The following is a 72,089-nucleotide window of genomic DNA, read 5'->3' as shown; positions in this document are numbered from 1 at the left end:
ATATATATATATATATATATATATATATATATATATATATATATATATTCTTGATATTAAGGAAATCCCTTAATTACCATTTGTAATTATTTCTTATGTTGGCTTTACACACTTTAATTAATTTAATTACTATACAATATGACTTCTCATCATCATATCAGCCCTGAACTGTCCACTGCTGAACATAAGCTTTCCCCAGAAGGAAACTTTTCCTATTTTTAGCGGACAGGTTGGCAACTGTCGTTAGGCTTTTATTAATGTTTTAAGAGGGACGATGCTGCCATTCCTCTCACTCTACCATTAAATTTCCTTAGTCGCCTCTTATAACTCCCATGGAAAAGGAAGGGGTGGCCCGTTCTATGCCCGGACCGAAGTATGATTCACATATGAATTAAATCAACGTTACAATTTTTAGCTAAAAACCCTTTCATCAATCTACTTAGCTACATTTCGCCGAATATTTCTAATTCAACAAAGTAACAGGTGTCGCTTCTCCCGCCGTTTCACAGAATATTCTCGACGTAATCTTATACATAACTGTATACAAGTGTATGTACTTGGCAAAAGTACTCGTTTGAACAAGAACCATTAATTATACTTAATGACATTTAAGAAAACCTCCGCGATGTTATTTTACATTATTTTATTTTACATTACTTTGCATTATTTTACACTAGCTATAATACGTAAAGTATCCTATGCGCTAACTTAGGATGTAACCTGCTTGTATGCCAAATTTAATTTAAATCCGTTCAATAGTTTATGTCTTAAAGAGAAACAAATATCCATCCATCCATCGTTACAAACATTCGTATTTATAGGGTAATGAGTTCCGGGTTTCCATTTATCTTTGTCGCTAATGAAAAAGTCCAAAACGTAGAATATGCGTGAAAGCTAAATGGACGATCAATTCATCTATATTTTCGTGCTGCCTTACACAATTATTAAACCAATTCTGTATAAATTTTAATAATTATATTTAAATGGATACGGTTTATTCAAATTTTTTCCATAATTCAAATTTTTTCCATAATTCAAATTGTGTGATTGCATGCCCGCTATGTGCAAGGACCTTTATTAAAAAGATTGGCTTAGTAAGCCACATCCAACCATACCAACGCTAACAACAGTCCTTTATACAAACAATAAATCTACAATAGTGGCGTTAAAACGGTCGCCGTGAGCGAAAACAATCAAAACTTACCATCATCATGACTTACTTATTTTAATCCTTACTACATCATGCAATATTGTATGTGATAAAGGTTTTACCCTCATGTTGTTATGTCCATGGTAATGCTCATGTCTATAGGCGACGGTTACCGCTTTTCATCAAGTGGGCCGTCAGCTTGTTTGCCGTTCTAAGTTGTATAAAAAAAAACTCAGGTGTTATTCCTCTGACGGAGGAGTGCCACGCTTGGATCTCCCGAGTGGTAGGGTGAGCACGCCATCCACCCTATCTTGAGAGAGGAGACCTGCTCTTACCATCAGGGGGCGGGTTGCTGCCGTCGGAGATGTGGTGAGTGTGAAAGCGAACCCATGTCTCCAACATATGGCACCTCGAGGGTATATCGTCTGGTTTTTGGTGGGTACACCCCCACTTTACGGAGGGATTCCCACAGTACCCATTCACCTCCCACAAGGTGTATGAAAAAAAAGGTGTTATTCCTCTGTACCCTGTAGATTCACGCCATTAATATATAAAATATATTAATGTACATAAATTATTATTCAATTAGGTAGATACTCGTGTAGAGATTATATAGACATAGAGTACATTATCAAGGGTAGAAAGGATTTATTTACACTAAATCATGTCTAACGTCCATATCACACCTATGCTGGTTACGCGTATGTCAAAACAGTACGCTTGAAGTTATCGACAAGTTTATGTACCTAGGAAAACTTGTACGACTAAGTGAATCCAACTTCGACCGAGAGGTCAACCGACGAATCCAACTTAGCTGGGCTGCGTTAGGAAAACTACGTTACATCGTTTCATCAAAAATACCTCAAAGTTTGAGGACGATGGTGTTACCATCGTTATGCATGACCAATGCGTATTACCAGTGATTATCTGTGGAACCTAAACATGGTCCTACACGGTTGCTCGTATACAAAAGCTTCAAATTAATCAACGAGCTATAAAGAGGGTTATGAGTTTCTTTGCGTGACAGAATCCGAAATGAGGATACCTGCAAATGAACGAAAGTCACCGACATATTCCCAAGGATAAGCAATCTGAACTGGCAATAGGCTTGTCACATAGCTCGAAGAGCAGACAACCGATGGGGAACAAAGGTTCTTGAGTGGTGATTCCGTATGCCAAACGCAGTGTTGGACGACCCCCCCCCCCCCCCCCCCCACTAAATAGAGTGACGATCTCAAATGCATTGTATGAAGTCAGACGTAAATGGCCTTTAAACCTTTTTTATGTCAGTCTATGGGGAGGTCTATGTTCAACAGACAGATGATGGCTGAGATGATAAAGATAACTAATAACCTTATTGCTCGAAATATCCCTCTCAGATCGACCTCCACGCAGTTCCTCCTGGATACCCTTGTTATTAATTCTTGATGAATTCGTTACATCTTGTTTTAATCTTCACCTGTCCATCCCATCCATTCCTCATTAATGCCAGTGCATACCGACAGCGCAGACAAGGTTGCCATTCCATTATTAGCTGTTAGAAAAAAGTACCTTATTATCGACTTATCGATTCAGCTCACCAGCCAATTAATATGATAAATTCATCTTTGTTCAACTACAAATTGAGCAGACTGTGCGGGAAGAAATCGGAATCCATGGAACACTTGATGTGCAACTGCGATTCGTTGGCAAATATGCGTATGAGTCTACTGGGAACGGCTTATCCAGAACTAGGGGACTACAGATATCTTAAACCGCGGGATATAGTTAGGGTAACACATAGGATCTATGAAATGATGGTGTAAGGCAGGGGGAAGCACAAAAGATCCATATGGGTGCATCAGCTCAGCTGACCCCATATGCGAAAAAGAAAAATAAGATAAGATAACTATAAATTGAGTATAAAATGGTTTAATTCCATTGTAAATTATTTTGTTTCAGATAAAACTACATAATGTTACCATACGCAAACGAGAAGAAGGAAGAAATCGTAAATGAAGAACCTTATGAATATGATAAAAATGCAAAGCGTAAGTAAACCTAATGTCCATGAGTAATAGTATGAAGTAATAAAAACCAATACCTATCAGTAGTTTTTTCCTAATAGGTGATAATGGAATGATAACCCCGTCTCCGCTATCGGTATACGCTGGCGGGGTATCAGTAAGAGAGGATAGGTGAGGATAAAAACAGATCAGTTGGTCTATAGTAACGAATTCATAAAAAATTAACCAAGATGGTTCCCGGGGTGAACCGCGTGGAGGTCGACCTAATAAGGTTATATTGCTAGCAGTGGGGCTATTAGATCCCATTAGTAAAAGTCCCTTTCTCCCTATGTTTGTAGTATAATGTAATATTTACATTTACAAATGATGTGAAAATATTTACATTTAAATCATATCTCACATGAGTCTACTGGGAACGGCTTATCCAGAACCAGGGGTCTACAGATATCTTAAACCGCGGGTATCGTTAGGGTAACACATAGGATCTATGAAATGATGGTATAAGCAGGGGGTAGCACAAAAGATCTGTATGGGTGCATTGGCTTAGCTGACCCCATATCGTGCGTCATTCAAAGATCTGCAAGACTTCGGTGTGGCTTAGGAAACGTGTCACAAGAAGAATGTCACTCATATATAATCTATAACTCAAAGTAAACTCAAAGTACTTTACCAAAAACAGGCTTTCTTTTTTATTCATGTATGTATTCGTGAATGAGGATATCAGGATGTATAGTTTTAATTATTACTCACTAAGTGGCTTTATATTGTAAGGATAAAAATATAAAATTAATCTAAAATCAATCAGCCAAAGTCATGTTCGTTAGCTGACTTTTATCCAGTGATCAACACTTGATGCGCCCAGATATATTCTATTACCGCACATATCTCAGTAATTAATTACGTTTACATAAACCAAATTAAATTTCAAAACGCAAAAATAATAAAATATTGTTTTTTTTATTTTATTTTTTGATTAACAATAAAAAAATTAACAATCTTTGTCGTTATTTAACCAGAGGAAGACTTTGTACAAAAGTCGTTTGCTTGCGTACCTCTGTCCCATTCGTGTTTCAACCGTGAAGCAGTTATGTTTGCATGGCTGTGTTTCGGTTTGAAGGGTGGGATATGGCGTGAATTTACTGAGTACAGAGAAATAACACCTGAGTCCTCAGGAATGGAACGCATGGGGAGTATCATGGGCGAAACAGTATACTCAGTTATGTCCATGGTACTGCTCATGTCTATAGGCGACGGTTACCACTTTCCATTAGGTGGGCCGTCATCTTGTTTGCCATTCTAAGTTGCATAAAAAAAAATATGTTAGTATTTTATATAAGTTTTAATAGGTAGACGGACCGTATGTCTGTTTGCCACCTCAGTGGTGGTAAAAAAATTTACTACTACATAACTCTGGCAATACAAATATAATAAATAAATTTATATTTATACAAATACGTAGTATAAAATTACGATGGCTAAATGTTTGTGAGGTTGTCATTGTCAGAAGTTTAATAGAAAGAAAATATTTAATATTAAAAAAAAAAAACAAAAAATATATATATATATATATATATATATATATATATATATATATCCTATGAAAAATTATAATAATTAAAAACCGCAAATTGTGGTAGATCGCAATCATAACATCGTGATTCTGAAGAGGGCATTTTAATTAGCAAGAAAAAATTATTACTTCCTTATTTAGCTTAACAGGCAGAAAAATATTTTTCAGCATATTATTTTTCTACTATATATATCAATATATAATATCATAAAAATTTCCATTAGCTATATATGTGGCGTACTTTTATTTTTCAGAAATCAAATGGTACGATGCGGTGTTACTAAACAGGACATTACGGGTTGCCATCGGATTGGTCTTGTTATCAGTACTAATACCCGTGTTACTATATCAATACATATTCGTAATGACTGCTGAGAGACCACCATTGGACGGATTCTCCACTGGATCGTGCGTCATTCAAAGATCTGCAAGACTTCCGTGTGGCTCAGGAAACGTGTCACAAGAAGAATGTCACCCACAGTGTTGTTACGATACAATTAACAAAATCTGTTTTCACAGATATCCATCGCGGTTCTCGTATATCTTCCAACAGAAATGGTCTGAAGATGTCATCCTTATGCCTAGAATCGCAACGGTTCCATACAACTTTCAAGAGAGTTTTAAAACCATGAAATTGTCTATAGATGAAATATCTCCAACACACATGTCGCTAACGTTTTACGATCCACAAAAAACGTCACTTAGCGGACAAAGAATAGAGAATAAAATGTACAGTTACGAAGTGTTACCTACCGAGATGGATATATCCGTAAATGGACCGCAAGGACGATTATTCAGTACATTGAGAGGTCCTTTGATTGCGTCAAATAACATTTGGGAAATAGCTTTCAGAGTAACAAACGAATCAATTTATGGTCTCGGAGAATTGCCCCTGAAAGAGGGCACAGTGAAAGTTATTTATAACCACGATGGAGGTTTAAATACTGCGCCATTAATCTATGCGAAATTAAACGGCTCTTATCATGGTGTACTAATTGAGGCCCGAGCACCAACTGAAATATCAATACAGGGGGAGAACAATGTCGTTGTTAGAAGTATAACGAGTGACGGCTTGAAATTACACGTATTTGTAGGACCGAAGCCTGCAGATGTAATGAACGATGTACGAAAGTTTATCGGTTCAAACAAACAGTTAGAATATTGGATGCTTGGTGCCCATATTTGCAAGTAAGTAGATCTTAATGTTTATTTGTATAAAAAATACTTGTTGCTTCCAACTAACATTTCACGGACAAGTATAAGTACGTGTCAGAAATCAAAAATGATAATTGATTAATATATATACAATTCTATAAATTGATATATATTATATTATGATATATATCATTAAGAAAACAAATTTAACCTTTTCAGCGAAATTGCTGAGACACCAGAAGAAGCTTTTGAAGATCTACAGAAATTTGTAACATCAGCTAGTCAAGAGAAAATACCCTATGAAAGCCACTGTGGTACTACTCCAATCGTTTTTCAAAACGAAGTATGTTTAGATTCTGGCATTTACTTTGATAAAGGAGGAGAGCTTTTAAAAAACGCCAGCAAAAAAGTAATAGGTCATGTTTCGCCACATGTAAGTTTTTATTTTATTACGTTTAGTATAAATAAATAAAATGGATCGAAATATTTATACAATATTTTTTTTCAGAAAAGCTATTAAGCAATGGAAACCAATTCTTAGATTACTAATATTTTATCAAAACCGGTCAAGCAATTTATAAACTTATATGTCATATGACAGCAACACAGCCAAAGTTTCTGAGTTCAGCAATATTAAACTTTTCACAACCTTTTTTTAGAACCTTTACTACAAAGATTGGCTATATAAGCCACATTCGAGAACAACAACGCCAACAACAGCTAATCTAGTAGCTCTCTATGTAGACAATTAATTAAAAAAAACGGAATCAACGTGGTGATCGTAAACGAAAACAATCAAGACTTATCATCATCATTATCACGTATATTTTTGTCGAGAAAATTGGACTAATTTTAGAGATCATTCAAGTTTACAAATTTATACATCAATTTTTAACAATTTACAATATTACTGATTAATTAAAAAACATTAATAAAACTTAAAATTAGTTGCACGTAAATGTAACGCCAAAAATTTCACAATTTCTTCATACTTATTTTTCTGTACCTATTAATATATGACGTTTTAAAATTTTTTTTTTTTTATCGATACTGCCATATTTCGGTAAGCTTCTGTATAAACACTCTTAACCATAAGTGACTACAACACAAGCGCAGACCTTACTGTTACAATCAAAATGTATTTCACAATCAAAATATAATATATATTGTTACAATAAAATATTTATATTTCGTGTTTTAAACTTGAGAACATATTAAAATTCAGAGTTTTTACCAGTAAATTCATCATTCCGTAAAGTGTAGTTAAGTGGTTAAATATTGAGAAGATTTTTAAAAGCATCTATTAAAAGAGTACTCAATCAAATGGTAAAAACAGAAGTGCAGATTGAAACTCCAAAGCGTTTCAATATTTTCCAATGCCGAAAAATATTCTTTTATCGTAAAGATATTTCAATAAACAATGTTTTACTTTTTATCTAAAAATAAGTATTGCATACCTCGGCATATCACAAAGAAAAATTGTTATATCACATTTCAATGAAATTCTATTTGAAGAATAACATTTATGCATAGAAATATCAAATTAAAAATTCCCAAATGAAATATAAAAAAAAAACAAAATTAAGTAGTCACTATATATATATTACACTAAATTATAAATCGAATTCTTATGAAGTAAACATTAAATGTGTTTATTTTTATTATATAATAGATTTTACAACACTTGATGGAAAATACGCGCCCATCCAGAAAAACGGTTTCAGTACTATTAACATATCTATTGACAATTAACTAACTGTTACCTGAAATAAAACCTAACTATGTATGACTATGAAAGACTTGATAACTATAAATATTAACTTTACATATATATTTTTATATATATTTTTATATATAAAAATAATACCTATAGACGTATGTAAATTTGTAGAAACGTTATCGAAATTTGTGTGAATCACAGCATTTGTATAACTGATGAGAGACGAGCGTAACATATAGGCATTGAAGTAAAAAAAATAACATTAAAAAAACAATGAACTGAAAATATACAATCAATGCAGAGATAAGGCAATAGTTAATACACTTGTTAAAATGCCTCTTGCGTAAAATCACGAGAAAATGTCATTTCTCATTTGTAAATTATTATTTTTTTACTTGCCTATTTACTCGCATATTTACTTGCCTATTTCCTTACCAATTTACTTGCTTATTTCCTTGCCTATTTACTTGTCTATTTATTTGCTTATTTACTTGATTATTAACTTGCTTATTTACTTGGCTATTTAGTTATTTGTTTGTTTGTGTTTGTTTGTTTATTTATTGGAAAACGCAATTATTAAATACTAGCTGTATCCAGCAGCTCCACCCACGTGGATCAAATATTGTATATACTAAGTTAAGATATAACATACTCGTGTACCAAGTTTTATTTAAATCTTCAACAAGCCAATCAATCCATCCAGCATTACAAACTTTCACATAGGATTTATAAAAAATAATTACTTCTTATTTTTATGGTTATTTTTTATAAGCCTAAATTGTTTAAACGTCAATGTTTTAAGAAATTGGTATTATTATTATTAAAAAGCCCAGAATAATAATAATTAATAAATAAACAAATTATTTTAAAAATTATAAATTTATTAATAAAATGCCACTCTTGTCTATTTTTACCACAAAATTAATGTCTAATTAATCCCAATAATTAAAAATATTGAGTTAAAAAAAAATTATTCTGCTTTCCCAATTAATATACAATTAAGAAATCAAACTTTTTGCAATATCGCTATAATGATTTCTTTGTTACAGATAATATATGGAGAACATAATAGCACAGTTTCGGAAGACGTTGAGAAAAGTATATCATTAAACGAATCTTGTGTAAATATAGCTCATGATTTCAATGAATTTATAATCCGCGAACCGAATTCATTTGATGTTTATAAAGGCTTAATAGGAAATTATGATGTTTTATATCCTGACTATGAAAATATAACTGAAGAATTCTTACAAAACATATGGGCCTATAATACTGAATTAGACGGTGTGATCATAGAAAATATTTGGCCTCTAGATGAATCTGTCAAAGATCATGAAGCCAAGTATTTATCTTTACCGTACTTCAATAAGGTTTGTATTATTGTTTGAATCATTTACATAAATAAAATAATACAGAAAAGATTATTCAAAATTCGAATTAAACTATTTCAGAATTTCGAAACAGCATTCAATCAGACGCCGCAGTGGAATTGTACTCGTCCTAACGGTAAAACATACTACCACAGTCACAACGATTATGCAAATAATTTTATCGATGCTGTTAATTTTGCATCCGGAGGTATACCGACGTGGGCATCCAATCAATGGAGAAAAGGAGATGTCATGATAAACAGGCAAAATATTTCCACTTCTTGGACAAACCTTCGGAAAGAACTGGTTGAGGCTGCTTTGGGCGGTATATCAGGGCATTGGCTTTGGTCGACGCCTATTTGTGGAGATACAGATAATTATAACAATAAAACTCAAATCGAACTTTGCCTTAAATGGTATATGGCTGCTACATATATGCCCATGATTAAAATACATTCCAAGTCAGTAGCGAAACATCCTTTGGCTTTCGAGGGAACTGATAGGAGACTTACGATTAACGCACTGAATCAAAGGTTAACTATGTTGCCATATTTCTATACAACATTGCAAGAAGGACCACTTCTTAGACCAATGTTTTACCAGTTCCCTTCATCTGAGAGTTTAAAAGACTTGACGACCCAATTCAGCGTTGGAGACAACTTGTTGATAGTTCCAAACTTAACCCCAAGTCAGAGTCATGTTCATGTATGGCTTCCTCCTGGAAGTTGGTATGAAATCTGGAGTGGATTTAAACTAAAAGGTGAAGAAGGTGATGCAGTCACAATGACTACGACTAGTGCCGATTTTCTGACACTAATACGTGGAGATTCAATTATTGCGTTGCAAAAAGTAAGTGCTTTATTTTTTTAAGTAATTTACAATAGCAAACAAGTTAAAGCCCGCCGGACGGTTAACTTTAATTGCAGTTTACGTAATTTATATTATATGTAATTGCAATTTTTCACTATGTATTTTTGTGTTTATTTATTTTTGTGTCTCATATATCGTATACATATATGTTTGCGAGAACAACAGAAAGAAATTAGGTGTTTTAAATTCTATGAAAACAAAGTGTGGCTAGCATATTTTGTGTACCTAAAATCACGCTTGCTATTTACTTGATACCTTATTATTGTTAATTAATTTAGAGATTGAAAAATATCTCACGACCTTTCAAGTTCAAGGCGATACCATGCACTACTAATCTAATATTATAAGTAAATTATTTCATTATTAATATTTTTTTATTGTGATTCGATGGCATTCACAAAATAATTAGTAATGTGATAACCACTCTACTGTTAACTGCAAATTAGAAATCCCAATATGAAATTCCAACCTAAGCTACAAAATTTTTCAAATTGATATTTGAATAATTTAAAAAATAATTGTCACTTATTTCACACTTTAAAATATAAGGCTAAGTTTATTATGACAATGTATAATAACAAGATACAAAATCAAAGAATAAACAACTAATTTAATAAAATGTGTAATTACAAAATCTTTCAATACTACATTTACGAGTCAATAAATGTTACAGTAATATTATTTTATTTGTATGTACAAATATCAAGAAAAATAATATCACCGTTTTCTTATAATATTACAGGATGTTGAAGAGACTGCCGACAAAACTCGACTGCAATCTAGTTTTTCTTTGATAGTAGCTATCGACTGCCATTTTGTAAATATCACCAATGAATTCAATAACACCATTCAACAAAAAGTATGCGAAGCTTCTGGACACATGTACATGACTAATAATATGTCTCTCAAATTCGAAACGGATACGAGGCAGTTAAAAATAACAGCTGTAGGTGATGATTTTGATGCACTGTGTGACACAGATAAAGCTATATGGGCTCATACTATCAAAGAAATTAATGTTTATGGTTTAGATGATAAGGACAACAATTATGATCATCATAAACACATCGTAAGGACGATAAATTTATGTGAACTCGAGAACAACGAAGATATTACAATAATGATAACATAATAATCCTTATTATTATAATATTATAAATGTAAAATTAAGTTTGTTTGTTGCATCTTGGCATTATAACTGCTCAACCAATTGCCATGAAAATTGGTATACGTTTATTATTTAAGTATACACCACTACCCACGCATATATAGAGAAGAGCATAGACGCATTTATTCCAATTAAACAAAATATCCCAGTTATAATCTCGGATAAAAACGAATTATTTATAAATTTAAAGAAAAACTACAGCATAGGGTTCTTCAAAAACGGGCTAAAGAGGTTTCATCAGGTTTGACTACGCGCGCATAATGCCCTTGATATTGCAAACGTTCACAGGATACGATAACCGCTTACCATCAGGTGGGTCGAACGCTTGTTTGCCAATCAGTGGTATAAAATAGCGCTATTTATCAACATGTGAACATATTTAATTAGTCATTTGTAAATATTTGCTTCTTATTGTGATAAAATTTATCTTGCTAATTATTTTGAGCAAATACACCAAACGTCATATAAGAATAAATTACTTATTGTGATGTAATCGCTCTTTCATTTATTATTTAAGCAGTTTACACATATTTTCCCCGTTATATTTTACACATACATAAATACTTAATAATTATTTATTATTATAACAAATATTACATACTAATTAAAAGACCAATATGAACAAAATAGCTTAAAGGAAATGCTCTTAAAAAAGTAGAGATAAAGTGAATTGAATATAAAAATAATACTATTAATTTTGTAATATCTTAAACTCGTCCAGTTCTAATTGAATAGAAAGGGTCAGGAATTTGATTGTTGTTTTCTTAAAAACAAAATTTGTGAGTTTAAAATTTCGTATATACTTCCAATTTCTGTAAAGTAACAATAAATCAATCGTTGTTAACTAGAGCAAGTCAATATTATAGGTAGATTTAATTTATTAATAATACATATTCGATATATTTTTAACACTTTTTTTATTTATTTATTTATATCCAGAGCTACACATGTCTCTACATGTGTAGATATTACCAGAGGAGTTATTTGCAAGGTAAGGTTTCGTAAATCGTACCGCCAATGATAAAAGTTCTGGATTCCGTACCTCCAAAGGAAAAAAAGGATAGGATCACTTTGTTTCCCGTCCGTCTTTTCGTCTGTCTTTCAAAACCTTAGGAACGCGTGGATGTATCATATATACAGGTCTGCATCCTCTCAAAGCAGTGAAAAAACAGTCTTCTAAATCGACGCAATCGAAAAATAAGGACGTTTATGTTCCATTTATATCGCAAGGGAATCCAAACCTATAGGGTACTTCTCGTAAACCTAAAATCATGAAAATTGACAAGAAGCAATGTCATGTAACACAAGTAAAGAAAAAAATCCGAAAACCGTAAATTTGTAGTTATTTAACAAAAAAAAATTAACTTAATAATTTTGTACGTATTCCTCGTTGCGTGAGTTTTTTTTTTTTTAATAACATTAGAAAAATTGTTATTTTTGCGCTTAATGAATTTTCACTTATTAAGCTAGCAATGAATCTACATCTAATCTAATTTCCATAGAAAAACAAAAATCACTTATATTTTAAAACACTTTTTTAACATTTCTCTAAAAAGTGCACACGTTATCTTACTTTTCATTAGGATTATTAAATTACTTATCTTTCAAAATAGAATAAAAAAAACTCTGAATACAACAATAGCTTATAAAAACATTAATAGGTATTTTTACGTTATTATTATAAACGAATCATTATATATTACATCATAATGAACTGATAACACTGTTACTTGTTTACATGAATATAATAAGTATTCATATAAATATTAATATCAGTCTTTACGTAAAAATGTAACAACGATCTTTTATTGCAACTATCATGTATAGTACAGTATGCTTAAATGATTAACTTAGTATTAAAATCATAATTTATATACAAGTAAAAATAAATAGCCTACCTACTCGACTGGCTAGATCTATCAGCACACCGCATAAAACGCTATTGGTTATAATTTTTTTTATTATAATTATTTTCGTTTTATTACGTAGACAATGATTATGAAAGGATTTCTTAAATTCCAGACGAAAAAAAAGTCCCTTTTCGTATTCATAAATTAATACAAACCCCTATTTATTTGAAAGGAAAATGCCCATGTAACCTATTTATTGCATATTAGTAAGAACATCTGCATATAACAATGATAAATTTTACTATGGTGACCAAGAAAACAAGAATTTACATTAATAGCGTAATATGATAAGGTCTGTTGTATTGCGAGGGATACTGATTACAGATACCCCGACCTGACCTTATCGTGAACTCAGATAAATTTGCTTAAAGCAAAGTCAGTCATAAGCTGCCCGCAGCTGAGTCGTAAAGGGTCCCCTGATGAAGCCAGAAGGCCACCAAGAGGAGCAAGAGAAATCGAATAAAAGAAGTTTCGTCCATCCCAGTCCGAGAATGCCAAATATAAAAGTATTCACGGGATCTTCCCACCCTGACATCGCTGAGAAAATATCATCCAGACTTGGACTAACTTTGGGAAAGGCGATTACAAAAAAATTCAGCAACAAGGAGACTAATGTTGAAATTGGCGAATCTGTAAGAGGTGAGGATGTCTATATTGTTCAAAGTGGATCTGGAGAAATCAATGATAATCTTATGGAGTTATTTATTATGATCAACGCTTGCAAAATCGCATCGGCTTCAAGAGTTACCGCGGTCATACCTTCCTTCCCATACTCCAGACAAGACAAAAAAGAAAAAAGTCGAGCGCCCATAACTGCCAAGCTGTTAGCTAATCTCATATCAGTTGCCGGTGCCGACCATGTTATTACCATGGATTTGCACTCTTCTCAAATCCAAGGATTCTTCAATATACCTGTAGATAATCTTTACGCCGAACCAGCTATCACAAAATGGATTAAAGAAAATATACCTGAATGGAGTACTAGCGTAATGGTGTCACCTGACGCGGGCGGTGCGAAAAGAATGACTGCTATAGCCGATCGACTTGACATTGATTTTGCTATTATCCACAAAGAAAGGCAAAGAGCCAATGAAGGTGATTCCACAGTTCTTGTTGGCGATGTCAAGAACAGAACAGCTATCATGGTCGACGACTTAGCAGATACATGTGACACAATAGTTAAAGCCGCAGATAAATTACGCGAAGCTGGAGCAAATAAAATTTATGCGATTTTAACACATGGTGTGTTTGCTGGTGACGCTATTCAGAAAATCAATGCCTCATGCTTGGAAGCTATTGTGGTAACGAATACAATACCGCAGGATAAACATATGAAACTATGTCCTAAACTCCAGACTATAGACATATCTGTGATGCTGGCTGAAGCTATACGACGTACTCATTATGCTGAATCCGTTTCATATTTATATACGACTGTACCCTATTAACAGCGATTTAAGTTTTTAATATATTATCAAAGTTTACATAAATTGTAATATAAAATTAAATTGTAAATATATATCATGATGTATTTTATTTATGAGAGTTTGAACACTATGAAAGAATGTTATGATATCGTATCAGTTCTAATTTTCGTTTATATCCGCTATTGTATAGTTGTTTATATATTTGGGAAGATGTTATTATCACAACTTATAATTATTGTGAAAGTGAGTTTGTTGTTTATTTATTTGTTACTTCTTGACGACTTAGTTGTCATAAAAACTGTTATTGCAATACTATTGGAATGAAAATAAACATGGAATGTTTTTTATTCCGGTCAATCAACATAGATCACGGAGGTAAAGTCGCGGGTAAAAACTAGTTACGAATTATGAGTTTAACTCAATAGACTGTCAATTTTACACGATAAATTATATTACACATAGAGACTTGTACTATAGTTTAACTTCAATGCTGTACGTCAGAAAGGTGAATGACCTATAGTATGATAATATAGTAATATAGGTACATATATTGTTACATTATATTTATACTCGTAAAATATTCAATATCGATACAATGTTGTATGTCTTCGCTCAATAATTGTATTAGCTCCATTTACCTCCAACAGATATCAGATAGGTACCTACATTACAACTTATACCTATAAGTATAGAGAGAAACATAATTCATTTATTTGGATACATTTTGAACTAACATTAAAATTGATTAATTAAATTAAATAGGAAAATCTCACAGGTAACTTTGCCATAAAATTAGTAAATTCCTATATTTATTTTTTTTGCTACAATCTACAACTGACTCTAACAATCACATGACATAATATATTTAATCGATTATAATAAGAGGTGAGAATGATAATGAGTACATCTGGGATTCAGCATGATGACTTCCAGGGGGGACCACATGCATGTCGACCTGACAGGGTATATTGCTAGCAATAAGACTGGTAGTCTGGATTATTAACAATCCCTTCCCCCCTCACGAGTAAATTTTATAAAAAATTTCAAAGAAATGACATTTTCTAATATCTTTTTACGAAAATGCCTAAGAATGAAGATACTTGCTGCAAGTATGTAATACCATAAATAAAATGGCCACCCCTTCCTTACCAGTGGGTGTCGTAAGCGGCAATTAAGGAAACTTAATGATCGAGAGATGGGCAGCAGCATCCTTCTTAAAACATCACCAAAACCTAACTTCGGTTGCTAATTCGTCTACCAAACTTCGCAACTACTGGCTCCCTTATGAGGGGGGGCTATGTTCAGCAGTGGACAGTTAACGGCTGATATGACTATGATGTAATATAATAATAATATATAGCAAATAATAATCAGGCATATCAAGGAAGGAGTTGGTGTCGTGTCGTATCAAGAGGTGAAGAAACTCACTGAAAATCGTAGTGAGTGGCAAGAGCTCCACCGACAAGAGCGCAGCTCTTAAATAGGATAGATAGATAGATAGAATAATGTATATAATATCTTGCCCATATGTTTGACAAGTACACAACACACTTGTACCTATAATATGAACTGTTTGATAAATTGTAATAAATCATTAAATTCGTCTTAATTATAAATATAACAGTGATATGGATTTCATGGCAATAATACAATATAAAATAATTTAAGTATAGATAATTAATTTTCTTACAACAATTAGAACATTATGGTTGTTTTTTAGTCCCGATTTTGCAAAGAAATAATTAAAAATTGTTCTCACAAAAAAAACCAACTTGAATTGTGACAAAATCAATCTTTTATCTAAAAACTGATTTTGATAAAATATCTATGGGATCAATCTATAAATATATCCTTTCAGATAAAAAAAAATCCAAATCGCTTTAGAACTGAGGTAAGGTAAGGAGTAATGAGATAAGAAACAAAAAAAAAATACAACCGGACTGAGAACCTGCTTCTTTTGAAGTCAGTTGAAAAAAACCTATATATACAGGGTACAGAGGAATAACACTTGAGTCCTCAGGAATGGCAACGCATGGGGAGTATCATGGGCGAAACAGTATACTCTGTTATGTCCATGGTACTGCTCATGTCTATAGGCGACGGTTACCACTTTCCATCAGGAGGGCCGTTGGCTTGTTTGCCATTCTAAGTTGTATAAAATATATATATATATATATATATATATATATATATATATATATATATATATATATATATATATATATATATATAAATGTAGGCAGTGGAATTCAGTGCATGGAAGCATGTGTACGGTCTTACAGTCCTCAGGAATGGCAACGTACGAAGGATACACACACCACGAACATCACAACGTATTCTGTGATGACAGTGGTGTGCGGTTCATATTTATGGACGACATTTACCACTTCCCATCAGGTGAGCCGTCAGCTTGTTTGCCATTTTATATATCATAAAAAAAATTGTCCACCCAAACCCAATTCGTCTAGCGTAATATAAGATTTTATCCCTAAAGTATAACATATCTCTTGTAGAGAAACAAGTATTTTTAAGGTAAACAGTATATTGTTAAATAATTATTAATTGTTCAAACTTCACAATGTAATCTACATTGAGTAACCTAATTCAACCATAGATAATAATGTTAGTTACGTATTTTCTCAACTGGAAGCGAGCGAAAAACGGAATAGGCTGATCAAAAGTATATCAACGGAATTCAAAATGTATTAAGCGCCACTTTGGCCGATATATATATATATATATATATATATATATATATATATATATATATATATATATATATATATATATATATATTGTATTGTATTTAATGGTATACTTATTTAAAAAAGGTGTAATTGAGCCAATTCCCAAAATGTCCAACCAAAGAAATTTCTTTAATTTAACTTCCAAAACTTTTATTTATTTTCTACTTTTTATTGGTATAAGTCATGTAAAAAATATAGAGATGTGATATTCACTATTTTACCATATCAAACATACGAGTATACTATTAGCTATATCTCTAATATTTATTTTATTCGATTTATTTCCAGCAGCAGTATTTCCGAACCGTAACGACAATATAACCTTCAAGATAAGAGCATATTTCTTTTTAAAAGGCCGGCAGCACATGCAATGCCATTAGTGTTGGGGGTGATCATGGGCGGCGGTAGTCACTTACCACCAGGTGAGCCGCATGATCGTTTGCCCACTGTGTTAAAAAAAAATTGTTTTTTTTCTAAATTCTCCCTTAAAATTCCCTAAATGGCGGTTAATACATTTTGCCGTTCCTGCGTCGTTATTAGACTATATTGTAGAGTAGCCCGAGGCAATCAAAACATGGCGTCTTATATCCTTTGATTATAAAGCCTTCTGTATACCTATAAAATGGCTGAAGATCGGTATTACGCCCAAGGGCAAGTCATTCAAAAAGATGTTCATTCAGCTTTACAGTTTCATTAGCAACAACCCGCGGGTTTGTTTATGAAAATTAGAAAAATAATATCCTATGTGTAAATATAGGTCACGGTTCATTTGTGTACAGATTTGATTCAAATCCGTTCCGTAATTTATGTGTGATTGAGTAACATTGACATATATCTACATACAGTTAAGAGTTGAGAACGAGAGAGCTCATTTTTATTAATTTAATAATATTATTAATATATGTATGTATTCTTAAAATGTTAATGAATATAATGTAGCAAATAAAGGATTAAATTAATACGGACATATTGAAATAACATAATAAAGTAATGTACCTCGTGTTTCAACCATGAAGCAGTTATGTTTGCATGGCTGTGTTTCGATTTGAAGGATAAGATATGGCGTGAATTTACTGGGTACAGAGGAATAACACCTGAGTCTTTAGGAATGGCAACGCATGGGGGTATCATGGGCGAAACAGTATACTCTGTTATGTCCATGGTACTGTTCATGTCTATAGGCGACGGTTAGGTACCACTTTCCATCAGGTGGGCCGTCAGCTTGTTTGCCATTCTAAGTTGTATACAGAAAAATTAAACTAATATTACGGATCCAATATTTACATGCCTATGTATGGCGAAATACTTATGTTTTTTTTATATGTAACACTAACTATCTTATGTCTCAAATGAATAATAAATAAATTAAATAAAAGTGAGTTTGTTTGTTACCTCTTGTCGAAGTAACGGCTCAACCATTCGTATCAAAATTTGGTACACTCATTGAGAATGGAAAATAAGATTGGGTGCTGTTTATCCTGGTTAATTAATGTGTCTCGGTCATGTGAACAAAGTCGTGAGAAAAAACTAGTTTTGAATTAAGGGTTCAACAATACGAGTACAACATTATTACAAACTTTTGAAAATAAAATAGGTTTAGGTCACATGAATACAAACTAGCCTGTTTAGTCTATGATTTTAGAACAAAAAAGGAATAAATGTAAAGCAGCGTAATTTTAATCTGTAAACTTATCAGGTTTTAAACGTTAATAATAAGCTGCCATGTTGTATTTGTATGCTTTGAAGCAACAGCAACTAAGTTTTATGTTAGACTAATGTGCCCGTGACTTCAACTATAATAGCCAGTAGAATGGAAGTTTTCCACAAAAATTCAAATAACATCTCGATAATTATTCGAATTATTGTGAAAAAGTACCTACCGACAAAAAAATTTAAAATCTATACCTACTAATACTACAGTTAGACGCGCAGTATTGATATGAGAAGCTTAGCATATTTTATTGTTATTGATACATTTTTTTTCCAAATTTGTTGAACTCTTTTCTAAAAGGATACTTTCAATTTCACCTTATAGTTATTAATGCACTCCATTACATGCACCTTCAAACAGTGCTGCCATCTCTACATTTACTCTTAAATTAAACAGTAAGCTATAATGTGCTGCTGATATAATGCAGTGATTGATATTGACATAAACAAAAGTACTCTGTGATTATGAACTCTGAGATAACAAATGTCCAAGTCCAAATCAGTCCAAAAACTATTCCCAAAGAGTCCAATATCCATTGATATTGTAGAAAAACTAGTTTTACATGATTTGTGGTTATTGTTAGAATTTTGTTTAATTCAATTGTGAGTAGTAAGAATTTTATGAAAATCCTTTTATAGGTAAGTAAGATATTTTTTTCAATTATTCTGTATTAGGTACTAAGAATCCTGTAGGTACTTATTTTTACTTTATAGTTTATAGGTTATGTTTTAAAATATTCATCAACTTCCAAAAGGAGAAGTCTCAATTGGATTATATTATTTATATGTTTATGTTTATTTTATGTTGCGCGTTGTTTACACTGTCTAATTTATTTATTGATTTTTTTATGGATGTTTTTTGTCTAGCCGGCCCCAAAACTTATTAATTTATGTTTTATAGGCGATCATTTAGATAAACTATGATAATTTACCTGAATTATCTCGACCTTTTACTTAGGGTAAGGACAGTTGGACAGTTAGAAAAAAAAAACAAAATTTTATCCTTTTACTTAGGTTAAGGTTGAACAGTTAAAAACAACAAAATGTTATGTAAATAAACGCAGAACCCTTTCTTTGGGGCTCGCACTTACAAGGTAAAAAACCAAAGTTTATCTCGCTTTGTTAGGCCAAGCCAAGCTGTTTGTTTTAGTCGGCGTCATCTAGTAATGATAAAAAATTAACATGTTAATCTATTTTAACAATCTTGTTTATTTAAAGTTTACAGTTTCCCTGTATAATTATAAAATAAATATATATAAATTTATTATTATAATGTATATTTTTACGGATTCAAAATAGTATCTCCGATTGCGTTCAATGCTATATTTCTTTTTTATAATGATGAAATGTTGTCCTCTCCTGCTCTATCGATATACGCTGGCTCCCGATGTGTGATGAAAATGTGATGACTAATGACGATAGATGTGAATGAGACCAGATCAATTGGCCCATCTTAACAAATTCACTAGGAATGGACGATGGCTTCCAAAGGGGTATATTACTAGTAACATAACCGCTAGTAATTCTAGCATAGCCATTACTAACAATGACTGACAAATACCTGTAAACGATGATATGTGAAGATGAAAATAAGATCAATCAACCCATTGAATTTGGGGGGGAGGGATTGTTAGTAATGCGGACTAACAGTCCCATTGCTAGCAATATACCCCGTCAAGACGACCTATATGGTCCCCCCCTGGAAACCATCGTGCTGTATTCCAGGTGTATTTATCACGATGGGTTAACTGACCTGCTCTTTTATTTTCACTTATCATTCCTCACTGGCGCCTCGCCAGTGTATACCGATAGCGCAGGCGGGTTGCCGTCGGGTATGCGGTGAGTGCGAAAGCAAATCCATGTCTCCGACATATGGCACCTCGAGGGTATATCGTCTAAAATGCATAAAGCATTTTCCAGACGTTAAAAAAAATGGGGTTTCCATTCCATTATCATCCATTAAAAAAAACCGTTGAATTAATGAATTTACCAGGAGTTAATCAAGATGACCACATGGAGGTCCACTTGACAGGATGTATATTATTAGGAATGGGCTACTAGTGCACTTATTAACAACTTCGCGTTGTTGACACATACTTTAAATACACTATCGAAATTTAACGCAACGTAGTTGCAAGTAAATATTATGTACATACCTACTTGATTTTTTATTGTCAACGATTCGAAGTTGGCACCAATCAGTATATTTATTAATTATTTGTCGCATTTTAAAATTTGAAGTTATCAATCAATTTCAACTCAAAGAGTACTTGATAGAGTATATATCACTCCGTGTTTCTACTTTTTATTTTTTTTTATTTTATGGCGAATATATACACTAAGATCCGACATACTGATATATCTAATCTAATTATAATTTGGCCTTAATATAAAGACCAGAAATAATATAATATCGTCTTATTATAAAAAGATGAGAACCTGGGTCATTGACATCTGCGACACAATCATATTCTTCTGAGAATATCGTTTTTTTTTTATTATTATTGAGATATATTTCTTTCTGTTCCAAAGAAAATATTATAATTTATTAACTGTAAGACATTTCATGCTCAGAATCTAATGCATAGTAAATAGACAACACAAAATAAATATTGCTTCTTAATCGACCTAAATAAATGAAGACGGGGTTTAGTTTCCAGGTAGAAATCGATTCAGTTCCCTTTGCTTTGGGGCCTTATTATGCTATGTCTGACCGGTTTTCACAATATCTTGCTTGAAAACTACTGTAATTCTCCATGAACCAACTACATCATTCTCATCTATATGACTAACTGTACTCCATCTTTGAATACTAATAGACAGGTGGCTATTATCACACTATTTTTATCTCATACAGAACCCTTCAATTTTATTCTTACGTAAATCACGGGAAAGACTGCACGTGGCAATTACTGGCATAACTCCCCAATAGGGAGATGCCTTTGTGCATTAGTAAACAGTAAATAGCTTATATAATAAAAATAATAAAATCACGAGATGAGAATGTAAAAAGTGCACCCATAATGTCAAACGTCGTAACTACAGGAGAGTAGAAGGGAAGAGATTATTAATAATAGTATTTAATGGTACCATTGCAAGCTATATGCCCTGTTTCATATGCAGCTATATATCTTGTTCCTCTCCTACAGGACAGGCTGAGCCGAGTGTAGGAATCAATAATAAATTCTGCGCTTATACAAACATACTCTGTTAAATAAATATATCTTTATTATTTATTATTATTAATACTATATACTCTAACAGGACCACCTTCAGACGGTCTCCCTTAAAACCCTCGTGATTAACTCCTGATGAATTTATTACGATAAGCCAACTGACCTGACTAGATGCTCACCTATCATCCCTCACTTTGTTCCTCGCCAGAATATAGCGATAACGAAAGTTAAGTTACTATGTCATTTTCACCCATTAAAAAACTACCTGAGAATATTCTTATTTCAAACTGCGAGGCAATAATGTAAATAATAATGTAACCATAAAAACACAACTTTTTTATTTCCGTTCCAGAAATAAAGCAATGAGCGGAATACTGTATATGACGGAAGCCAGTCCGCCCGCCAGAACTGTTCTAATGCTTTTAGATATACTTGGTGTAAAATTGGAATTACGAGAAATAAACCCTGTACTAAGGGAACAGGATTCGCCTGAAATGAAAAAGGTAAACGTTTTTTTACAAACAGATTACGTAGATGAGACTATCTTTCACACATCATCATTATGAATTAATTAGTTTTTTTATATTATATCGTGTAATATAATCAATATAATAGTAAATAATAGTATAATATATCGTTATTATATCGTGACGATAAAATCTTGCCATGTTATATTACGATGAATTTATAAAATTAAATATTTATATGCAAATAAGACAACCTTTAGACCAGTCGTAGATGCTATATTATGATCTAACATATATATATTATTTGATATAATTATGATACTATTTAATCATTTGCATTTACACAAATTCATTATTTCTATAATTAAACTTTTTGAAAAAAAACAACAACTTCCAACAAACAACCCGTTCCTTCTGCTGTAATAAACCCCGGCGCCCATCTGCCTGCTAGTTCCTCGTTATCGCCATTGCCAGGATCGGTACCATCATAACGGGATTTAATTTTTCTTTCTTATGCCAATATATTATATATATAAGTTTGTAGATATGTAGGTATTTTTTAATTAAATTAGGATCCATGAACGGAAAGACATCGCCGTTTCAGTAAAGATATTTATTACGTATACATTTAGATTTTAAGTATCTATTAAAAAATATATATAATGTTTAATTTCATTTTCAGAAAAACCCAATGAAAACCGTGCCTATATTGGACGAGGGTGACTTTAGTTTGGCCGATAGGTAAATTAATTTCACTGTACTTACTTTTCACAATCAAAAACGTAGATTTTAAACTAACCTAGACATGCTCTCTACTGACATATGGATAATAGCCACGTTATCCGCCAATACACAAAAAAATTAGAAGCTTCCCCCTTTTGAAGTCGGTTAAACCAAAAGAACTACAACTCGTTTTCCTCCACTATCTGATTGAATTTATTTTCAATTCCGCAATGTGCGGAGTGTATACTACCATAACTGGATTTTTTAATGTAACAGTGTCAAATAAACTGACTGCCCACCTGATGAAAAGTGATGACCGTCCATCACCTATAGATAAGAATAACATCATGAAATATCTATACAGTAACGCCTATGTCCTTCATGGGAGCCTTATTATCGCCGTACCTTATAATTTCATATCCCATATCCCACCTTTTAAAGCCATGCAAAAATAACTATATCATGGCAGAAACACAAATAAAGCAGTTCCCAATTTTTGTATAATCCCCTTTAGTAATTGTATGTATTTAAATTGAATAATTGCCAACGTAATTAATAGTAGATTATTTAGCGTAATTTTAGAAAAAAATTGCAAAAAAAATTAAAAATCTGTTCGATCGCGAAAAAAGTCTACGTATATTATACTATATTACACTGCGTCCGCGTAAATCAATACATAAAGTATCCTATGTACTAAAGTAGGATATAACCTATCCGTGTACCAAATTTCATTCAAATTTATTCAGTAGTTTTACGTGAAAGTGTAACAAACATCTATCCAACCATCGTTACAAAACTTCGCATTTATTACATTAATAGAACATGACATTATATATTTGCAGCCATGCAATAGTTCTCTACCTATTGGAGAAATATGGACGACCTGAACACAAGCAGCTGTACCCACCAGACGCGAGGATACGGGCAACCATCCACAATCGAATGTTCTTTGATTGCGGAATCTTATTCCCTAGACTTAGAGCAATTATGGTAATTATAATAGTAATATTTAAATATTATTATAGTATTTCCAAAAACAGTGGTCTTATTCCTTTTCAATCAATTTTTCAACCGATTTCAAAAAGAAGGGATTCTCAATTCGGTTGATTTATTTTTTGTTGGTTGGTTGGTTGATAGGGATTCGAATGCGTGTGTCAGAATAAATGGAGTCTATACGAACGGGTTTGGCAGTGAACATGGTGTTAGACAGGGCTGTGTAGCGTCTCCTTGGCTGTTCAACCTATTTATGGACACTTGCTTAACCTTTTTGAAAGACTGATTGTGGATTTTGTAAGGAAGCAAAACAAGTTTGTTTGATTTGAAGCATTTGGCATCCTTTTATTTCTGCCTACCCTCAGGAATAGCAGCGCATAAGAGGTACCACGGGCATAATAGTCTATTCTGTATCATAATGTCCATGGTGCTGTTCATGTGAATTAGCGACAGTTACCGCTTTTCGTCAGGTGGGCCATCATAAGCTAACGGCCCACCTGCTATTTTAGGTATCATAAAAAAAAATTACGAATATATTTTATAACATTTATCCAATAATAAATGAGCATAATGAGACCCTAAATTTTCTGAAATATAGTCTTTTTCAACTTGGAATGGCAACAAGTTGACGGTTCACGCAATGTAAAGTAATTACCGTCACCTATAGAAATGAATAGCACCATGCATGTCACAGAATATACTGACCTGACACCCATAATATACCTCATGTGTATACCATTATTAAGGACTGTGGTTCTTAGAGGCCCAATTTTCTGAATCACTAAGCAATTTTCAGGCTCCAACATATGGTGGCAGATTGACGGAATTGTCGAAATATATGATCATAAACATAGTGGACGCATATGAAATGTTAGAAATGTACCTGAACGAAAACAAATATATAGCGGCGGAGCACATGACCATTGCTGATATAAGTGTGTTAACGACCGTCTCCTCATTAAACGGGTTACATCCAATAGACGAAAAAAGGTGAGCATTATTTCTATGTATTCAATGTCCAACCGAGACCAGGGGGTCCACCATGAAATGAAATTCCTAATTTTCGGGCTTCATTTCGTGTTTTTGTTCATATCAAAATTGGTCCAGTTTAACATTTAATTTCAACTATTTTTAAAGAAGTAAGGAAACGACAAAAAAATCCTGTCGGTTCGAAGTGATATAGATGTCTCTCAAATGTAGTCACTCCGTTAATTTCAAACGAAATCAAAACTCCATATGTTACAGCGAAACTAGCTGATACCGAGTTTGGTTAAAACTTATACAAAAATAATAATGACTAGAAAGTTATACTAGAAACGGAGTGCATTCAACGAAATTGTGCACTCGTAACCAGTCAGTAATATGTGTACCAAATAGTGGACATTAATGTTTTGCATTTATAGAAAATATTCTGCTCCTATATTGCCCTTTTTTTTTAACTTACAACACTGAAGCATATTTTTTATATGACAATGTGTATGAGTGAGAATATGCATAATTTTTTTTTCACATAAAATATTTACTAATTACCTTTATGTGAGTGTAACAATGAAGTATAGTGCCCGCCTTATAGTACGAGCAGTAGTCACTACAATCTATTTTTTTTTTATTGGATGAAAATGGAATGGTAACGCCTGCGCTAACGGGATATGCTGGCGGGGCACCAGTGAAGGATGATCGATGAAGAAAACACGCCGGTTAGCCCATCATGATGAATTCATCTGGAATTAATCATGATAGTTTCCAGGGGGAACCGCGAAGAGGTCGACCTTGTTGGGTGTATTGCTAGCAATGGGATTCTTAGTCTCCATTACTAACAATCCCCCACTACAATCTATTAACACTAAACGTTCATACTCACACTGCGACTTACTGCACAAGGGAATGCCTCTAGTACTCGAACACTCCAGACCGTTGATACATAAAGACCTTGAGACACTATCCAATATCACCTTCTACCTACATACATACAATACTTTTTTTATTTTTTATTTAAGAGTTTCCTCTTGCCGGTGCAACTAATTCATGTATCTTCCAGCCAGCTCTACCCAGGCCATATCCTTGACCTTCCTATATGACATGACACCTAGTTTCTTTTATCTGTACTATGTAGTAATACCTCGGTCTTCCCCTTCCTCTTTTGTCTTCTATTTTTTCTTCTTTAAAAAAATCGCCGTGTCGAATAAGATAGCCCAGCATTTTGCCTCTTCTATTCTCTATTGTTTTTATTAATGTTCGTTTCTCCTTCACCCTTTTCAAGTACTTATCATAATTTATTTATTTATTCTTTACAAAATATGTGTACAATACGGCCTTGCTGCTAAAAGCATTCTCTCCCAGTCAACCTTAGGGAAGTGTAAGAATACTCGAATATAGTACTAGTATAGATATACATACATACTAAAATTTAAATACATACACAAATAAACATATATTAATAACAAATAAACTTACACATATATAAAATATACTATACTGTACACGAAGATGAGAATAATAGCCAATATTTAATAATACAATAATAATTTAAGTGTCATATTAATAAATTGATCCCATATAGCCCCTATACTGAAATTGATATATAAACCGCCAAGTGGTTCTCGTATCACTTGAGAGTTGAGAACATAAAAGTCAGTAGTAGTTCGCGTCGTTATTTCCCAGAGCAGTATCTTATTTCTCGAGTGCATTAAGTTTGGTAAGTGGCGACTTGAGATCAAGTCGTGATATACGTGAACAGCTATATTCAAGTTTCGTCCGTTTATTAACCTTTTGACTACCAGACTGATTTATCCAACAAAGAATATGTTTGTATATTTGTTTTTTTTTTTTTCGATTAATTAACTGTTTACTACATTACATATATACATATATAAATATTAAGGTGATTGATAAGTAAACAAAATTCGACACGAAATACTAGATGGCGCTAGAATCGAGACTTATATTTTTTTATTACAATTTTGTAATTAAACATAATTTGAGATAAAATATATAAATTGCCCAGTGGTTTTATTTTTTAGCGATATAGTAATAATTTATCACAATTTATATTTGTATTCTCTTGTATTGTACAACTTTGTAAAAAAACACATACTATACATAAACGCAAGAAACATTACATTTGTGCGAGTTATAATTCATTCAGGATAAGATCGCATATTATCTGTTACTTCATATACACGCATAATAAAAACCACTTACCAATTTAGGAATTTTACTTCAAAATATCTTTCATTACAAAATAATCAACAATAACCACACGTCTCGATTCCAGCGCCATCTTATATTTTTTCTCTAATCTTGTTTAGTAACCAATCGTAAACAACCAAGAACAATATAAAATTACGAATAGAGTCGATCGCTAGGGAAAGGTACGGCAACTAATCAGTAGAAAGGTAACAAAAACAGATTTAAATATTACTATTCACTCTCATTTTAATTTAATACGGGCCAAGTGCAATGTAATAAAGCGTGAATGTAAGCAAACTATTAGGTGTAAAAGATAACAAGACGAAATTATCTATGCTGTTTTGTCGTCTCTCTGCAACATTTTAACTATATACTTGTATTCCTTTTTACTGGCTATATTTCGCGGCTTCGCTTATGGTCATATTGTGATGTTGAATAGCCTATAACTCCTTCAAGAAATGGAATAAAATGTAAAAAGAATTTTTCAGATCCGACTGGTAGTTTTAGAGATTAACACGATCAAGCAAACAGAATCTCTTCCAATTTATTATATTAGTATAAATATTTGAGTTTAGAGAAACTAATCTGTACTGTTTTTTTTTTTTTAATAACAGGTTTCCCAAATTAAAACAATGGCTAACGACGATGAACGAGAAGGATTTTGCTAAGAAAATCAACGTGCCTGGCTACAAGCTTCACGTGGATGGTCTCATTATGTTAATGGAATTCAACAGAGAAAATAAAAAATCTAAACTTTAAATACTCACTTGTTTACATATATTGTGTCTATATAAATATAAGTCACTTGCCGAATGTATGTAAACATATCACGTTAGTATAGTTGCACCTAATTGGCTATTTTTTTTTTTTTTTGTTGTATTCATAATTGTTAGGACAAGGTTTGTAGGAAAAGAAAGGTTTGCAAATCGTACGGAAAAAGTACATCGGTGTAAAGCCGGGGTGTGCAACTAATATAATTATAAAAGTTAGTAATTTTCACCAGCTTTTTGCCCGCTACTTCATACGCGTAGATTTCAGAAATAGGGAAATTATTGAATAGATTAATCAATTCTAGACGGCGTATGAAGATAAAACATATACCCAACTTTAAGCTAATTAATTAATTTTAACCTTCAAGAATATTACTATTAAAACAGTATCCATTTTAGTGCAGTAGTTTTTGCGTGATACCGCAACAAACAGACAGAGAACATTTCTTAAAAATATCGTTTTGGTTTCTATTGCTTTTATTAGGACCCCTCATATCAATTTTTCTTAAATATTTCCTATGTAAAAACATCGTCTATTTACAATTTTATGATATCAGATTTCAATTTTTTTATTTCTATAAAAACTGATTAAATAATAAGAATTTCATATATTTGCTCATTTAATCAAAATTAATTTTAATACTATTGTATTTAACTAACATACTACATCTTCGGAAATAACCAACATGTGTTACGTCCAGAATAGTAGAATGTTAGATATCTTATTTTTAGAAGTGCTATCAATGAAACTGTATTATATTTTTTCCAAAAAAATACACGAATACGACATAAAAATGATTTTAAATTCCCATACTAGTACAATGAGTATAATACGGGAAATTCTATATGTTTTATCGTTTTCAGACCTATGGTTTTTTTTTTTAGAAAATATGTTTGGGGAAAATGGTAGAACACTCTTAAAATGATGCTTATGATTTCAATTTCAATCTGTATATTTTTTATATTCTTTTAATTAATTATAATGTCAATTCAAATATAATGTGAAGCGATCGAGAATTGGTAAATGATAAAGACATTTAATAAGAATCACAGGTTTTTCTTTTATTTCAATAACTAAAAAGAAATGCAAAGAATTTTCCAACTTTACACTCCAGTAACGTCTAGGCTGGCTACCATATGGATAACTTTCAATGAGAAATTAATGATTACAAAAAACGTTACACATTTAAACATTTCCTATAAGTCTTATAAAGTCTCTCAACGCCCCCACATGTATCAACATAGCACTTAACAATTACAGTACACATAGTTCGACGCAGTCTCTCAGTCATACATAACAAGTAAACAATCGGCATACGATTCTGTTGGAATAATTACGATCTGGTTGTCACTTGTTGGATTTAGTGGGTGCTCGGGCGATTTGCACGTTAGTCTTATATGTAACGGCGACGGTGGGGCCTGCATTAGCCGTCCTCTTTGGGAGGTGTGAACCAACCTGGAATAGACAGACACATATGTCGCAATCACATTTATAATAGTGTCCAAATTGTCACTACAATGTTCAATGTAAAAGAGAAAAATATAGAAACAAGTTAGAAAGAGAAATATTTGGTGCGATTTTGAACAAATTCTGAATCTGATCCAAGATCCAATACACACATATTACAAAGAAAACTTACAAAATTATATGCTTTACAGATTAAAATTTAAATATTTTATAATTATTGTCTTATATATAAAATTATCATCAATACATTACACTTGAATAGATTAGTAGCAGATAAATAAGTTTGTAGGTTTTATAAACAAAAAAAATGTAACTCAAAGAAAACAGCTAGATTTGAATGATATTTAGTAGAGTCGCACCAATCTTAAATTAACACAGAATAATTTTATATTAACTTATATAAATACAGCTGTAAGACTGGAAAGGAGTGGAGATACATTATATTTTTATTATATCATATACAGGTTATAAACTCCGACAAGTTTTTTTAGATGTGTTATGTCAAACAAGACTGTTTTTTTTTTTTTTATTTATAAACGGATGCAATAGCTTCTCTTTCCCATACTCTTCAAACATCAGTAGTAGAGAGTAAAGGACAAGAAACTCATCTTGCTTACCGACAAAAAGTTTGAATTCTTATAACAAAAATAAAAAAAAATATCATGATGACTCAAAGTCGCAGATAACTCTAGTAGGCCAATGCCCACAAGTAGTATCCGTTCACGAGTATGACGAACGTACCAGCCACCTTTGCGTTCAACCATATTTAGGGAGCCCAATAACCTAACAACAAAAATATATCATAGAAAATATTATTAAAATTTCATTGTAAAATATTGTTACATGTTTAAACACTTTAATCAAATATTTTTCAATCAATAAAAAATGCCATATAAGTTTTTAGTACTTGAGATGTTATTTAGTGATATCATATTTGAGTTCCGTTTTAATTCATCAAAGAGAGATTAATTACTTATACTGCACTAAAGTGTGAAAACTTTTTTTTTATTACCTCTTAGTATTTTAAAGTCTCAACCAATAGTTATGAAAGTGCATACACAGAATGTCATTTATTTATTTATTGTCATATATAAAACTAGTTTTAGTCCCTCATATCTGTAATGTCATGAATCTCTAAACACATTCACATACATTTGTTAATGAATCTCTATGAATATTAATATGAATTAATATGAATATTGAAAATATTGTGTTTTAAATTAAAACATATGTATGAGAACTGTCCCTAGTCTAAAACAACCTTGGCCACTACAAGGTAAAGTTACAGTGTTATAGCTAACCAATAGGTCAAAGCCTTTTATCAGACAGCTATTAGACATGTCTGTTAGAGAACACATTGCAGTCCAGACGCATCCATTGAACAACTGGCAGGAAACCATTACTCTGTGGTGAAATAAATAATATGTGGCACTTACCATTTTTCTCATGTATCTGCACGAGGCACTTGAAGCTCTGTTGTGCGCGCGCCAAACTGTACTGAGACTGCGACACGACCTTCGTCGCACCGAACTGGATACGAGCCTTGCCCTTCACAAGGGTGGCTGCAATTTGCATAATCACTGCCTCAACTGTGTATGCCGATGACCAACCTTGCTTCGTAAGCAGTTCCATGCATATCGCGCCGCCCACCAATACGTAGCCTCCTGCAATAGATAACATATACATATAGTATAAAAAATAAATGTACATAAGACCTAATAGAATAGTTAGAAGCATTATTCATGCCACGATTTATATTATAATAATAATAATGCAAGACGTGTGCATAGAATAGGCCACCCCTTCCTTTACCCTGAGTGTTATAAGAGATAACTAAGGGAACTTAATGGACAAGGGATGAGCAGCAGTATCACTCTTAAAACATTACCAAGATCTAATTGCGGTTGCCAACTCGCCTGACAAGCGTAACAATTATTGGCAAAACCCCCCAAATAGGGGGACAAATATACAATTGATATAGTAATATTGCAACTGTCAAAAATTCAGTACATTGAGATTTCTACAACGCTGTCAGCTAAAAAGGTTGAAAATAAGCAACAGAACTTAAATGGACCGTTATCAAAATCAATGTCCATTATTACGAAATCATATGTTTTACTTTTTTAATTATACAATAATGAAATTAAATGAAATTTATTGCGATGAATGTGGTAAGTTTAGGTATATTACCTATACATTTTGCGTAACCTTAACATTCAGCCAACTTGGCATGCAACAGTTTTATATGTATTGTATTATTAACTATTAATTACAAGTTATATTACTAAAGCCACACAAATTCAAGTTATTATTGTAAATTTATACATACATTTCATTATTTTTCACTCAGTTACATTAGTCATACATTTTACAAATATGTATTGCATACAATATTCTACATTCTAGATTCAATTATATAATGTCCATCCATTTTACTTGCAAAATAATCTTTCAGTGTATAAAAAATTTTGTAATTAATCATTTACATTTTTTTTTATACAACTCAGAATAGCAAACAAGCTGACGGCTTACCTGATGCAAAATGGTAACCGTCGTCTATAGACATGAGCAGTAACATGGACATAACAGAGTATACTGTTTCGCCCATGACACCCCCCATGCATTGCCATTCCTGAGGACTCAGGTGCTATTCCTCTGTACCCAGTAAATTCTCGCCATATCCCACCCTTCAAACCGAAACACAGCCATGCAAACACAACTGCTTCACGGTTGACACACGAATGGGACAGAGGTACCCAAGCAATCGACTTTTGTACAAAGTCTCCCTCTGAATGACTCCATAAAATGACTTTAAACCTTTTCAAAAAAAGATCAGTAAGCGAATATGGTAATTTATTGTAAATTCTTGTACATGATGAGTAACTGTTACTATGATATAGACATGTTTTTATGTTCGGTAGCTTAATTATACAATATTATCATAACTACTTGTACAACAACTAGTATATTACTGTAAAGTTGGATTGAAAAGATTGCTTTCAGCAATAAGACTGCCTTACTGTACTTATACAATTGTATCGTTACAATTATTAATTGTCTTGCTTATTCCCTATATTGCATAATACAAATAAAATAGACTCATTCATTCGTATGAAAATTACTAAATGTCGTTCAACAAAATATTATGATCGAAAAAGTATTATCAGAACAATTTGCTATTATTGAATATATCGTCATAGTCATAGTATACTGACGGATCTGACAAATATTACATATATAGATCCGTCAGTATTCTACGACTATGACGATATATACAAAATTATTGATTTTTGTCACTTACTCACTTTAAATTATAATTATTATACCAACAACTAAACTAACACAAATATACACATATTTATGAATAATTTAAAATTGTATTTCACAAAAAAAACCGACTTCAATTGTGGCCAAACCAGTTATTTTGATTTAAAAACTAAACAACTAAACTGATTTTACGGTACAAATCTGTAAGTATTATTCCAAATAAAAAAAAATCTTCCAAACTATTTTATAATTAACGGAGTTAATAAAAAGGAATACAATTAAATTAAGAATATAAAAAGTCCATGTCACAATTTTGTAAATATGTATTGTATATTCTCGGACCATTAGTGTGTGTGTGTGTGTAGGTACACACACTAATAATGATTAGTTCATTAGTTTTTTATCCACTACTTCGTATGTGATATTCATCCTTATATGAATCAACTATCATATAAATTCAAGAGAACTGACCTGATATAATTGGATAGACAACTCGTACAAATGGTGGCTCGAACGGGTATGTCTCTTTGAACATAATGTTCAGCAGTATTGAGTCTTTGCCCTCTTTCTCTTTGAGCAATAGCAGATCGTTGTGTAAAGGACTGTCCGGATCCACTGAGCGCAGTCTGATATTCCACTCATAGAGTGAATCATTCACTAATTCTGTAAAAAAAAGATTAATATTTTTTTTATTATTCTAATTGTTGAGGTTTCAGTAGATAAATTATCAATTTTATAAGCAGTTTTTAACAGAGTCATCCTCGGATTTCAATTTGTATATATTTTTATTTGTTACGCCAATACTTAGACAATTCTGAACCAATATTGAGAATCCTATATTAATTTTGCGACGATTAAAGTTACCGTTTTTCTTTGCGATGCAAAAGGCTTTGCTTGTTACAAAGCAAAATCTATGGAATTGTAGATGTACAATTCCACCTTCTAAATTCAAATACTTCAAGTTATTAAATCGAATCGAAAAGGATGAAATGACTGACAATAAAGCACAGATCATGAAACAACTGAATCAAGAATTATGAAATTTTCTAAGAATTTAGAAATTCTTAGGAGAAGAGATAATAATAGGTCACGCGCGGGTGAACTCATGGATTATACCTAACTTAATTTGTTAAATTTCATCTCATGTATTTTATTCATGGACTAGAAATGCGAGTTCGAATCCCATAAATATCAGGATATTATTAATTTTATCATTTATTTTTTTAAATAACTTTAATGACCTACTAAGGTGGACTTAATGCTAGTAGCATCCTCTACCAATTAACCTTTAATAATAAAATATATAATAAAAATAATAATAATAAAACACACCAATCGAGTACATATTATTCTTGAAAGAGTGGGAGCGATATATGTCTCTTAGCTCCTTCATGAGTCTGTCCGTCGCTTGGAGACTGCCAGACACACTGCCTGACAAGTAGTCCTGTCGTTGATTTTGTCTCAGTCGTTCTAACGTCGCTAAGTGTTCTGTCTCCATATCATCCTGAAGTGATGATCACTTTTTTAAATCAAGAACTTTTTGGCTAGCTTTAAACTACATATTTAGGCTAAACAAGATATTTAGGCTAAAATAACAAATTATAAATTTACGCTTCCAAATAAGAATCATTTTTAATTCCAACATGGGATTGTTGGATATGAGTAGAATTCAATATTGTGATTATGGTATCACAATATCAATTCAAATCCTGCCAGTTACAATAATGATGAACTGTTGTTTCATTTATAAAATAATAAACTAATGTATTCCGTAATTAAATGACTGTAACATGTGAAAGATACTACACTATATATATAGGTAGATCAATATCTAAGAATAATACATAATTATTTGGGGGATCATTATCATGTAAATCATCAAATCTACGTGAAACTCTTCATCGAATAAACTTTCAGCATATTTTCTGACTACTCTTTTGTTTTAAAAAAGTAACTTTATTTTTGACATTCATCATCATTTCAGCCATTATCCGTCCACTGCTGGATATAGGCCTCCCTCATAGAACTTTTTACATTAAAAAATCATAATTAAATCAGTTATTAATTGTAATCATAAACTTTAAACGAAATCAGACATTTTAGTTAATTTTAATTCGCATTGTTAAGACAAAGTTATTAGTTTTAAATACACTATTGATACTTAAGGCATTCAAAATTTTCAGGTAAATAGTACCTGATTTTTTATTGCTGATGTTTTATCATATAAGTTGGGATAGTGTATTTAAAATAAATCAAGCATTTTGTTTGTTATTGCTTATCAAGAATTAAAAACAGTCAAAGTGTGACAATTTAAAAGTGATACACATCAATAAGCGTATTTAGGGGAATCTCTATTATAATCCACACTTTATTATATCATGTTACTAAAATTATTTATAATATTCCACTAACCTTATTGCTGCGCCCAGCGTCATCTACCATCTCGAGTGGTAAGTCATCCTCTCCTTCAGATTCATCTTCTTCCGCCGCCATCTCCTCGTCTTCTTCAGTCCCCGATTCTGCACCATTTGATGTCACGCTTGGAATTCTATAAAATATAAATTTGAGAATTATTAAATCTTTTAATCGGAGTGCAAATTTAAATTAAGAATAAATAGTTGCCGATCGAACACATCTCTTGTGCCTATAACTATAATAAACCAGCAAACCATCGTAATTACACGCGGTTTTTTTTTTAAATAAAATACAGCCCATGTTACTACTGACAGTAGAACTTTTCATGTATTTTTTTAAAATAGAATTTTTAAAATCAGTTAAACATTTTTTGAAATTATGGCATTACAAAAAAAAACATATCTTAGTTCAAATTAAACAAATACATCAATTATACTAATATAACATCTTCACAGATATAAATTTATATCAACTGCTAAGATAAATTTTTTGGGGACATCTTGAGATAATTATGTGTATCCCTCTTAATATTAATAAATGTGGTGGATGATTATTACCCTTTCATGCAAAAACTGATTTCAAAATTTGTTTCGTAATGAAATTGAATGAAATTTTGTACACAAATGTTAAAATACAAACTTAACATAATCAGTATATTTTATACACTGATTTGTAAGGGTGAAGTGGGGTACAGCTAATATAAGTATCCTTTGACATAAGCTAAATAAAAAATTGTAAAGGTCACAGTAATAAATTCCTAACATTGACACAGATTAGTTCATCTCCAAGCAAAAATTCTCCCACAGGCAATTTATAAAAGCTGTTATATTAGCTCTGCCTAGAAACATTCGGCGAAGTTGCAATTAATTTGTGATAATTCAATCCATAACACACCAGATGTTCTAATTAGGAAGATTTTTACAAATATACAAGATCATCCCAGCATCAATTTAATGAGATTTAATACATGAATGAACTAATACTAATATGAATATCCATATGATTAACCAATAATAACTTAAATGTAATTCATATATTAAAAGAAATTTAAACGTAATCTCCTTTTCTACGGTACATAGATAGTAAAACCAGTTGCACGGAATGTTTTTTACATATCTATCTTATAAAATTTTGTCTGTGTTACGAGATATTCATGGTTAACAATTGATATGTATTCTACACTATAACAGGACCTAATTTGCACTATTCTTTTTCATGATTTAAGAATATCTTTAACTGAAAAAAAAAACTCCTAAAAAAGATTTGGTCTTACCTTTGCTGTGGAGCAGGATGGACGGGCAGTGATAAGGAATCCAAATCTGGTGGTTCTGGTACACCATGTAACTTGCATAATTCTCTCAATAATATACCAACCTAAAAACAGTAAATCATAATGTTCATGTCACAAAGTCAGTTTTCATTTCAATTTAATTGATTGTGATATTCAATAAATAATTATGCCAACTGAATTAAAATATAACATGCTAAAGTAATAATATTTATTCAGTACAACAATTTCCTATTTATAAGATAGCAAATTTCCATTTGAATTAGTACAATACTTTTGTTCATTTATCTGATATTGAAAATTGCCTAGATAGTCTGTAATGATAACAATCGAAACATTTACCTGATTTATAACATGATTATCTCTTCCTTGTGTATTACTGAGGATCTGGACAGCATTTGTCACAATGGGATCCTCGCTGTCAGCGAACCACACTGGTGGTGTATTAGGGTATGTCTCCTGCGATTGAATACAAATAATTCCAATTAATTTAAGCACAAGAATGTGGAAATCAACATTTTTTTATACTATGAATGACATTTGTTTTGGATAAAGTTTGTCAATTCTGTAGTGACTGTATCTGACAGTTTTACCCAAAGATATAAGTGTCAGGCATTGCAACTGTGAACAGGTTGACATGTTGACTTCCCTGGTATAATAATATATTAACAGGACACAAACCATATTCAATTGTACTTACAAACTTATAAATATGGTAAATAACTTGAGCCTCCACATGACCTGTGCAGTGTGCATTGATAATTTTATATGATACAAAAACTACTATGCAAGCTTTGTCTTGTGGTTTTATTCAAATTGTTTGCAGTGAAGAGAACCTCAGATATTTCTGTGTTGAAGCAAAAATGTGTATTTGTTTTTTTATCTCTTATTTTTACCAAAAAAGATTGTAACTAAAGAACTAATTTTATAGCCATAAAGTAAAAGAGTTATTTTAACTATTATTTTTTCTCTTTTTAACAATATTCTTAACTAGTTGTATCCAATGATTTTATCTAATTGAAATAATATATATCTTATGTTGTAAATCAGGATATAAGTTATATGTGTACCAAATGTCATTGAAATCCGTTCAGTAGTTTTTGTATGAATTAATGCAAACTTCTGTCCATCATTATACATTTTCACATTTAATTATTTACTACTAATTATCACAATTGAAATATTAATAGAATTAAACATAAAGTGACTAACAGTTAATATAATATTTATTAAAATTTAAATGCAAATATTGAAAAATACAAAGAAAAAATTAAGTGCTATACAGGGTTATATGTAATTATTGTATTTAATTATTGTTGTAATAATGTAATTTTTGTGTAAATAAAGTATAAATAAATATATTCAACCAGCACAATTGAATCTGGCTGAAAAGTGAAAATGTCCATCATAATACTAAATCTAATTCCTAGAATAAAAAAATGACTAAGTCTATCATAATTAACCATAAATACACAAAATAATTTTAATAGTGTTAATTAGCATATATACCTACATAGTGATATATTAAAATAAAACTACAATATCAAACATTCTTTGATAAAGATAGGAACCCATCTGATTAATTACAAGCCTCAGATAGTAGTTACACCACTGAGGGATTACATTTAATTTTACATTATTATTATTAATTTCCACATACATAGTATAAAAAAGTTGTAATAGTAGAAAACATATAACTACTAAATGTACATACAGCTATATTTATTTATTGAAGTTTAATAAACCTAGATAATAACAGTGCAAAGGCAACAATATATGGCATTATCTACTCCAACCAACTATAGATATAACTGGTGGTACAATATTATGAGCAATAATATATATAGAATAATAAAAGGAATTATAACTGGAGGAAGATAGTATTTACAGTGCATATCTAGAATATTATCATAGCTAAATATGTACAGCAATCAAAATCTTAATTGTAAACAGATTCTTAAATCAAATAAGTGTCTTATGTTTATATATGTAATTGAAACACAGAAATGATAAACAATATAACAATATTAAGTTCTATTTCTAATAGATAATAAATTCCATTGCAAGAAATAAATCAATATTAAATAAATTACAGGATAAAATCAATGGCATATATTAAAGATTATTTACATTTAATATACAGAAGTAATAAACTCATAATGACGACATTCTTTAAAAAAGTGACGCGACTTTATTATACAAATATATATCGATAAATTGGAAAGTTTAAAACTTACTATTGTCACTTGAACAAATAAAAAGCATAAAATGGGTCCAACATAATGTCTACATGATAAAAAGCAGGTAGAAAGGATGACTAACTCTTTGTCCCAAAAACGCGACCGATTACCGTTACTCAAACAAAACAGATATAGCATCATGCCGAAGTGTTGATGAAACATAGAAATTAACTTAAATTCATGAATGTTGAACGTAAAATGATCGATTTATTTTATCGCAAACCCGTATGGCAGGCCCAATTACTGTTAACAGATGGTTTCATATCATAATTACAAATACTAACAAACTGTACTATATATATTTAACAAGATATGTTTACTGATTTATTTATGACATACTAATGAATAAAATAAATAATAAAGTTGCCTTAAAACACAGAAGTTCGATACACTTCCGTAAACCTTGTTGACAGCCCTGCCCTCATAAACAACGACCCTTTGTCCCACCTAAAGATAATCAATAAACTTCCTTCTATTCTCACCTTTCAACTTAAACATAATAAGTAATAAAGGGTAAGTACTTACAGTAATATTCGCATGTATTTCATATTTCTTTCCATTTTTGCCAACGAATCTGCAGGTCAGTTCGTCGACACTAGCAGACATTATCTGAAAACGTTCATGGCTTTTTGGAAACACTTGTTCTAAAGTTTTGATTTCTAACTTAAGTGTATTTAAGCAAGCCATTAGTGTGGCGAAACACTAATTCTAAACTAAATAATTAATACTCGCGATAAAATACATAGGAATAATTTTACGTTCACTCCACGACCAAGCAAAATGGCGGAACGCAATGGCTGAAATTATTATTTGAAATGTATTCATTTGACGAAAGAGGGCGCTAGGCTAGATAGAAATAGCTTCGCAGAACCAAAGATAGAAACCACAGAAAAACCCTATCTATTCTACCCTAGTACTATCTTTGGACATAGATATGCACACACACACACACACACATATAATTATATATATATTAATCAATTATAGTTCATTATATAAATATATATATATCTAGATCACAATATATTCTGTAACCTAGAAGCCTAGAACCTATCTAGACCTATTATTCACTATTCTTAGCTTAGACTTTTAATTTAATTCTTTAGACATAATCTCTATAATCTGTGGTTTTCACCGAAAGTATTTCCTTTACATTAAAGGATAAAGATTGCTCTTGGCATAGATTAAGGATAGTACTTGAGAATGTATAATTTCTTAAATTAATCCTTTATGTAGTATATAAGTACATTGCGCTTAATATAACGTACTTTCGTACCACAAACATATGTAATAACCACAGAACAAATTGAAAATACAATCACAGAAACGAGACGAAAGAGGAATTATCTTAAGTAATTCCTAATTACATTTATGTGTATGAAATGTACAGTGATGTAAGAAGTGTGGGCATGGAACAGTGTTGCACCATGCAGATGTATTGTTACAAAAATATATATTACTTATTGTAGTGTCGTAAGTAAATTTAAACTTAAAACATTCAATTTTAGTTAATAATTAGAAATTAACCATAATTTATTTATTCATTTAACTTCAGTACATAATTATAAATTGTACATATTATGTAACAATCATGTTATAAAATTAACATATTTAGAAACCAAATATCTTTATAAATTTTATATAATATATGGTATCAATAATAGTGTATTTTAAAAGACTTTTAATCAAGGAGAATGAAACTCCGTTATTTATAAAACAATCAGAAAATTTATTTTTTTATCTGGATGGATGTACAGTCCCCTAGAAATTTTATTGAAATCGTTTCAGTAATTTATTTTTAAATCAAAGTAACTGTTTATGCTACAATCAGTGTATATATGTACATTCCCATTCTTAACGACTGATCTGTTATAATTCCATGATTTGTATTTTTTTTTAACAAGAGAGTAAATTTGTACAAAAGTCATTTGCATGGCAACCGAAATACACGGTTTAAATATGGGAATAAAATTATAAAGTTCAGAGGCACTTAAGTCTTCAGGAAAGGCCACGCATGAATTATAGATATTATGGATGACAGAGTAGGTATACGCTGTTGTGCACATAGTACTCATATCTACAGCGACACAGATAATATAATACTATACTAGACAGCGACACAGATAATATAATACTATACTAGACAGCGATAAGATCATGATAGCAAGTGAATAATGCCGAATATCAACGTTATTAATATCTAATAGATTTTATTTAAATGAATTATGAGCATGTGAATAAGTACGAAGCTATGATGTATGTATTTGAATATTTGATTGTAAGAATGCATCATCTGAGCAAACGGTCTAGTTAAAGAAATATATATGACCAGTTCTTTCTCTTTATTACGGCATGTATTAATTTTCTAATCTAGAATAAATAGAGTTCTAAACATTTTTTTTTTTGAGCTATTAATAGCAATCAGCGTATACTATAAATAACATTAAACAATTTAAAATAAAATAAAATAAAACGTATATTGGAGAGGAGCTGCATAAACTGTCATCTATATATCAACCGTTAACTGTCCTTTGCTGAACATGGACTTCCCCCTTGTCAATAGTTGCCACACTTGGCGGCAGGACTGGCAATCGTAGTTAGGCTTTGGTAATGTTTTAGGGGTAGGGACGCTGTGGCCCATCCCTCGACCGCTAAGTTCTCTTAATCGCCTTTTATTACACCCACGGGGGAAAAAATGTAACCCATTCTATGCAGGGACTACACGACAGGGGAAGCCGTACCCGCCCCAAAATTGTTTGGTGTCTAATCTAGCACTTTTTTAGGCGTTACAAAATACAGTTATATATAGTTTTAATATCTGATATTCGTGTTAAATAAACAGTACAATTCAATATTAAAAAAAAAAAAAACGATATTAATAAGCATTTATCGCAGGTGGAGTCACTGAGGCGTGGAATATCGATACAGTTCCAATATCTATATATTGACTTCTTTTGGAGATTTATGATGAAAAAGGTTATTACCGATTTCGGTTTCGCTCATATTGGTCGCATATATATAAAGATACTGTAATTAAAATATATAGTTATTACTATAAAAAAATCGCACCTTAGACATTTTATTATTGTTACCATTAAAAAAAAAACATATATTAGATATGATAGGAGAGATGAGAGCGAAGAAGTTATTTAAGAGCTGGCACTACTCTTATATTGACGTAACTGGAAAATGCATATATGCTAGTTGGATATATGCAACCACTTAAAATTATTAACACACTAAATTGAATATATTTTCACAGAGTTATAGTTTTTCATAAGCTAATTATATCTGTTTTAAGTATCGATATTAATAGATATCATAAGAAACTTATCTGTTTTTTTTTTATGAATTTTTTAAATAAAATGAACTGGTTGCATATAACTATATATTTCTTTATTTGAAGTGATAATAGTCCTCCCTCTGGCTGGATAAAAAGTAAACAACAGCTGATTTAAATTAAATGATTGTTTAGTGACTATCAAAATTAAAAACATTTTTATTATAATAAAGTTTTATATCTTTATTATTTCTAGTACTAGTGATTGAATGACAGTACACTCTCTAAAGATGTCGGCAAATTATCTAAATTAATATTTAAAATAATTAGAAATATTAAATATGGGGAAAGATTCTAGTCCAACAAGGAATAGTTCTTACAAACGGAAACGCTCTCCTTCGTATGAAGACAAATACAATTCTAGAAAATATCTAAAATCTAGACCTAGCACATCACATTCGGCACTTGAACCCGTAGATTTTAGTTTCACCAATTACAAAAGAGATTTGAATAAAATAATTTTGTATAGCAATGACAGTAATACTGTTGTTAACAACCTTGATGATTTTTGGGTATTTATAAAGAAATATGAAGCCACTTTGAAGAAAGCTGGTAAACCAATATTAGAAACTGAAATAAAAGCAAATGAATTAAATGATGTGGGTGTGCCAATACAATTTTCAAAATTGCATTATATTAATTTTATTACCACAATTAAATATGTGGATATAGTTTCTGATGACTATGAGAGAAGAAAATTAGATAAGCAATTATTTGAAGTATTTTTAAATATCGTTTCTATTTATATAGATTTTAAGAATAAAGAGAAATTTGAAAAACTTAAGAAACTGAGACAGGCACAAAAGGATTTACCCGTGGCAGGTTATAGGTAAGAATTATCATTAAAAATATATGTAACTAATTTTTGGCTGTTATTTTGTATGTATGGATTTCTGAAATAGAAAAACCAATAAAATGGCCCTCTTTTAGATGGTGTATCATGATAAAACATGTACTACTTTTTAAGTTAGACTCGCAGGAATAAATCTGTGAAAAAGGTAATCATGAAAAAAAGTAGGTAATAAATAGGTATTCTTTTATTTTTATTAATAAATGATCTATTACATCAACTATACCTTAAATTTAAAGCATAAAATTTGTTCTCTTTTTCTTCTATTGTATTGAATTGGTATGTATTTTTTTTTATTTTTAGAAATGAAATAGTCTCCGCAGTACAAAATGAGAGAGTTGTGATAGTGGCTGGTGATACGGGCTGTGGAAAGTCAACACAAGTTCCACAATATCTGAATGAGGCTGGCTTTCAGAATATTGGTAAGCCTAATATTGATATTGATTTTAGGACTTTTTAGTAGATACTTACTGGTACATATTAATGGACATATTTAATGGGAGAGGGCTGGGTGAGTATGTAAATGTAAAAGAAGCGTTCTGAAGACATGTCAAAGAGTATATATGTCCCTTTTAAGGGCCCAGGCCTTCTAAAAAAATAATCTTAAATGCTTTGTGTACCAGTCTACTTTACGAATTGACATTTTTCACAATAATTCTTCTAGACTAGTGTCTTCTAGTGGTTATAAGGTATTTGACAAGAAGATCAGATATAATCAAATTAAAGAAAATGTATCAATGAAACTCAACTAAAATAATGGAGTTTAATATGTGTGGGAATTAAATTGTAGAATTTAAATTATGTAAAAATCTCTCATCTATGTTATTTCAGTTCTTTCCTCTTAAATTCTTCTATTTTACCTTATATTTTTATATATAAACAATTATACTGCAAATATTGTGTCTGTTATATTATATTATAAAGAATTAATATTATAAAAAGTAAATTATAAAATCATTAATTCATTCATCATTGAAGTAAATTTTAGAAATTCATTCGCTTATAAAAAGCTACATTATCAGTCAGTAACAAATGCTATATAATATTTTCGAAAATTCTGTCTAACCATGTGAAGCCGGGCCGGATTAATAATTCTACTTAAAACCTTTAAGGTTCTCTCATATGTTCATAATTTCTAATATTAGGCTGAAGTAGTAAATGTCAGTTACATTTTATTACAGCTTGCACACAACCCAGAAGGATAGCTTGCGTTTCTTTATCAAAAAGAGTGGCTTATGAAATGTTATCACAGTTTGAAACCAAGGTTGGATATCAAATTCGGTTTGAGAAGAGCCGCACTGCAGACACAAATATATGTTTCATTACAGAAGGATTGTTACTGAGACAGGTAATATTAATTTAGAAAAAACATAATGTTTTTTAATTGAATGGAGTGAATTCAGAATCGTTAGCAGTATGCAAAATTAAGAATCTATCCATACTATAGAATATATTAGGACAAGAATTTTGTGAATGAAAAATTCGATAATTAAAGATTATGTTCAACATAAAAAAAACCAACATCAAATGTGACAAAAACAAGTAATTTTAATTCAAAAATTAAAATACTAAGTTGATTTTGATAAAATTCTTATGGGACAATATATAAGTATATCCTTTCAGATAAAAAAAAAGAATTTTCCAAATCGCTTTAGAACTATTATGAGGTAACAAATAAAAAAATACAACCAAATTCAGAACCTCCTTCTTTTTAAAGTTGGTTAAAAACTACATAAAATTTTGGGATCTAGGGATCGAGGTAGTTATGGGCACTAACTCAACAGCTGCAAACATTACATCATTATTGGAGACTCAAAATTTTTTGTTGTTATTATTAACCCATGTTGCTTTGATGAAAATGTTCATTTTCAAAATAGAACCTTTCAAAAGATGTCGCTTTAAAAAATGCTAAGAATTTAGCGATCACACATTTTGTTTACTATATTACAGGACCGAATCCCTAACATTGGGACATAGCTAACACATTCGGTTACTTTGTCACCTAAGTTGCAAAATAAATAATTTTCTAGAAGTTTTAAAAGTTCATAGGTGAAGACCTACGTTTATTGATACGACGATGTATTATAGAAGTATAATACATCGTAACAATTCTTGTTGAATTCGCCATGATGGGCTAACTGACCTACTTCATCCTCACCTATCATCCTGGATTAGTGCCCCGCTGGTGTATACCTATAGCACGGATGAGGTAACAATTCCATTATCATCCATTAAAAAAAAACACACACGGTAACTTGGTTAATCTAAATAAATACATAGTATATATATTTTAATTTTCAGATGTCCTCAGAAAATCTACCAAATTATGATGTCATTATTCTGGATGAAATTCACGAGAGGCATTTAATGGGCGATTTTTTATTAGGTGTGCTCAAATGTTTAATACACAGTCGGACTGACATCAAATTAGTACTCATGTCGGCTACTATTAATATAAAATTATTTGAAGATTATTTCTCAGCAGAATCTGCTATAGTTATTCAAGTAAGTGTAATTCTATTTCTTCATGAATCTCGTAATTTGTTTGCCTTTTTTTAAAATTATAATCAGTAACAGGAGGCCTTTCCCATGAGTGGGATACCACAACTAATGAATGAAATGGTATAACGAAGAATTATCATAGTTATGATGGCGCAATTGACATGTTTTCATCTTCACCTGTTATTGTTCGCTAGCTTACACCAATAGCGCAGGTGGGGTTTCTATTTTCATTCGTTGAAAATAAAAACAATACCCTTCCCCTACAAATTGTAGTAGGTATCTTTATAAATAACTCTTCATTGTTAAGGTACTTTACCTTTATTGTTACTTTTATGGATAAAATATGCCTACCTTATGGGGAAAGAGATAGGATGTATGTATATGTCTCTATTTATGATGTCATATGGCTTTTATAGAATATCCTGTAGAATTAAAATTTATCGCTGACGACCCATCTGATGGAAAGTGATAACTGTCGTCTATATCCTTCCTATATGTGTTGTTATTTCTGAGGATTAAAGCGTTATGCCTCTGTGTCCTGTAATTTAAATACCATATTCCACTCTTCAAATCGAAACACAGCCATGCAAACACAACTGCTTGATGGCAGAAACATACATTCATGTTACTACTGGGTACTTCTGTACTGTTGGACATTGGTTTGTTGAGAGGTACCCAGTTATATTACTTTTATATAAGGTCTCTGGTGATGTTAAAAATGTTTGTATCTATAAGGATCATCAATTAATAAAACAAATTGTACCTACTTATTGTTACAGATTCCAGGTCGTCTGTATCCAATAGAGTTACATTACAAACCAATATTCATTGAGGAAAAACCCATTCGGGACGATAGGCTTGATCCTCAACCTTACGTTCAGATTATGCAACTCATTGACAGCAAATATCCAAGTCAGTGTACATTTTTATTATTTTAATTAATTTATAATTGTTGTTGCAAATAAAAAAAAAAAAAAAACACTGTTTTCATTTCGTTAGTATATTCATGTGATTAAAGGTCAAAGAACTGAAGATATTCTGAAAGTGACGTTATTCTATATTGCTTATTTTCTTTGCATTAACTGGATGCTTATTTTTTTAAGATACTCTCTTAGTGGTACAGTAAAGACAGTACGTAGACATTGGGGGGAAAGGGATTGTTAAGAATGAGATTTAACAGCCTTGTTGCTAGCAATACAAGGTGTATTGCTAGCAACTATCAGATTGACTTCCACTCTGTTCCCCCTAGAAAAGAAAACATAGTGGTTAATTCTTGTTTAATCGGTCACTATGGGCCAACTGACTTAACTTCATCCTCACCCTTCACTGGTACCCCGCCAGCGTATACCGATAGCGCAGGCGGGGTTACCATTCTATCTTCATCCATAAAAAAATACATAGACATTTCAAAATGCACTGCCATGCCCACTACCTCTCATGGGTACCATTCTTGAGGACTATGCTGTTATACCTTTGTAACCTGTATATCGTTTACGACCTGATAATTGATATGTCCTAACGACTTTTGTACAAAGTCCTCTATAGTATTATATAGTATTTATTGTGTCTGACTTTCACCATCTACTTTTCTCTCTGTATTTATTCTTTCTTTATTCTTTATTGTACACAAACATACTGTCAAGAGGCGAGTTGTACAAAGGCGAACTTATCTCTAATAAGAGATTTCTTCCAGCAAACCTTTTCAAGTGAATTGAATTGTTATTTAAAAATAAAAATTAGCATTTTTTTTTATTTATGCCAGGTTATCTGTAAGAGATTGCTTTTAGCGATAAGGCTGTCTTTTGTATATGCACATTCTGTATAAATACTCCTTGTATACATCTCAATAAAGTGTGTTTGTGCGCAATAAAGAGTTTATTATTATTGTTCATATTTTTTTAAATATATTTTTAGGTGATGAAAGAGGCGACCTTCTCATATTCATGTCCGGTGTACAAGAGATCACAGCGATATGCGATGCAGCTCAACAGTACGCCGAAAAGACCAAGAACTGGATAGTGTTACCTCTCCATAGTGGTCTATCATTAGCGGATCAAGATAAAGTAAGGGCTCAATTCAATTCAATTTATTCTATAATAATATTGCATTGTGTTAAAAATGAGAAGATTTTTAGCCTGTACAAGTGCAAAATCACAAACATACAACAATTTTACATATTAACAATGTCAAAATAGTATATTCCTTTTTAAAATGCCGGCAGCAGACCTGCAATGCCGCTAGTGTTGTGGGTGATCATGGGCGGCGGTAGTCACTTACTACCATCAGGTGAGCCGCATGCTTGTTTGCCCCCTGTGTTGTAAAAAATAAAAGAAGAAATGGAATTAATTTAAAAAAAGAAAAGAAATCCGTAATACGTAAAAGAAAACTTAGCTTTAGAAACCAGGGGACCTGGTGATTGATGTGATCGTAAGGTGTTCTATTTAATAAAAATGAAAAAAATGTGGGTGATCATGGGCGGTGGTAGTCACTTACCATCAGGAGCTGCATGCTCGCTTGCCCCTGTGTTGTAAAAAAAAAAAACACAAATAAGGTAATAATAATTCGTGGCTCGTGGACATTACACTACATTGATAAAAAGGAATCATTGCTATTTAAATAGAATTTTTCAAGACATTCAATCGATTCGCTATTTCTCAAAATCTCCCTCTTAATCTAATATATTAATTTAATAATTTAGCAAAATTATTATTTTGCACCATCATAAATTAAATTTATAATTAATTTTACTTAAAATTATCAGATTAAACTAGCGATATTCCCGAGTGAATCAGTACATAAATTTATATTTAGTATATAAAATTAGTATATAAAAATACATCCATCCTCGAACCTATCACGTTTATAATAAATAGTACTTGGATTTATCAACCGACTTCAAAGAAGGTTTTCGATTCAGTTGTATTTTTTATGTTTGTTACTTCATAACTCTGTTAGTTATAAACCGATTTAGAAAATTTATTTTTTATCTAAAAGGTTGTTATAAATCTTACAGATTGGTCACATAGAAATTTTATCAAAATCGGTGCAGTAGTTTAGTTTTTAAGGGCAAAGCTATAAACCGAGTTGTGACCATTTTGTGTTACTATGGCACACGCATGAAGGAAAGGAAAGAAAGGAAATTGTTAGTTTATATATATATTTTTTTGTTTTGTTGTTTTTTTATTTTCATTCTTTTATCTCTTTTACTGTGTATTATGTGTATGTTTTTTTACTGTAATTTGTGTGCTGTAAGTAATGTAAATAAATTATCTATCTATCTATCTAATTTTTCTAGGTGTTCGATTATCCGCCAGAAGGTGTAAGGAAATGTATTGTCTCCACAAATATAGCGGAAACCTCAGTCACCATTGATGGCATAAGATTTGTTGTTGATTCTGGAAAGGTAAATTAAGATTTTATTTTTAATCTATACTAATGTTATAAAGAGGAAAATTTTGCTTGTAATGGATGCAACTTCGAAACTACTGAACTGAATTTCAAAATTGTTTCACTTATAGAAAGCTACATTATCAGCGAGTGATATAGGCTATATATTATTTTTGAAAATTTTATCTACCCATGCGAAGACGGGCTGGGTCATTAGTATTTTATAAAATATTTATATTACATATTATGTTTGTAATATTTTTTAACACACTGCTTCACCTTTAAATGGTTGCAGGTTCGATACTTGAATACCACAAACATACAAAGACAGAAGCCGTGAAAGACAAACAAACATCCATACATATTTACAAATATTCAAATTATATATATATATATATATATATATATATATATATATATATATATATATATATATATATAGTCTCCTATTTTTTTTAATAGATGATAATAGAATGGCAACCCCGCCTGCGCTATTGGTATATAGTGGCGGGGCACCACTGTGGGATAACTAAAAATGAAAAACCAGGTAATTTAGCCCATCGTGACGAATTTAACAAGAATTGTTCACGATGGTTTCCAAGGGAACCCCGTGGAGGTCGACCTAATAGGGCATATTGTTAGCATTGGGGCTGTCAAATACCATTGCTAACAATCCTTTTTCCAACAATCCCTTTTCTCCCACCTGTCTTCTATTAGGTTTTTTTTATGGGTGAAAATGGTATGGTAACCCCGCCTGCGCTAACGGGATACGATAGCGGAGCACCAGTGAAGGGTGATAGATGAGAATGAAAACAGGCCAGTTAGCCCATCATGATGAATTCTTTAGGAATTAACCATGATAGTTTCCAGGGGGAACCGCGAGGAGGTCAACCTGGTTGGGTATATTGCTAGCAATGGGATTCTCAGTCTCCATTACTAACAATCCCTTTCCCCCCACTTCTATTAGGTTAGGCAGAAACAATAGAACGCCGAATGTTTCGAATCATTAATATTAGTAATGATGTGTAAAATGATAATTTTAATTTGACAGGCTAAAGAAATGAGTTATGACTCGACAACAAAAATGCAGAGGCTGAAGGAATTCTGGATATCGAAAGCAAGCGCGGATCAGAGGAAAGGGCGCGCCGGAAGGACAGGTAAATATTATTATTTCTGTCAGTTTATGTTTTCATCCTTTTGATTATGAATATACGTACATACATATATAATACGAGCAAATAATTTTTGTTGCCTATACTACTCATGTTAATACTTAAGTACTGTTCGCAGTCGAGCGTAGTTATTCTGGTATGTCTATCACCATTTAGTTCTAGCTGCTAATGTAGGCGGGTTATTCAAAATGAACTTTATTACGATTTGCATAAAGTGAATATTATAATTTAAAAAGAAATTGAAGATTGTTAGTAATAGAAAGTATCGCTTCGTATGTATGACACGAGTCATGAAAATGTCAATGTATTTATCGACTTATCTTAAACGTGTCATATATTCCGATATCGCAGCACGAGGATGGGTCAATAAATAAATACACGGATGACCGCTCGCGCTCGCTTACAAAATCCGCCAAATCTTACGTAAACCGTACCGCGACAATGTGGAATGGCCTTTTTCGAGACGTGTTTACCAGAGGGAGACTTTGTACAATAGTCGATTGCTTGGGTACCTCTGTCCCATTCGTGTTTCAACCGTGAAGCAGCTGTGTTTGCATGGCTGTGTTTCGGTTTGAAGGGTGGCGTGGCGTGGTGTATGGCGTGAATTTACTGGGTACAGAGGAATAACACCTGAGTCCTCAGGAATGGCAACGCATGGGGGGTATCATGGGCGAAACAGTATACTCTGTTATGTCTATAGTACTGCTCATGTCTATAGGCGACGGTTACCACTTTCGATCAGGTGGGCCGTCAGCTTGTTTGCCATTCTAAGTTGTATAAAAAAAATCTATAACCTCGCATCCTTCAAATGTAGCATGAAAAAGTACAAAGCGAGCCAGCACAGTGCAGCCAATCGTTGAAAGTAAATCATTCTCTTTGGTTCGGTTGATTGTATTAATAGACCATATTATCTCTGTGTTCACTCAGGAAGGTCTTATCACATGATGTGCCATTATAAAAAAAAAAAAATCATTATGCAGCTTTATTAAAAATCTTGTATATCTTTAACAAATATTTATTTTAATTTTATACACAGGGCCCGGCGTATGCTATCGCATATATTCCGAGCAACAGTACTCTGATATGGAGCCGTTCAGCACACCCGAAGTATCCAGGGTACCACTGTCCTCTCTTCTCTTGCTAATGAGTTCATTAGGAGTCAACGACGTTAGACGCTTTCCGTTCATCGATACGCCACCAGAGGACGCTGTGGAGAATGCGTTGTTGGAGTTGAAACAACATGTAAGTATTTTTTAGATAAATTAATATGTAAATAGGAGCCATGATCGCCGTTCTGGTTCGTATCTGGCTCAAAGGACATCTCTGGCAATCCAACGCGGAAATGCCGCAAGTGTCATGGGGACCTTTGGGTCGGGTACGGATCATGATTGGGACTGATAATTAATTAATTTTTTTTTTTTGTTATTCTAAGAAGTATATTAGTTTTATTTATATATTATAGATTATGTGAGTAAATAAGTTCTAATTAATTTGTGTATTTATTAATTTTAATTGGTGAATTGATATAAAAACAATATATTTGACATAATAAATTGCAAAAAGAGTGATAATCAAGAATATTAAATTGACAATATCTTTTTGGAAATTTACAACAGCGGCAAAAGAGGGCAAAAGTCTCTGACTACTTCATTTGGGATTGTAGTCATATATTTTTATATATTATTTAATTTCTTAATAGTATGTGTATAGACCATTTTATTGTGTGATTATGAAAAGAAAAACATAAGCATTCGAGATTACAGAGACCAATATTATTAAAAATTATCAATTGCTGTTTCTTAATTGTTAATTCCCTGTTTATTAGTTTACGAGTAGGGGCGGGTAACATGTAGCAATATCTATATATTTTAGTCATAATATTTATATACGGGTTCAATAACTAATATGTTATAAGTCTGGTTGTTGTTCAAAAAGTAATACCAATATTACTTTAATTTTATTAAAAGTCTGTTATCTAAATAACAGACTTTTAACATATTCGAAAATACATATCCGACGAATATGGGCGATGTCGACCTTGTTTCCGCCATCAATGTCAAGATTAACCCAATATACAGTTTTTTTTTGATGGGTTGAAAATGGTATGGTAACACCGCCTGCGCTAACGGGATACGCTGGCGGAGCACCAGTGAAGGGTGATAGATGAGAATGAAAACAGGCCAGTTAGCCCATCATGATAAATTCATCAGGTTTTTCTAAACCTACCGTAAGCACCAGTCTCTCACAAAATTGGTCTTCATATCAAATTGTACCTCAAGTTGTCACTTTATACTACCTTTTGTGAAGAGAAAATAAACCATTCATTCATTCATGATAGTTTCCAGGGAGAACCGCGAAGAGGTCGACCTGGTTGGGTATATTGCTAGCAATGGGATTCTCAGTCTCCATTACTCACAATCCCTTTCCCCCCCTACCCAATATACAGATAACGGATCGTTATCTATGCCTACTCACGAGTTTTATAATAGTGTTTGTGATGTCATCAATATACATGTATACAGACGATATCTATTTGTCAATCTAAGATGTATAAATAAAAATACGTATTCCAGGGTGCTCTGAGTTCAAACGAGAAGATGACGTCACTAGGGAAGGCCCTAGCCAGTTTGCCAATAGAAGTATGTCTGGCCAAAGCGTTAGCTATAGGTGCTGCCACGTTGCCCCCACACAAGCGAGACTCCGCCCTCGCTCTTACGGCAGCGCTAGGTATTCGCTCGATTTATACTACAAGAGCACATAGAGATTTCGAATGTGAGGTAAGTCTATCTTCACGCTATTGAATATCGATTATATAGAAAACTCATGAAATAATATACTTTGTTTTTATATTTTGATTTATGCATGCGCTTTAATTTGTGGCTTTTTAGTCTATATAATTATAAATATATAATAAATCATACTACATTTATAAATGAGTATGTTTGTGAGAATGTGTGGATGGATTAATTCATGCAAAAATGCTATTGAACGAATTTGAATAAAATTTGCTACACGAATAGGCTATAATTTATAATGTAGAATACTGGATTTAATGATTCACGCAAACTGTGCCACGGGATACAGATAGTCTTTACTAATAATGTAAGTATGAAAGTAACTTTGTATTGTTTACTTTTGGCGTCGTAAATGCTCAACCAATCGTCACGACATTTGGCGTGTATCTAGGATGAAGAAGGATATATGTTACTGTATATGTTTTTCAAGTTCTGGTCAAAACATAGCTTTTAATATTTAGGAAATTAATTAATTAATTAAAGATCGTGTCTTACAAAAAAACGACTTCTAATGCGAGAAAACAATTATTTTGTTCTAAGAACTAAACTACGTAACCGATTTTGATGAAATTTCTATGGGATCAATCTGGAAGTATTCCTTTTCAGATAAAATAAGAATTTTTTAATTCGGTTCAGAACTGAGACAGCTAGACGCTAGTGGCGTCAAAGACGTCAATGACAGAGGAGCAGCGAGGTAATGACCATAAAAAAAATACAACAGAATTGAGAACCTTTTTCTGTTTAAAGTCGATTGAAGGAGTAAAGAGGTTTCTTCAAGGACGGCAATGTGCGCGTAAATCCACTGTTATTGCAAGCATTCATAGACTACAGTAACCGCTTATGCTAAACAAGTATATGTTTTTCTTTTATACCAGAAAATATATATTTATTTTAAGAATGCGCGTAAGCCCGATGAGTCGGATCATGGCGACCCAATAACCCTACTGTCACTTTACTGCGCGTGGCTGAGCGTGAAGGCGGAGGGGCGGGGCGGTCGCGCCTGGTGCAAGAGGAGAGGCATCGAGGAGCAGCGCTTGTACGAACTGACCAAGCTGGCTGCGCAGTTGAGGAGTTTGCTGCAGGTGAGGGCACAAACAGGGCCGGTTTTAGCCTATAGGCCAAGATCTTGCTGCTGATTTCTGTAAATGTAAAGCTTTTTAATAAATTTAACGCAGTGTATGACGACCCCTCACTAGATGGAGTGACGACCGGAAATGTATTGCAGGGAGTCAGTGGTTGCAGGTGGCTCAGGACCGTTCTTAATTGCAGTCTATGGGGGAGGTTTACGTCCAGCAGTGGATGGATAATGGGTGAAATTATGATGATAAAATCTTTTTAATGAAATTTTGTTTAAATGAAATTTATATGAAAATTATATTATAATAGACTAGAGTTGCCTACTCTCAGCAGCAACCTACTAATATGGTAATATTACATGTGTGTGTACATTGTCAGTGTGTAAAGAAAATCCTATTATGATGCGTAATAATAGTTGTTAGTTTAATTAACGGATGTTATAATGGAGTTTTTTAATCTATCTCTGTCTTCACCTCTTAACTCTGACTCACACTGAAATGCAACAGTTGTGTTTGTATGGTTAGTGTTTCCGTTTGAAGTAGGATATGCCGTGGGGAAAGGGGTTGTTAGCAATGGAATTTGACAGTCCTATTGCTAGCAATATGCCCTATTAGGTCGACCTTCACGTGGTTCCCCCTGGAAACCATTGTGAATAATTCTTGTTGAATTCGTCACGATGAGTTAACTGGCCTGCTTCATCCTCACCTATCACCCTTCACTGGTGCCCCGCCAGCGTATCCCGTTAGCGCAGGTGGGATTACCATTCCATTTTCACCTATCAAAAAAAAAGTAAGATATGCCAATGAGTTTACAGAGTACGGAGTAGGTATGACGCCTTAGTCTGGGGATAGGGGCTGTTAGTAATGGTTTCTAACTAATATTGCTGGCAATGGGCAAATTATCAGGTCGACCTCAATGCGGATCCCCCTGAAAACCATTGTGTTTAATTCTTGTTGAATTCTTCACGATGAGTCATCTGGCCTGCCTATACCTGTAACGTAGGCGGGGTTACCATTTCATTTTCACACATTAAACAAAACACCTTAGTTTTCTCCATAGGTGTCTCCATATTGTATGTGATCTCCATGGTGCAGTTCAAATTTATAGGCGACGGTCACTATTTCTCATCATAAAAGAGACTAATTTTCAATTCATGTTTCTTTGGGATACAGGATAATAATTTGATGGAAACCGTAGAACCAGAGACCATGTCGTCGACAGAGAGGGCGCTACGTCATGGCCAGTTAAAACAATTGAAGGACATGAGAAGGTAAAATTCGAGTATAATATTTTTATGATAATTCAATTTTTTTTTTATAAATAATTTAGTCTTCGTATAAGAGTTATAGTTATGTTGTTTATATACTCCAAACATCGCAAGTTCGAATCTGGCTAAATCTTATATATAAAATTCTCGTGTCACGGTGTTTGTTACCAAACTCCTCCGAAACGGCTTTACCGATTTTTATGAAATTTTGTGTGCATATTGGGTAGGTCTGAGAATCGGCCAACATCTATTTTTCATACCCCTCAATGATAAGGGTGACCTTCCCCAAAAAAATATTTTTTTAATTTTTTGACAAATTTTTCCATTTTTATTTTATTATGATTTAGCATTGAAAAATACACACAACCTCAAATTTTCACCATTTTACGATCAACCCCTGTATTTTAATTGCGCCTTTTATATTTCGCAATAAGTGGTAAAACAACGTTTCCGGGGTCAGCTAGTTTATATATAAAATTAGCTAATCTGGCAAACATTGATTCTAACTTTCATCTACTGGGTGCCATTTTTTAAAATTTCTTATTTTCAAATTCTTATTGGGAAAAGTTGCTTATAGGGAAAAAAGGAGTATATAAATACTTACCGTCTGAAAAATATTTTTACTTATTTCCTTTACTAAGCTGAGTAGAGTAAATAAAACATAAAGAATGTTGCTTATAAATAGATTCCTTAAATAGAGCGTTCACTGTATAATTTATCCCGTTTGCTCCCGGCATGGAATAGGCCATCCCTTTCTTTCCCGTGGGTGTCGTAAGAGGCGACTAAGGGAGGGCGAGGGATGGACAGCAGCGTCCCTCTTAATTCAATAATTTATATAGTAATGTAATAATCAAGAGATAAATATACTTTTTACATTTCCAGACAGTACAAACAAAAGGCAGCGGAGGAGTCGAAACGTAAAAAACGCCTTAAAGTTGACTCTTGGGAGATTATAGATGAGAGAGACAACGAGAGTGATGCCATAGACATCCGGGACATAGAGTTCCGGATGACAAACGACGCCGCTCGGATCCGGGCACTTATATCCGGGTCGAGCGCATCTAGTGGACGCGATCTTGTTATGTTGAAGGTATTTGAAAACTGTGTAATAATTTATTTTTTATTATATATTTTTTTTATTTTGTCAGATATTGGAAGAATCTATGTAGGAGTCTTATGCTATGTTATTGTGGCATTTCTAATTAATTTTGGTGATAAATATATCACCAAAATTTACTGAAACTGACTGCCATGAGGAACAGTCCTAAGCCAGTTGCATACACTGGCTTCCATTTTTTTATTTCCATGCATATATACAATGCATTTCAGGTTGTCGCTCCATCTAGTGGGGGATTGTCTTACACTGCGTTTGCCTATACGGAGTCGCCGCTTAAGAACCGCTCTTAAAAAACTTAAAGACTATTATATTTGTTTCATTTCAGGTGGTTTTATGTCGAGCACTATATCCTCAAATAGCAGTGGCTGATGAGTTTAACTATTGCAAGGTAAAGTGAGCTTTGTCGTTATAATTATAAGAACTATTCTATGATTATAGATATTAGTTTAACAACTTGTTAATAAGAGTGGGCTTTTCTCGAAAAGATATCTCTTTCGGCCAAACCAATAATTTACTTTCATAAAGCCCCTCTATAATAGTTTTTGTTATACATCTTCCATGTACAGGCAGCGATCAGTTCAGATTTTATTATGTGTATTGATTTATCTATAATAATCGTCTTTTATAGTCGAATGCGGAGCAGCTGTATCACACTTGGAGCAAACCTTTCGTGTTCCTCCATCCCACATCGTTCTTCGGGAAGCAGCCGAAAGTGCTGCAACTCACAGAAGCGGATATTCAGACAGACATACCGGCCGGATACAAGAGTAAATTGCCGCTGTCCAATAGACATCAAATACTGTGTTATTTGTAAGTGAATATGTATATAAATTTTATTGTCTTCTTGCTTTAGCGATTTGAAATGGCAGACAAGCTTATTATGAAAAAATATTATGATTAATCTGTCTATTTCTTTGCCGTTCCAAATTATATTTATTTTATTTTTATTTATTTTATTTTTATTTTATTTATTAGGCGCACTTAACAAAAGTTTACAAATAGAAACTTAAATTATAACATGCAAGTACATTAATGTATTGATCAGGTAAACTTGCCACAACATGTGCACACAGCATGATCCAATAATAAATGCGACTGCAACAAAGCCATTAGTTTGCAACTATTAGTGAAAAAAATTAAACATAAAAAGAAACATAAACATAAAAAAAGTTAAATAAAAAACGAAACAAAATTATATAAGAAATTTCTAAATATTACATTATTAAAAAAATATATATATTTGCAGATCGCTGTTGGAGACAACAAAACCGTACATAGTAAATTCAATGAGGATGCCCGCGGCGCAGACTTTGTTACTTCTAGCACATTCCATCGACACCAATATGGGTTTTACAAGGTATTGTCATTTTGTAATCAATTTACAACGAACACAAAATTGTAGGTACGTCAGATATTTTATTATTACCTCTCACAATGCTGATGTACGTAATTAGGTATTATATTTGTGTATTATATATAATATATATCTATCTATTTATATGTAATTACTTATATGTATTTTTATTTATTTATTTATACCTATTGGTTTTTTCAATTGTAAAGACATTTTATTTATTTATTTTTAACTATAACATTTAAGTCGATTGGTACACATATATGACTGTAACTACTAATGAACTGTCAATTTTCTCATATTAGGTTTGCTGGAAGAAATCTCTATTGGAGATAAGCTCGCCTTTGTACACTATTATGTTTGTTTTTACATTTTAATAACCGTTTGAGTACAATAAAGAATATTTTTGTAAGTCTATTATATGGGACTACAGTCCCGGCATATAATCGATCACCTCTTCCTTTCCCATTAGAGTTTTAATAGGCGACTAAGGGAATTTAACAGTCGAGAGATAGGCAGCAGTACTTCTTAAAGCATTTTTTTATACAACTTAGAATGGCAAACAAGCTGACGGTCCTCCGATGGAAAGTGGTAATCGTCGCCTATGGGGACATGTTTAGCAGTGGAAAGTTAACCATGGACATAACATGAAGGTAAACTGTTTCGCCCATGATATTTTATGCGTTGCCATTCTTGAGGATTCAGATGTTATTCCTCTGTACCCAGTAAATTCACGCCATATCCCACCCTTCAAACCGAAACATAGACATGCAAACACAACTGCTGTGTTTCACGGTAGAAACACGAATGGGACAGAGGCGTGCAATCGACTTTTGTACAAAGAAATAACCTCTGGTTACATTTACAAAAACCTGACTGTAGTTGCATGGGTGAAGCGTGACAAAATCTCCCTTATGTCTTCATGGTTTAGCAGTGGAAAGTTAACATGATATGATAATGAAGGTTAAAGCTAACTCATCAATATTTTAGTGGGTTACAGTCCCCTTCTCTGACATGTGCTTGTTTTCATACAGAGAAATAATGTTAAAATTATTGATAAGTATGTTCTACCATAGGATCGTGTGCGACTCATGGCTGCTATTGGAGTTTCCATATCCAGAAACGGGATTGAATCTGTTATTGAAAGCGTCCAAACTGCGACAAAGATGGGAGGCACTTATCAATCGACGACTTGCAGGTTGGTACAATGTTATTTTTAGATGTTTCTGTTTTATTGCCTTTAAATAAAAAATATGTAAAATAATTCACTCTCTATCTACTGTTAGTTTTAGTATAAACTTATATATATCTAGTAATGTTTATGAATAATAAAAAAGTCACTAGGTCATATACAAATATCAAATATCAATTATAAATAATTAGAAAATATCGAATTGAGATTTGACAAACATGTCAAATTGACATGATCGCAAAATATTCAAAAACTTTTTAATAAGTAAAATATAAATTTTTAAATAGTTTTTTTTTTTATTAGATGCAAACCCGAACAAATCAGTTGAAAACGAACTTCAGAAGCAGACCTCGAAGCTGCCTTACGAAGAGTTACAACATCAATTGTCCTGCGATATAAGCTCTTATATGACTAGCGAAGTGTACTACACAATAAAAAGGCTACTGCCTGGTGATCTGAAGGTGATATACTGCGGGGCTGATGAGGCACACCCGAATGTGGACCCTAATCCGTTCGAGGAAGGCTTCGAATGCCGCCCTCACGAGAAGAAAGGAGGGGTTTATGTCACTGATAATATCGTTTATAATTGGTCAGTATTAAAAACTATTATTTAAAACTACAGTCCTATTAATATGAAAGTTTGAAAGATGTTCGTATGTTTATATGTTAAATGGCTGAACGGATTTGATAGAAATTTGGTACACAGGTAGGTTTTTTAATGGATGATAATGAAATGGTAACCCCGCTTGCGTGGTAACGGCATACCAGCTGGCAAGGCATTAGTGTAGGATGATTTGTGATACTTAGCGTTACTTAGCACATAGTGATAAATTCATTTGGAATTGATCACGACGGTTTCCAGGGGGAACCGCGAGGAGGTCAACCTGACAGGGTATATTGCTGGTAATGGCTTTACTAATTCCCATTATTAATACTCCCTTCTCCCTTCACATGGATAGGTTTTTTTAATGGATAGACATTTGTTGCTCTTTAACGCAAAAACTACTGAACGGATTTGAATGAAATTTGGGACTCCAGGTAAGTTATATCGTAATTTAGCACATATATAAAGGATACTTTATATACTGACTCAGACGGGTAAAGTCATAGGATATAGCTAGTAAATTAATGTTTATTTTTATTTTCTCAGCGTGGTGGATACAGATTGGAGTTACAACGTATACCAAGAAACGTACAGCCTCACTTGGTCGTGTCCAGACTGTAATATAGCATTATGTTTCTCGCCTCTAGAAAGACTGCAGCATAAGCAGTTCACATGCTCTTCTAGAACGATCAAGCAGGAGCCGGAACCGTCTCGAGCGCCAAGGGAAAATAAACCCAATGCCAAAGAATTCAAATGCGATATTTGCAATGATACACTGTACATGACACCCGTTGAAATATTAAGACACAAGAAAAATTGTAAAATGAAATAAAGAATTTTATTTAGCCGTTACTTTATTTTTTTCTGTTTTATTAATACATAGAAAATGATAAAAGACGTCGTCATAACCATAAAAAAGAGCATATTCTGTTTTAAAAGGCCAGCAGAACACCTGCATTACCTCTGGTGTAACGAGTGATCATGGGCGGAGGTAGTCACATACCATCAGGTGATCTGTATACTCATTTGCGGCCTGTGTTAAAATAAAATCATACATACTTTCAGGTTGATATTCATACAAATTTTATTGTCTTTTTTATAATTTTAATTATTACAATATACAATTTAAGAGCGTAAGACAATAGCATTACTTTGTCAGTTGCAAAGGAAATTATCAAAATTGGTACTAGTATTAACTTTAGGGAGCAGTTGGAGGGAGGGATTGTTGTTAATGGAGGAAAAGTCCCACTACTTAATGGGTGATAATGGATTGGTAGCAGGGGGAAAAGGATTGTTAGCAATGGAGTTTGACAGCCCCATTGCTAGCAATATGTTCTATCAGGTCAACCTCTGCGTGGTTCCCCTTGGAAACCATCGTGAACAATTCTCGTTGAATTCGTCACGATGGGCTAACTGACCTGTTTCATCCTCGTCTATCATCCTTCACTGGCCCTATCAGCGTATACCGATAGCGCGGGTGGGGTTACTATTTCATTATCACCTATAAAAAAGGTGAAGATGAAATTACACCAGTTGGCTTCATCGTTACGAATTCACAAGGAATTAAATATGATGGTTTCTTGGGGAGTAATTGCGAGGAGGTCGACCTACCCCATTACTAAATCTTTCCTTTCAATCCCACTACTAGTAATATACCCTATTAGGTCGACTTCCACAAGCTTCTCTCGGGGGGAGACCATCGTGGTTAATTCCTAGTAAAGTCGCTGCGATGCCAGTTGGTTGGACCAACTAGCCTGCTTTCATATTCACGTATCATCTTTCACCGGTGCCCTGTCAGTTTCTATCGAGGGTGTAGGTGGGCTTACCATTCAATCTTCACCGATTAAATAACAAACATAAAAAAATATAACCGAATCGAGAAGTTCCATCTTTCTGAAATCAATTGAGAAAAGACGGGGCGCTATACGTTTAATATGATCAGTAAGGTATCGCAACAAGAGGCGCTGTCAAAAACTGGCCTGTTCCAGTGCCGTCAAAGGCCAGTCCTGATTGGTACACAATTAGCAAAGCTATCAAGGTACTGAATGGTTGACGGGTGAGCAGCTTCCCCTTTAAAAATATCATCGAAGCCTAACCCAAGTATAGTAACTACAAAACCCCCCTTATGGGGAGGCCTATTTTCAGCTGTGGATCAAGATTAAAATACCAAGTTTTATATTGTTGTAAAATATCTATATACCTGATTGTTTCGATGTTTATACCTATAAAATTGTCTCACAACCTTGTCCTTCAAGATGTCTAAATAGTGGGGGCTACAATTTACCAATTATGTGTAATTATGTTTGTCCGTGTGTTGACCTCGCTTTGAAACAATGTCGGCCAATTTGGTTGTCTACGCCCGGAAGCATGTGTCCGATGCGATGTGAAAATTACCTACTAGACAATTTCGGGTTGCACACAGGGTTGCCATATGCCGAATTTGATTTTTACCCAAACATTAAATATTTTTTCTCCAAGTTGATAAGATTTCCTTTATCCAATCACAAACTTGTATCATTTTTCATTACGTTCATGCCACGTGCCGTAAAGTGAACGACGAAAAAAGGTCATTCCTTCTATTTCTATTTTCTTCCTTCTTTTTATCTTTTGTTATGTATCTACCTTGAATATCGTATTTTATTTAACTATATACCTCTAAAGTCTTTACAAGTACTAAGATCCTAGTTACTAGTACAACTACTGTTACCAAAATTTCTGCACTTCCTTCGACGCATTTTTCTCCAAAAATATACAAAATTTTGCGATCACAAAAAAATTACCCAAATTTCCGAAAAAATTTACCCAATCTGGTAACACTAGTTGCAGTCTACTGTATAATACCGGTATTTATTCATTGGTACTATTGATGGAATAAATAATAGATGGATTTGAAAATGATGTCTTATGCATGAATGGACCCTTTAGCCAATGCTTTCTGGAGCAATATCAATATTCAAAAAGCGTAATGTTTATACTAGGTATGAGAACATGGATACCGATCCGATATCTATTTATTGGGATCCTCTGGACATTGATGGCGGAAAAGCATTTCGATATCATCCATAACGGTTGGATATCTATTTTCGAATATGTTAAAAGTCTGACGTTCAATATAATTTTTTGGATATTAGATTTTTAACATATTCGTTTTGGGCCAGTATATAAATATTGTAACTATAGTACATTACTGCAGCGGTCAGCAACCGAGGCATTGATGGACAAACGTGTAAATGTGGGCCGAGGCGTAGCCGTGGCACACATACGTAAGTCGATCAATGCCTAGTTGTGGCCAAGGCTTGTATAATACTTTTCTCAAACAATGCGCGGAAATCAAAAACACAATTTTACTTTTTAAGTTCAATGACGAATAACGAACAATAATAATTTTTCACGCGCCATAATATTCCTTCGTTTTTTTTTCAATAAACAGCTTTCTATTTACAAACTAGTTCGAAATTTAAATAAAACCTTGTATTAGTTACCTCCTTGGTAGTCATGTTTCGAAATAAAAGGTCATTTAATTTTTAAATTACAGGACAGATAGTTTACATAATAATTTATCTGGCCGCAAAACACGACAGATGTGAATTTTCATACAACTTTTGCCGGCCGCTGCCCGCATGTATCTGGCCAGTACGGCAAATTTGATTTATCTCGAAGAAGATTGTCAAAATAATGCTCACATTTCCAAGCATGTTTGCGAAAAAGTATATAGATATTGCTATATATTACATACTTCTATTTCTTACTAACTTTTCTTGATTTATTAATGACGTTAAATGACTAAATATTGCACTTGGAGGGTATTGCCGTTGCATGTTTTTTTTTTAATTGATGAAAATTAACAGAAATTCCGGTCTCAATTGTGGCAGAACCAGTTATTTTGATTTGAATGCTAAATTACTTATTACTAAACCGATTTTTATAATATTTCTATGGGACCAAGTATATGCTTTCAGATAAAAGAAGAATTTTCCAAATCAGTCTACAGCCGAATTGAGAATCGCCTTCGTTTTGAAGTCTGCTGAAAAAGGAATGGTAACCACTGTCTTTATTGCCGAGGTACCAGTAAAAAATTTTCAGAAGGTGAGCATGGATTCACGAGGAATTATTCAAGATGATTTCTGGAGGATTCCTGAATTTTATTATTACATCGTCGTGAAAACTATTGTATGTACTCGGTAAGTAGTTATTTTATGCAATAAGAATGAAATGATAACGTCGCCTGCGTCTTCGGTATATGCTGGTGCGGCACCAGTGAGGGTTGATAGATAAGTTTTTTTTATGCAACTTAGAATGGCAAACAAACTGACGGCCCACCTTATAGAAAGTAGTAACCGTCACCTATAGACATGAGCAGTACCATGGACATAACAGAGTATACTGTTTTGTCCATGATACCCCCATGCGTTGTCATTCCTGAGGACTCAAGTGTTAATCTATTTTTTTTTATACAACTTAGAATGGCAAACAAGCTGACGGCCCTCCTGATGGAAAGTGGTAACCGTCATCTATAGACATGAGCAGTACTATAGACATAACAGAGTATACTGTTTCGCCCATGATATCCCCCATGCGTTGTCATTCCTGAGGACTCAGGCGTTATTCCTCTGTACCCTGTAAATTCACTGCCATATCCTACCCTGCAAACTGAAACACAGCCATGCAAACATAACTCCTTCACGGTAGAAACAAGAATGTGTCAGAGGTGCCCAAGCAAATGACTTTTGTACAAAGTCTCCCTCTGGTAAAAGATAGATAGATAGATTTGTTTATTTGCCAGAACATTACATATACAGATATTGCTCTATTGTGAAGTACAAATGTTCGCCTTATATTCTAAGTGTTCAAAATAAAGCCTTACCCCCCTTATAATATAACACAGTTTACAATATTGGAGTCCGTCAATATTGTTTTCCATCCACCTTAGCTTAAGTGTAATAAAAGTATTGACTGAACAGAGACGTAAAATATATATGATTGAGTGTTTTGAACTATATATGCCCTGAAGGGCCTGTAAGAATTTGTGTGTACGTGCATATACGGGTTAAGAAAGAACTGCCGATCATCTACAGCAGAGAGAAGTCACGAAGCCGATGTCAAGTCAGTCCTCCTCGACTGACAGAATTTTTTCTTTATAAAACGCTTCCATTGCGATGTTTTCTCTTACAATAAGAATGAAACAAGTCTTTTTTAATGGATGATAACGGAATGGCAACCCCGCCCGTGCTAATGATGTACACTGGCAAGGCTAGTGAGAGATGAATAGCTGTGAATGAAAAGGCAGGTCAGTTAGCTCATCGTGATGAATACACCTGGCATTCAGCACAATGGTTTTCAGAGGGGACTATGTCCATGTTGACCTGACAGGATATATTGCAGCAATGAGACTGGTAGTCGGTATTACTAACAATCCCTTCCCCCCGGATGAAGCAGGTCAGCTAGCTCATCGTGGTGAATTCATTAAAATTTAAACACAATGGTTTCCAGGGGGAACCGTGTGTAGGTCGACTTGACAGGGTATATTGCTGCAACAAAGCTGTTACACTGCATTACTAACAATCCCTTCCCCGCCTGTGCTCGTAGTTCTTTTTTTAATGCATGATAATGAAATGGTAACCCCACCCGCGCTATCGGTATACACCGGCGGGGCACCAGTGAAGGATGATAGATGAGGATGAAGTAGGTCAGTTAGCCCATCGTGACGAATTCAACACGAATTGTTCACGATGGTTTCCAGGGGGAACCACGTGGAAGTCGACCTAATAAGGCATATTGCTAGCAATGGGATTGTCAAACTCCATTGCTAACGATCCCTTGCCCCTGTGCTTATAGTTAGTTACCTTATTATTGTTTGTATGTGCTCTAGGTATTTAGATACGTATATTGATAAATGTCTACCTACCTTGTAAAGGCTTAATATGCTTGTGCTTGTAAGTTTCTGAGCCGATCTCTCTTCGATGGTTAACTTTTAACCTCCCGTCTTCTGACATAGGTACCTATTTAGGTAAGTAAATTCCTACTTAGGAATGCAAAGTCGACTTTATGATATAAGCAAGACAGATTATATTTGAACGGTTCTACAGTCAATGAGCTATGAGATATCAGAGCCCTGTCAAGCTGTCACCGTGTAGGAAGCAGTGTAAAGATGTTGTTTAATGAAATTGTATCATGAAATGAATCTGCAGTGGTGATGAGTTAAACGAATTCGTGGTTAGCACTGACCCACCTGTGGGTCTTATCAATCATGTCCGGCCGTGGTTTATTATTATGGTTAATTGATGGGTAGGTAGATATAATTTTAGTTATGAGAAATTTTTATAAAATTTCACTATAATTTGTCTTGCATTAAATTAGAAAACGATTGAGAAAATAAGTATGATAATATCAGTTATTTGCATTAAGTTATAAATAATTGATGCTCTCATTAATACCTAATTTTAATCTTTGTAATGATACTTATAAAATACATTTTTTTTAATAGACTTCTGTAAAAGTTCCTCCTTTAAATAGTAAATTTTTGTGACTTCATATTAGTGTCAGAAAGATACTGGTTGGGAAGAACCTCAACAGTTAGTCGTTGAAATATTAAATATATTTTTACAAAAATTAAATAAACAAAAGTACCTGTAATTGGTATAAATCGACTCCTATGTTCTATAAAACACGATATGATGTGGTGACAAAAATTGAAAAGAAAATGTTGCGTAGGTTTGACCATTTGGAAAGGATGGATGAAAGAAGAATTATAAAAGAAATTTATCGAGCAAGAGCGAATGGAGATGTTGGTAGGGACCGCCCTAGATGGACAACTAAATAGGTGACGTTCTGAAGAGTGGCCAAATTAAAAGTACCAATCCGTAACCGGTGAGCATGTATGAAAAAATGGATGAATGTGGAGGAAGCGAAAGAGGCTTGTTTGAATCGAAGCATTTGACGTTCTATTGTTTCTGTCTACCCTAATAAGAGACAGGCGTGACAGTGTATGTATTTATGTACGTACAAATCCTATCCTAACTATTATAAAGTTGTAAACAAACAATCAACTGTACAAATTCCCAAGAGCATTAAATCTACTTAATCTTAACCTGGTAGGTACAGTAGGTGAATAGATAAACGCCGTGCGAAGTCGGGACAAGTTACTAGTTATAATTAAAGCTGCCCATTATCTGGCCATCTGATCCAACACGTGGAGTCACGAAGATTTCAATTCGCGCCGTCCGCCGTCCGCTATCCCGGCTCGTAGTTTATGGACGTCGAGGTAAGCTAATCCACAGTTACCTGTTTACTTGAATCTGTGGAGAGGTTATTATTTTTTATTATTAAAAAATTAACTATAACCTATACGTGGGCCGGTCACATGCAATTGCGTACGGACAAACGCAGTGTAGGACGACCCCCTACTAGATGGAGTGACGACCTGAAATGCCTTGCAGGCAGTCAGTGGATGCAGGTGGCTCAGGACCGTTCTTTATGGCAGTCTATAGGAGAGGCTTATGTCCAGCAGTGGACGGATAATTGCTGAAATGATGATAATGATGAATCTATAGATGTCACACAATTATACCAAGAGCCCATTCAAGTTGGGACAGATACCTTGAAGGAATTATTTTAACAATGATAAATTATTCTATTTAACCATAATGGTTCCCAAGTCGAATTGTGGTCGATCTGATGGAATATATTCCTAGCAATGGGGATAACTGTCCCATAACTTACAATCACAATAAACCTATATAAATCACTACATAGTATAAAACAAAGTCGTTGTCACTGTCTGTACGTCCCTATGTATGCTTAAATCTTTAAAACTACGCAACGGATTTTGAAGCGGTTTTTTAATAGATAGAGTGATTAAAGACAAAGGTTTATATGTATAATACATGCATAATATTGTAGAGAAACACTGATAAATTTAGAGGTTTCTAATATGACGTGATGTAATATTTACCCGCGTGAAGCCAGGGCGGGTCGCTAGTATTATTATAAATATAACAATTAAAGTAGGTTTATAAATAGAATGTGGCAAAAAAAGAAGTCGGTATTTTTAAAAAGTTTAATTTAGATTCTATCATAATTCTATATATTTCGTTGTGCCAAGTGATATTGCTTTCTTCGGCGGTCGCGGTGGCGGTCGCGATCGCAGTCGCACGACAGTCGCGATGGATCGCCCAATAGAGCAGTAAATCGTGCAATATTTGCTGAGCTGCGATCGTGAGCGATCCTAACACGACGCCCATTCTAAGTTTCAGACTCCAATGTCCATGATTCTAAAGACAAGTCTAGTTTGTTTTTTATGCAACATAGAATGGCAAACAATGGCGGGCCACCTGATGGAAAGTGGTAACTGTCGCCTATAGACATGAGAAGTACCATGGACATAACATGGAGTATACTATTTCGTCCAAGATTCCCCCGAGCGTTACCCTTTAAAATACAGTTTTAAAACTTATGTTCATTTTTTACACATTCTGCACATTATGTCTAACGACATACTTATACTAAAGTCCAAGGGTCTGAATTTATATAGGAAATAAATATATATTATTATTATAGGCATATCAGCCGTTATCTATTTACTGCTCAACATAGCCCTCTCCCACAGACTGCCATAAGGAACTATCCTAAGGCATCAGCATCCAGACGCCAATTTAGAAACATTACCTCAAATTATGTTTAATTAAATAATAATAATCAACAAAAACCACAAGTCTCGATTCTAGCGCCATCTAGTATTTCGTTTCCAATTTTGTTTAGTGATCAACCTTAAACTTAGGGGGGAGGGATTATTAATAAAGCGATGTCCCATTGCTAACAATATACCCTGTCAGGTAGTGGTCTCCTCTAAAAACCATCGTGCTGAATTCCAGATTATTCATTACGATGGGCTAACTGACTTGCCTTTTTATCTCACCTATTATAACCTCACTGGTGCCCAGGCAGCGTATACCGTTAGCGCAGATGGGGAGATATCATTCCATTATCATCCATTAAAAAAAAAAAATTAAACTACAGTCCTCAGAAATGGCAATGCATTTAAAGTGTGTGAGACGACATCCTATGAAATGCATTTTAGATTATAACTGCGTAAATGTTACTAAGTCAGTGGTATGCATGGTGTTGTAAAAGACTATAAGCGATATACCATGTTCTGTCCGTTTATTTGTTACAAAAGTTAAGTAAAAATATAAATAGGCTAATATCCAAATGGTTTCTCTATTCAGTGCCATTTGCTTTGGATAACATCACCAGTACGGTGCATCTTGTGGACAGGAGATACGGTGGTTGCGATAGTCCGGTACAGATGTACACACGGCACGCAATCTAATGGTTCACACTATGGGCACCTGCCTAGTCTGGTAATAAATAGATATCCACTCGTAGACTCAGATATACTACATATAGGTACTGGTGGAGTTTTATCAGAGTCTAGTTGTATACCGCGGATTTGTCCGCGTAAAACATTATATAAATTATCGTATATATTATGTCAATACTTGCTGTGTGGTTCCGGCATAGAATAGGCCGCCCTTTCCTTTTTTGTGGGTGTCGTAAGAGGCGACTAAGGGAACTTAATCGTTGATGGATGGGCAATAGCGTCCCACTTATAACATCACCAAGGTCTAGCTGCAGTTGCCAACCTGTCTGTCAAGCGTGACTACTTAAACTACTAGCTGAGGCTTATTTTCATAAGTGTACAATTAACAGATGAAATGGCGTATGTTAAGTTAGGATATAATCTACACGTGTAACAAATTTAAATCAAATCCATTCAATGGTTTTTGCGTAAAAGAGTAACAAACATCCATTCGAAGGTCTTCGAAAACTTTAACGTTTATAATAGTACCAGTACAAGTATATGTAGATAGGTATGTGAGTTCGTTTGTCGTTTAATGTCGTAGACTACATATTAACTTATATCTACGATTAATATTAAGTCATAGTGTACAAAAATAAGAGTGTTCCAGTGTCTTACAACCGACATCAAAAAGACGGAGATTCTCGATTAGATTTTTTTAAGTTTTTTTTTCGTTTCGTTTTGAAAAATTCTTTTTTTTATCTAAAATCATATACTTACAGTTTGGTCCCATATAAATGTTATGTACCATAATTCGGTTATGTAATTTAGTTTTTAAAACAAAATAATTGGTTTTGCCATTGAAGTCGGTTTTTTGGAACGTAATTAATTATAGAAAATCATATAATAGAAGTGTTTTTTTTTACATATATTTATACACAAATTAAATTTTTAGAATCTTTCATTTTTGACATAATACATAATCTAATTTTAATAACCTGCAGTAGCTGGTAGGCAAGTTTGCTGTTTCAATTTGCATTTCCAGATAGTTCCCTTTGTATATATTCCTAAGATTTATTCATAATTTTGCTAAAAATATATTAATTAAAGCAATTAAATTAATTGAATTAATTAAAGCAATTAAATTAATTGTAATGTAGTTGTATTATATTTAGCTTAAAAAGGAGAAATATTGGAAATGTAGAATCAAATGCAAATGTAGGTTACTATGTCAGGGTGTAGAAGCAAAATGATATTTTGTAATTTCTATTCTAAATAGAATATTCTCTTCCCCTCCGATAGTGCAACTAGGTGAATATAATCTACTAACTGTATCTCGCGGTATTACCCGCGTAAATTGGTATATAAAGTATCTGTTCGTAGTATAAAAGTATTTAAAGTTTCGCAAAATATAACTAGATGGTGCTGTTAAAAATCTACATCGCGATATATATCTTTTACCATAAATTAGGATATAAGCTACTCGTATTGAAAATTTCAAAAACCTTTCGTTAGTTTCTGCGTGAAAGATTAATAAACATTCACGTATCCATTCATCCATGCTTCATTACAAACCGTCACATATATTTATAATACTTATCTATGTACCTACTTACAATAGATAACGCACATGTATGTAATATTTACGTATTCTTTGCTTTATAAGATAGACGAATAGCTAAAATTTATGGATATCTCTTTATTTTTTGGTTTAGGTAGGGATATTGGGTTACTCTAGACACTGCTAGTGGCAAAAAGGTCATCTGCCATTCATTCGGCCGATTCTGATATCGCCCATATCAGTTGGATATCTATGTTCAATTTGATCGTTTGTTTCATTTCCATATTATATATTGAATAACCGATATTTAATATATTATTTATTGTGTGAATATATAGATATCGTAATTACCCACACCTAGGTTTACGTTTATTGAGGGTAGGTGAGAGAACTTCGCGTCATCCCAGCAGTCTTTTTAGACAACTCGTTTCATACATACTCATCAGTTTTTCTCTCTTTATCATAACAGGATATACCTGATAATGATTTTTAATGGGTGAATATAAAACAGTAACCTCGCCTGCCCTACAATTGCGAAGCACTAGTTGAAGGATGATAGGTGAGGCTAAAGCAGGTCAGTCTGCTCCTCATGATAAATTCAACAATAATTAATGACAATGGTTTCTAGTGGGAACCGCGTGGAGGTCGACTGATAGTGTATATCACTAAGAATGGGGCTGTTGTACCCCACTAATAACTATCCCTTTCCCCTCACCTGATCATGATAGGTCAGTCTAGGTCTCCTCAGGTACTTTCCACTTTCGCGTTGCATGGAGTTAGATTTACAAGCAGTACAGTAGGTACAGCGATGCGGACACGGCATAAAACACGAATGCACGCTTGGCGGTCGTTGTGCGATTTGTCGTTGCGATTTTATCGGAAGTCGTAATTCGGCCGCGAACTGCCGTGCGTGTCGGTACTCACAGCGATTACGTTCGATTAGGTTGGAGGCACAATCAGCTGTTTAATTTTAATAGTTTAATTATATATAATATAAAATATAATTCTGTCACTTAGTTATAAAATGAACAATATATACTGCGTGTATTATATTTCTGCACAAGAATAATGCTAGTCTTAAGTATAATTAGTTTACATTAGCATTTAAATGCAGCTCATATTGGCTTGTTAATATTTTTATCATAATATGTTATAAACAAATTTAAGGTCGACACTGCAAAACTCTAGTTTTCAGACATGCAATTCCTAAATTTTCTAGGTTTTGTTTTTCTCTCTATGGGCATGTTACTCTTAGCGTGTTTATTCGGTTTATTCATCTTTTTTTTAGTGGTTGATAATGGAACGGTAACCCCACCCGCGCTATCGGTATACACCGGCGGGGCACCAGTGAAGGATGATAGGTGAGGATGAAATAGGTCAGTTAGTCCATCGTGATGAATTCAACAAAAATTGTTCACGTTGGTTTCCACGTGGAGGTCGACCTAATACATATTGCTAGCAATGGGGCTGTCAAACTCCATTACTAACAATCCCTTTCCCTCCTACTGGCATCTTCAGGCTATGCCAACTATTTACCATTAGATAGGCCGTATGCCTGTTTGCCGTCATAGTAGTATCAAAAGAAGATATATGTGGTATTCTCGTTTTAAGAGTAGTTCAGCATAAAGATTAAAATTTTTATTGTACAAAATACAGAATGTTTTAATTAATATTAAGAGTAAAATCGAATTCATTAGCATTATTTTAATATAGTGTTTTACTATTAAAACTCAACAATTTCTTCATATAAATCAAAACAATGTTAGCTTTTATT

General features: G+C 33.0%; 5 protein-coding genes across 6 annotated transcripts in view; 4 read left to right on the top strand and 1 right to left on the bottom strand.

The window, feature by feature from the left end:
* LOC113520941 (alpha-glucosidase 2-like) overlaps positions 1-11,502 on the top strand; it is a 12,378-nt gene extending 876 nt beyond the window's left edge. Inside the window, exons 1-7 of one of the 2 annotated variants that reach the window (XM_052902469.1) lie at positions 1,387-1,519; positions 3,092-3,180; positions 4,981-5,914; positions 6,101-6,314; positions 8,651-8,971; positions 9,053-9,820; positions 10,584-11,502. In XM_052902469.1, coding sequence (XP_052758429.1) covers positions 3,105-3,180; positions 4,981-5,914; positions 6,101-6,314; positions 8,651-8,971; positions 9,053-9,820; positions 10,584-10,973 — 2,703 coding nt within the window. In that variant the 5' untranslated portion in view covers positions 1,387-1,519; positions 3,092-3,104 and the 3' untranslated portion in view covers positions 10,974-11,502. Of the gene's footprint in view, positions 1-1,386; positions 1,520-3,091; positions 3,181-4,980; positions 5,915-6,100; positions 6,315-8,650; positions 8,972-9,052; positions 9,821-10,583 lie in introns of those variants that run through there. The other variant, XM_052902467.1, reaches the window with a different exon arrangement.
* Positions 11,503-13,266: 1,764 nt separating this feature from the next.
* Positions 13,267-14,440, top strand: LOC113520940 (ribose-phosphate pyrophosphokinase 2-like). The gene has a single exon (XM_026906366.3). It carries the CDS (start codon positions 13,339-13,341, stop codon positions 14,365-14,367), a length of 1,029 nt encoding a protein of 342 aa, XP_026762167.1. The 5' UTR covers positions 13,267-13,338; the 3' UTR covers positions 14,368-14,440.
* A 4,828-nt stretch (positions 14,441-19,268) lies between these two features.
* LOC113510571 (glutathione S-transferase 1-like) lies at positions 19,269-28,113 on the top strand. Its single transcript, XM_031907238.2, has 6 exons — positions 19,269-19,442; positions 22,332-22,482; positions 23,129-23,187; positions 24,012-24,159; positions 24,959-25,152; positions 27,966-28,113. The coding sequence occupies exons 2-6, from the start codon at positions 22,342-22,344 to the stop codon at positions 28,108-28,110; spliced, it is 687 nt and encodes a 228-aa protein (XP_031763098.1). The 5' UTR covers positions 19,269-19,442; positions 22,332-22,341; the 3' UTR covers positions 28,111-28,113.
* A 1,044-nt stretch (positions 28,114-29,157) lies between these two features.
* On the bottom strand, positions 29,158-39,605 carry LOC113514855 (ubiquitin-conjugating enzyme E2 Q2). The gene is made up of 8 exons (XM_031907194.2): positions 39,325-39,605; positions 36,902-37,018; positions 36,545-36,645; positions 35,269-35,404; positions 34,189-34,360; positions 33,328-33,519; positions 31,026-31,253; positions 29,158-29,577 (listed from the first exon to the last, which is right to left on the bottom strand). The coding sequence occupies exons 1-8, from the start codon at positions 39,484-39,486 to the stop codon at positions 29,546-29,548; spliced, it is 1,140 nt and encodes a 379-aa protein (XP_031763054.1). The 5' UTR covers positions 39,487-39,605; the 3' UTR covers positions 29,158-29,545.
* Positions 39,606-42,220: 2,615 nt separating this feature from the next.
* On the top strand, positions 42,221-60,301 carry LOC113515894 (probable ATP-dependent RNA helicase DHX34). The gene is made up of 19 exons (XM_052902506.1): positions 42,221-42,968; positions 43,293-43,411; positions 44,171-44,337; positions 45,291-45,494; positions 46,271-46,403; positions 47,406-47,554; positions 48,787-48,894; positions 49,930-50,035; positions 51,087-51,292; positions 52,624-52,827; positions 53,742-53,927; positions 55,095-55,192; positions 56,072-56,279; positions 56,632-56,694; positions 56,935-57,116; positions 57,553-57,663; positions 58,737-58,858; positions 59,156-59,441; positions 60,003-60,301. The coding sequence occupies exons 1-19, from the start codon at positions 42,421-42,423 to the stop codon at positions 60,286-60,288; spliced, it is 3,486 nt and encodes a 1,161-aa protein (XP_052758466.1). The 5' UTR covers positions 42,221-42,420; the 3' UTR covers positions 60,289-60,301.
* The last annotated feature ends 11,788 nt before the right edge of the window (positions 60,302-72,089 follow it).

The sequence above is a fragment of the Galleria mellonella genome, unplaced genomic scaffold (genome assembly GCF_026898425.1).
Source record: "Galleria mellonella isolate WM207_F2 unplaced genomic scaffold, CSIRO_AGI_GalMel_v1 utg905, whole genome shotgun sequence".
Taxonomy (NCBI): Eukaryota; Metazoa; Arthropoda; class Insecta; order Lepidoptera; family Pyralidae; genus Galleria; species Galleria mellonella.
Note: the sequence above shows the minus strand (reverse complement) of the source record. Positions and strands in the feature narration are given on the sequence as shown.

What these genes read in the sequence shown, in the direction of transcription:
- LOC113514855 (XM_031907194.2), bottom strand. Translation starts at nt 39,486, where the DNA reads ATGGCTTGCTTAAATACACTTAAGTTAGAAATCAAAACTTTAGAACAA. An exon ending in ATAATCATGTTATAAATCAG is followed by an intron (nt 36,646 to 36,901) that starts GTAAATGTTTCG and finishes TACTGTTTTTAG; the next exon opens with GTTGGTATATTATTGAGAGA. An exon ending in GAATAATATGTACTCGATTG is followed by an intron (nt 33,520 to 34,188) that starts GTGTGTTTTATT and finishes TTTTTTTTACAG; the next exon opens with AATTAGTGAATGATTCACTC.
- LOC113515894 (XM_052902506.1), top strand. Translation starts at nt 42,421, where the DNA reads ATGGGGAAAGATTCTAGTCCAACAAGGAATAGTTCTTACAAACGGAAA. An exon ending in AGGGCGCGCCGGAAGGACAG is followed by an intron (nt 50,036 to 51,086) that starts GTAAATATTATT and finishes TTTTATACACAG; the next exon opens with GGCCCGGCGTATGCTATCGC. An exon ending in GATAATATCGTTTATAATTG is followed by an intron (nt 59,442 to 60,002) that starts GTCAGTATTAAA and finishes TTATTTTCTCAG; the next exon opens with CGTGGTGGATACAGATTGGA.
- LOC113520940 (XM_026906366.3), top strand. Translation starts at nt 13,339, where the DNA reads ATGAAGCCAGAAGGCCACCAAGAGGAGCAAGAGAAATCGAATAAAAGA.
- LOC113510571 (XM_031907238.2), top strand. Translation starts at nt 22,342, where the DNA reads ATGAGCGGAATACTGTATATGACGGAAGCCAGTCCGCCCGCCAGAACT. An exon ending in ATTCGCCTGAAATGAAAAAG is followed by an intron (nt 22,483 to 23,128) that starts GTAAACGTTTTT and finishes TTTCATTTTCAG; the next exon opens with AAAAACCCAATGAAAACCGT. An exon ending in CTAGACTTAGAGCAATTATG is followed by an intron (nt 24,160 to 24,958) that starts GTAATTATAATA and finishes AGCAATTTTCAG; the next exon opens with GCTCCAACATATGGTGGCAG.